We start from the raw sequence: 62,732 nt of genomic DNA on the forward strand, positions 1-62,732 counted from the left end.
CACGGTCCTACATTTTATGCAGCGGAAATAGACTGTGCAGCGCCAAAACTCTCTAGTCAAAGCCAGCATTCTCACTATCCGAGTTCATATATTGACCCATCTGATACCAATTGTAGGCCCCTGAGGCTCACTGAGAAGAATAACTCTCGCAAGTCTCGCACATAGGCAACTAAGATTGCTTCCCAACATCAAGGCTCTCAGCCTAGACGCTCGCCCCATCTATAAGTTCTCATGGTCATCAAGGCTCATGCTGCCCAACAACTAGCCCGATGGCCTCATGCCCACTCGGTAGCCTGCAGCTCGACCGTGTGCCAAGATCTAGTCAGCAACCCAGCTCTCCATTCGGGCCTTGGTCCATGCACATCCCGAATAGCATACGAGTCTGGGGCATGCACGCTAGCATCGTGCCAACATGCCACCCAAGGTAGCAACACAAGATCGGAAGCCTACATATGAATGCCACCCGATGGCACGGTGTCCCCCCGTCCGGGCCTACTTAGCTTCCGACCCTCTTGAGCGAGGCAGAACCCGAGCCCCTGCTCAATGACACATTTGCCACAACCTTATAACAAAGGCCTACGTGTGTCTTTGGCATAGTCAATAGGAAACGGCATAGCGAATGCTACACTCAGCCTTTAGTACAGGAGTGACGCGTAATACCAGTTCATAGTGCTTATCGGTACTGTCCTGGGACTCTCTATCCCTCGGAGACATAAGAGCACCTCCGTGGCATTTTATGCCCGCCCCATGGCTTGCTGTCGCCCATGGGAGGCTCGCTTAGCCCAAACTCGAAGCCGGAGCCGAGGGCCGTGGAGAGCCAGACACAGACTACCCCCCTAAAGAGCTTATTTAGCCATTTCCTTTATAGCAGCAACAAATATCACTTTGTGCGAGGAATCATAATGGAGTTTTCTCTAGCAAACCTTCATATTTTGACCCGCCATTCGACATGTACCATCCTTGTGACATTCTTAAGAAATTTCCATGGTCGAGATCAAATATTTACAAAAATACCACTAGACCATTTCAAAAGTGCGGACTGTCACACCACGCATAATAGGCGGGTTCGAATCTAAAGAGAAGAGATGCCTGGGCATAGCAGAAAAAAAAAAAAAAAACAATAATTATCATTTATACCCACTTTATTAATGTAAAAAGTTAAATTTAATCTCTCTTTCTCTCTCTCTCTCTCTCTCTCTCTCTCTCTCTCTCTCTCTCTCTCTCTCTCGTTTGTTTGTTTGTTTGTTCTTTTTATTTTTATTTATTTATTTATTTCTAACTCCCATTTTTTATTTATTTATTTATTTATTTATTTATTTTTAACTCCTGGTGAATCTCTCTCTCTCTCTCTCTCTCTCTCTCGTTTGTTTGTTTGTTTGTTCTTTTTATTTTTATTTATTTATTTATTTCTAACTCCCATTTTTTTTTTTTTTTTTTATTTATTTATTTATTTTTAACTCCTGGTGAATGAGCCACCTGTCTTTCTTGCTACATGCTTGGGATTATAAGCAATCGTTTTGGATGTAGGCGAAGAATTGCATTCACGGCACCTCGTGCTAAGCGTCATTACAAGTAAATTAACAGCCATCATATTCAAATACAAAACTAATAGGTCAAGTTAGTTGTTACTACTTTTTCCCAGCTTTTGATGAAATATCAGCTCTACTTCATGGCGAAGGCTTTCCACATCCATTGCATAATCTCTTTGATCTTCCTCTCCAGTTAAATCCTGCAGCTGCAGTCTCATCCTCTCCAATGCGATGTCCAAACCACAAAATTCCTTGAAAACTGATGCTTCAGTTGTTCTGAGTAGCAAAAGATTCTTAATCGTGATGAGAACCTGAAATACATCTCAATGGAACATAATAAAATCAAAACTGTACCAGTCATCATAATATGTAACTCAACCACATCATGTGCACATGCAGCCATCACATAATATGGAACTCAAAACACCTTCTGTAGTGTATAAAATAACAATTCTGAAATAGTAGGACCTAAGAACAAAAATGTCCACACGCATGCACAATGCTTATGCACACACAAATATTTTCTTTTTTCAATGAATGTCAAAGAAATACCTTCTCTTTTAGTTCAAGGTCAGAAGATGCTGTTAGATCAACTACAGACTTTAAGAAAAAGCGGTTGCTTAAAAAGGGAATCTCATCCTTATGTACGGTTATTAATTGAAACCCTGCAAGATCACCCACAAGAAACACAGCTTTCTTCTGCAGTCTGATATCAATGCTTGTATCACTTAGAATGTCCTAAAAACAAAAATGTCAGTTATAATAATGCATACTCCTAATAACTCAATAACACTTTATTCATTCTTAGATTGATCACCTGTAGGAGCAATAATCCAGCTTCTGCAATGAACAATTCTTGACCAGCTAAATTGTTTTGGACCAAAGCTGAAACAGCATATAAACATTTGATGGCTTCTTCAATGAAATTGGATTTTACCATTTTCATCAGCTTCAACAATGCCCCAAGTTTAAGGACCTGTGATACAAAATTTTGTAAGATATAATTTAGCCTATATTTAGCATTTGGAATCTACAAGGAGAAAAAAAAAAAAAAAACGTAAAGGATTTAAGTTTTCATTGTTTGTTTAAGGCTATCTTTGAAACTTGGAAAGCACTGTGGAAGAGGGAAAAAGCAAAAAAAAACATTTTTCATTGTCTGGTTACAAAAGAAGACATAAGAGACATAAGGAGAAAAAACACAATGGAAAATGGAAAGGAAAAGTAGTAATGAATGGGGATTTTACTTTTCCCTAATTTTAAGCGAGAAAAATTAAAATTCTTGGGGAAAATTTATCGGGCCAGCAGCACACTCTCTCTGCACGCTTTTCTCCTCTCTTCTCCGGCCACTAGAAACAGGCCACTGTTGACTTGTAGCATTCTCTGAGGGATGGCTTCCATTAGAAACAGCCCTACGAATTTCTGCTGGCAAGCAAATGGTGGAAGGAACAACCTATATCCTACAAAACTCTGCACATGGTACTTTGTTTGAGGGGTGTGATGCAAATATCTTTGTCAAGACCCTACTAGGAAGACAATGACGATGGAGGAGGAGGCAAAGATCTGGCTGCTTTAATTTTCAAGAAAAATAAACAAGAAAAAATATTAAGGAAATTATGTGTTATAAATTCCATTGTTTGCCATAAAGTTTCTTTACGTTGAAAATTCACTCCAACCAAACCAACAAAGAAAAACATTTTCAGGAGTAATGGATTTTATTTTCCTCACCATTTTTTGAATAACCAAACAAAATAAAGATTTTGAATTTTTTCCCTCTTAATTTTGTTCCCTTGGTATTTTTGACATCCAAATTGGGAGTAAAAGAAAATTATGGAAAAGAATGAAAACATTATAAGAAATTGAGAAGAAAGTGCAATTTTTTTTTCTTTTTGTATTTTCATCATGTGATTTTTATTTTCTTCATGAAATCCAAATTCAAAACATAGGATTAGCTTGCATGAAATAAATTCTCCATAGGATGATATTGTCAAGGCTAATAAACGGTTAAACAAAAATAGAAGTTACAGAAAAAATAACATATGCATTGGTATAGGTTCATCCCATTAATAAATAAAAAATAAAAACAAAAAACAAAACAAAACAAAAAAAACAAAAAACCCAACCTAGCGTACCTGCTCTTGAACAGCAGGATTATTTTGACTGGCTTGCCCAATAATCCATGCAGCAAGTCTCCTTATATCTGGGTCAGGATGATTAAGCTCTTGTATAACAACTGGAAGGCCGCCAAGCTTGTTGAAGTCTGAAAAGTATCAAACAAGCTTAATGGGCAGCTTAAATTGCAAAATTTATTTGATTCAGACATGCAAGACAGGACACTAAATCTACATAATGATGCTTAAATTAATCATTTACCAACTATGTTTCGTAGATATAGTATAAACAAATATCATCAAGGACATAAAAAGAATTGACAAGTTAAATGAAACTAAAGAAATGCTTGACAAAATTTCCATCTTTGAAGCAGAAATTAGATATCAGACAGGAAAAACTAGATCTGCAACCAAATAAAATTGATGACAAGAGTACAAATCAGAAGCGGTTGAAATAGTGCTAATTATGCACTAGTGTGTTCTGACTCATTTTGTATTCCCCAAGCAATTTTTTTGCCGCACTTTCATATTTCAAATAATTGCATAAAGCAACAAAACCAAAACTATAAGGGCATGTGGCTAATGTTCATTATAAAATTACTGAATGCCATTAGTTTACCAGCTTCTTTAATAGGTGATAACACGGGATGTAAAGTTAAAACTGGAAAGTGAAGCAAAATCCGAACAAAGTTCAAACTCAAATTAAAATTTGTGCAAAAGAATACACCATCAGTTATAAACTTATAGTGACAATCAGAGGACTAGTGTCTGGATTAATATAGCTCCATAAAGTAACAATGAGTAACCAGTCATGCAATCATAATCTTTATAAATATTCGGTCCTGCTATGATAGGCTTGTACACTTATCTTTTGGTGGGGATACAGAAATTATATGTCTCGCCAGATTTGGTGGGACATGAGACACCCATCATAAGGTAAGCATGCAAGCTCACTATAACAAAATTATATAAAGATTAATTTAACTAGGGTTATAAGTATGATAAACTTTTTTCTCATCATCAACCTTGAGTAATTCTCATACTATGGTGGAGGTGGATGGAGAAACAACCATAAAAACCAAATCACTCAAATGTCAAATTCCCCATACTATTATATTCCAGAGAAAATAATTCTCCCAAACCAAAATTTGAAAACTTTTAAATTTTGCACATGACTTGACCAAAGATAAAATCCAAGAAGAAATCTCACATCCCTAGCTATGCAACATCAATTGATTGTAAAATGAGTTAAGAACAGACTCATAAACAATAAATTAGAAAAGGAGATATTGACAGCTTAAGCAAGGATGAATATAACCTTCAACCAACTATATATCATTCTTTATCTTTACCATCATCATGACCCCATGTGTCACAGTTACATTAAAAAGGACCAGTTGAAGATTATTGGGCTAATGGAGTGTCACATCTACACAGATCTCAATAGGAGTAACCCAAAAAAAAATGGATAAGATGAATAAATGGATAAATGCTTCAAATAATAAAATAAATGTGTAGTTAGAGAAGTGAATAGCAAAGATGAATGTTTAAATTTCTCCCCTTTGAGAAGAAAAAAGCTTAAAGACAGAAAAGAAAAACTTCCAGGATTCCAAGAAGTCATGATACGAAATAAGAAAATGACATGATAAAGGGAAAACGAAAAAATAATAATAATAATAAGAAGAAGAAGCAGGAGGAGGATTTTCATGTAAGGTTTACACGTTCCAGAACCTATGACAAATATCTAACTGCACTGATGTGAAGAAGAGAAACCATAAAAACAATAAAATCAAGGCCAGCAACCCAATGACACTTTAGTAAGGTAAAAAAAGGAAAAAAAGGTATTAACTGTAAAAAATGTACAGAATCATTTCACTGAAATTTCAAGACCTGACTGTAGTATTTGTTACTAAACACTTAACAACATATATAAACCATAGAACAAGTGCACCTGCCATTTGCATTATCAATCGACTCAACAAGAAACAGAAGCTCCTGAAGTGCACGATGTCGATCTTCCAGAGCTAAAGAGGAATTATTCAAGTCATCTATAGCAATTTGCATCAATTGTGCATCTGATGGAACCTTTAACTTCTCCATTAGTTCCTGTTAGACAAGATGTACATCAATTACGCAGACAAGCAAACAACGAGGAGCATTAGTGTGACATTCAACAAAAGCACAATGGAATGCATTTATGTGCATCGATGCTTCACTACATATATGCAAACGCATACACACACGTTGTTAATCAACAAAGGAACATATCATGTTTATACATATTTCATTTCACATCTACAGAGAAACAAATATTTTAATTTGAAAATATAAATGTAAAAGGATCCAAAAGAGAACTGAAGAGCAAGCCCCAGAAAATACTGAAAACCGATATTATCACCTTCACCACATAATAATAAATATATAGATATGTATATATATATATATATATAGAGAGAGAGAGAGAGAGAGAGAGAGAGAGAGTTGGCCCTCTCCTCTTTAATTATTTTGTTTGCTGATATTATGATCTCTTCGAATTCCATTTGCAAGAAAATGACCAAGAAGAAAAGTCATATATTTCGTACTATTTGAATACATAAACACCGTATCCCACCTTGAATTCCAATTGACGCTTCTTTAGCTCATCAGGAGATGATTGCTGGACTTTTTTTGCCGTTTCTTTTAACTTGGCAGGATCAGAATGACCTGATCAAGAAGTGACAACAATTTCTCAGCGGCCACAAGTCCAGGTAATTGAAATACGAATGATACTTATCAATCCCAAAGTTTTATGATTAAAGGTGAAAACGTCCATGATACAGAGTCATGCATTTTCTTTTTTCCAATTAATGAATGAATGTTTTAAGCTTATTAAATAAAACCGGCAAGTATTGACCCCAAAAAAAAAAAAAAAAAACTGATAATTAAGAGGGAAAGTATGTAACCCAAAGAGATTTCAACCATCTAGTATCCTGGTATTGGCTTTGGCTTTTTATTTTGGGATAAAGAAAAAGAAAAGAAGAGATTTTCCGAGTAAGCAAACAAGTGGTGCTAATGCTATTTAAAAACAAAAGATAGTAGATAATACCTATGGCCCACTGTAACATTCCGTCGAGGGAAGAAAAGCCGCCATCAAAATCGTCGTGGTCTACGGATTCGTCCTCTTTTGCACTAGACCAATATACCCCTTCCGACGACTTGTTTACAGCGTCTGCCCTCACCGCCATCACCATCATCGCCACCATCGCCACCAGTAATAACCGTCGTGAAGAAGAGCGCTCCATCTACAACCACCGCCGAATGGTGATTTTTTTTTTTTTTTGGTTGGAATTATCAAAATCACTGAACTCTTTCAACTCTTTAGCTTCAGCTTCAGCTGACCTATATTTTTTATTTTATTTATCTTTTGTGATAAGCTTAAGGAAAAAAAAAAAAAAAACTTTTTTTGCTTCTCCTTCTCCTATAATTGCTGTCTCTGTAATATAATTTATACACATAAATTATTTAGGGGATGTATTTAATTTAGAATTTAAAAAATTTTAAAAGTTTTTTAAAGTTTTGAAGTATTCGATTTAGATTTTAAGAGAGTTGATACAAATTTAATGATATTCAATTTAGATTTTGATGGATTTTATAAAAGTCCATTAAAATCTAGATGTATTCAATTAGGATTTTATAGAATTTTTTTAAAATCTAGTGGTATTTAAAAAGTCATTGATTTTAAAAAATTTTAAAAAATGATGAATTTTAATTGATTTGAAAGGATTTTAACAGGAAAATTGTGAATAAAATTGTCAATATGAAATACAGCTTTAAATCCAAAGATTTCATTGGATTCTTATAAAATCTTTATGGAATCTGTAGAATTCCATAACAATCCATCAAATCCTTTAAAGTCTATAATTCATTTTAAATCCATCAAATTCTAAATTAAATACATCCCTTTTAATTATTTTTAATTATCCTCCGTGAGATAAACAAAAACATTTATAACTTCTTATATTATAAAATAAATAAAAATGGATGAAAAATTTTCGGAGAATTGACATGACAAACTCTTTTTTAATAAATATCCATCTACCATAAACATATAGAGATTATATTAAATAAAAAATCTAAAAACTATATTATATTTATTTTAGAGCTACAAATATAAAAAGTAACTGTATAAAAATAAATTAATTAATTTAAATAGCAAACAAAATAAATTACTTAATAATCATATTATATATATTTGTAGATGCAAAAGAGAAAAGTAAATTTATAAAATTAACAATAATTAATTGAAAAGTATGTAAAAAATAATAATCCTGTATGCACAATGACAATTTAAAAAATTATAAAAGTGTTATTTAATTTTTTATTATAGTATTGCTCTAGATATATAAAATAGAGTTATTTTTAGCAATTAGGTAGAGTTTTTGCGAAACTAAAATCAGTTTTTAAAATTCAAAATTAACTTCCAAAATGTTTAAATAATTTTTAAATAATATTGTTAACCTTCAAAAATACTTTTAGTAAAAATAAATTTTTCATAAACCCTATTAAAAAAAAAAATGCAAAAGCGAGAAATAAGGCCTAATAAGAGAATCCCACGTTTGAAATATTTATTATTATTATTTTTTAGCCAGAATATTATTATTTGTTAATGAAATAACTTTTAATTAAAGAATCAGGCTTCCCTGTCCGGAGGCGACGAGAGTAGCCGCACACCGCAACACAACCGACTATATCATATAGTCATTCATACGAATTTACGAAGGTATTTTTGTAAAACACACAGAGACAGATGGTGAGGCTCACCGCCGACGTGATTTGGAAGAGCCCTCATTTTTTCAATGCCATTAAGGAGCGAGAGTTGGATCTTCGAGGTATTATTATTATTATTAATCTTCCTTTTACTTTCTCTCCTCTCCCCCAAAATCGAACCGTAATCAACGTCTCATGGTTTCTATGGCTGATTCCAGGTAACAAGATTGCTGTAATCGAAAACTTGGGAGCTACAGAGGTGAGTTGAGCTTAGCTGCTTTGCCGTTTGACGATTTATCGACATTTTCCTACTATAGTAGCTCAACTTAACTTGAATCCTCAAGGACCTTTTTCTTTTGTGTTTTTGATTTTTGATTTTTTGGATTTCTATGGCTAGAGAGTGGTGCTAGTGCTACGCAAAGCATGCTTTGTACCTTGAGCAGTGAGTTTGGCATTTGGCAGTTGAAACTTGAAATATTGTTGCAAATGGAGAAAATCAAAGTTAGAATAACCAAATTCTAATTTTAACCACATTAAGAATAAACATACAAGTTTTATGTTTACTTTTTTAATTATTGAAGGGTGGAAAATACCCCATGGGATGATACTATTGAAACAACTGCGTATTGTATTACATATGGGACATTGGGTCTTCTATTTACTCTTTCTAAGATTATGGATTGGTAACTGTCTTCAAGAGGTCTTATTTCATGATTTGGTGGTTCTTAAACATCTCATTTAGATGACCCTTAAAATTTTGCCAGCTTTGGCAACAACTTTAGATAAAGTATGAAAAACTAATATCTGATTGTAAATAATTATATCTACTTGTTTGTTTGGTAGTTTGTATCATTGGTGCAATGTTTTCATAGTGGAATTCTATCTTCTGTGGAGTGGATATCTATATACGTATATTTTGTCATTTAGATGACCCTTCGTCACATTTAAATGATTGATTCCTAATAAAGCTGCTTCCAAATAAGTGAATGTAATTTTGTAAACTAAGTTTGTCTTTAACATCGATCTATGAGCATAACTTCACGTTTTTTTTTTTTTAACAGGATCAATTTGATACCATTGATCTGTCTGACAATGAGATTGTCAAATTGGAGAACATGCCGTATCTCAACCGACTGGGTACTTTGATTATTAATAACAATAGAATTACCCGTATCAATTCCAATATTGGAGGTAAGTTTTATTTTTCATCACAGAGTACTTAGACAATCCTGTTAAAGAGTTATGTATTTATTTATTTGTTCTTATTGAGTTATACAAAGGCTTGGGTTGTTTGTTTTGCAGAGTTCTTGCCAAAGTTACACACATTAGTTCTTACAAATAACAGGCTTGTCAACTTGGTAGAGATTGATCCCCTTGCATCCCTTCCTAAGTTGCAGTTTCTCAGCCTGCTGGATAACAATATTACAAAGAAACCAAATTATAGGCTATATGTTATTCACAAACTAAAGTCTCTCCGAGTTCTGGATTTTAAGAAAGTAAAAAACAAGGTGATGTGCTATTTATTTGTTTGGAAGTTATTACCCCAAACACATGTTAGTGGTTTTGTGGTGTGCTGGTGCTTCCCCTCGGTTATATACACCTAATAGTTGGCTCAAAGTGCTAGCATGATTGTGCAAGGCCAGCACTTTGGCTTTAAGCCAGGTGCTTGCTGCTGATTATCATGTGTCTAATTTGATTCCTTTTCTTATCAAAGAAAAAAAGAAAAAAAAAAAAAAAAAAAAAAAAAAGAAAAAAAGTTATGTTTCTTATGCTGCTAAAGGATAATTCTCAAATTAAGAAGTCTGTAGTAGACACATGTTTATGCAGGAATTTTTTTATTGTTCTTAAAAATGAGCTCAATGAGCCTCTAATTTGAAAGAGAAAGTAAGGCATGAAAGAAATAGAAAAGAAACATGAATCGTCTTGTGGAGATATAAGCTGCATTTCTTGACCATCTGACTATAAATGGTATTGAAGTGGTTTTAGTAATACGTGATACAAATTTGTATGCAAAACAAGATCTATATGCAAACTTGTTTCATAATGGTAATTTAGTGAGTATTTGAAATTTTAGGGAGCTGTTTTGCCTAAATTTATAACTTAAGCATATAAAAAAAAAAAAAAATGTCGTGATGATATATATATGTTTGTTGTTTCTCTCTAAAATGCTTGTTTTTCCTGTTTGTCATTGTATTTTTGCTTGGTATTATGTGTTTATTTTTTTTCTTTCAAATATTAGAATTTGCTCCTTTCAAGTGCTTTTTACATACTTATGGTTTCTGCTTATCTTCTACCTAGTTTCAGTATAATTATAAAAATTGGAAACTTTTGAATTTACAAGGATAAATAGTGTTTTGAGTTGTTTTACAGTTTAGAATTTATCAAAACTTTAGCTTCTTCCTCTTCTGTATTTATTACCCAGCTTGATGTTTGATGATTGTTTTCCTTTGATAATAGGAGAGAATGGAAGCCATAAATTTGTTTGCATCTAAAGTAGTTGAAGAAGAAGCTGAAAAAGAATCCCTAAGAACATCCACACCAGTGGAGGTTCAGAATGATATAGAAGCTGCTGCAGAGGAACAACAAACTCCTAATGCGATTGGTCCAACACCTGAGCAAATAATAGCTATTAAGGTAATATTACCAATGCATAAATTAATATATTTTATGTCCGCCACTGCTATCAAATAAAAGCACTTTTAAACTGCTATTGCTGAAGTCAGTAATATAAAAGATATCTGGTCAATGTTAGTTTGGCTGGTTTCGTGGGGGAAACGTTTGTTTTACACAAATAGGGAAGAAATGGCAAGGCAAATTTCAAAATGTGATAACTTCAAGTCTCATAATAGTGTATTGTTGGAGTATCCCCTTAGTGCAGTTTAACAAATTTTGAACTTTAGAGCTAGATTGTCAGCCTGGATGTTGAAGTAGGTAAGTAACTGTCAGGATCCAACAAATCTTTGAGTGAGAGTTTGACTAAATTTTAAGAACTTTATGTGCCACTTCATGAGGGTAATTAACAATCTTGCTACCTGGAGGGATTGCTATTTATTGTTTTGCAATATTATTTCAAGGACCTCTTATTTGATGTCTAACTTTGAGTTTTTAAAAACCAATATTACTTCTTTGGGAAACCACAACACCCCCCCTAAACCCCTAAAAAAAAAAAGAAAAAAAAAAAAGGAAAATAAATAATAAAAGTAGAAATTGAAAAGAACTGTGTTGAATTCACAAGGGTAACGAACAACAAATGTCTCTGAGTATTTTGGCTTTTGTTTTTTCCCTAGTTTAAGGATGCTTGAACTTTAGTTTACAGCCTGGATTTAAGTTGATGTGAAATCAAACAAAATGGAACTATTGTCCAATGAAGATAGGTTCATTATTGACCCTCCCTGGCATCATTCATTTATAATTACTTTAGTTTGGCTTGCGTAAATGCTCTTCAGTCTCTTATGTCCCAAGTGTTGTCTCCATGATTCATGGATATATAGTGATATTGCCTTCGGGTTGAAGCAGCAGGGGAAGAGCTGTGAATCGGTCTGAGACTCAAATCTTACTGAAAGGACATCTTTTTATGTCTTTATTCCATGGTTTAGTTGGTAATAATATTTGTTCTCGAACCATGTATATCCACATTGGCTACCTTTTTCATATGTTGTGTTATTTGGAATGCAGGCTGCCATAGTGAATTCCCAGACTCTTGAAGAGGTTGCAAGACTTGAAAAGGTGCTGAATTTTGTTTTATTGGAAAGAAAAAAGAATTGTATATATGTACTTTTATCTGCCTGTGTTGTTTTTGTTTAACATTGATTTTATAATCTCAACTGCTTTGCATGAGCAGGCATTAAAGACAGGTCAACTTCCTGCAGATTTGAATACTTTAATTGATAATATGGAGTCCAGCAACTTTAAAGAAAACCATGAAACTGTGGTCAATGGTGAAAATGAGAATGCAAATGTGCTGAGGGATGTGGAGGAACAGGGAAACAAGGAATCCACACCCATGGAACAGGTTCTGAAAAGTTTATTATATGGCTTTTGAACCATTTATAATGTATCTTTTAGCTGTCTCTTTTCTTTGTCACGTCTATAATAAGAGTCTTGACATGATTGTTTTCCCTAGGCAAGCCTTTAAACTTATAGCAAGATAGGGTGTTGGTATTGACACATATTGCACTTTGACAAAGATGACTCTTAAGAGAGACGAAAGGGTGATTGACTAGGCAAAGAGTTGAAAGGAATAGGATAGAATTGAGGGCAAAGAGTTGAAAGGAATAGGATAGAATTGAGGCTTGATTTGTTTATATGTTAAAATGCCATTTAACCCAAAAAATAAAGTTGATAGGAAGTTATCCCAATTGTGTATATGAAGCTAATAGTACTAGTAGTTTCAACATACCCCCTCACGTGTTGGCCTGCCGATTAACAGAGGATATAAATAGTCTTAAGTGTGTAGCAGAATTAATTAGTAAAAATGGGCACTAGCAGGATTCAGAAAGAAGACCTTTATTATGTTGCCACTAATCCCAAAGGGTTGAGAGGAAGTGGCCCAACAATGTATATCAAGCTAAAAGTAGTAGTTTGAATAGTTTACAACCAATTTACCTTAATTAAAGAATTATGTGTGAAAATTTGCTAGCATTTACAATTATGTAGATTCCACTATTAATGTTGTTGATATAATATTTGTTGTGTTGGCTTTTTATGCATATCCGGCCTCACATAGATTTTTAGGATTGACGGGTACTTAGCATGGTATAAGGGCTGGGTTGTCTGTCTAGCATTATGTTTGAATCCTGCTAATCTTCACTGTGTTAATTTGTCTTCCTTTAGAAGAGTTTTTAGAACTATAGTAGACTACACAGAATATTAACTCAATAAGCAACTGGGTAATATACAAACATACCATCAAGTATTGCAGATGAAATCTTTCTTAAATTGGAATTGAATAGATTCTATCTTAGTAAGTTCTTTCTTATCATACTCGTGTGAGACATAAGTAATGGTAATAGAAATAATGCATACATAATGCATACTCTAAACCTTGCATCTTAACCATGCAAGTTAATGAGTTGCTATAAATAATCAATATCTCACTGTGAGCATTAGTGACCCCTCCCACATATATCATTTATGCAGAACCATTGGTTCATGGTTACTAAAACATTTCATATGATAAAAAAACCTCTAGAAAAAGACCTACTAGGAATGGGTCCGATAATGTATTAAGGTTTTGAAAGTCTGAAGGCGTAATCAAGGCATTTTACTAAATTAGGTTGAGGCTTACGCCTTGAGGCAGAATGAGATGTGAGCCCCAAATTAGACAAAAAGAAAATTTAAAAAATTAAAATATTCTGATTAAATCACAAAAACATATGATAATAAGAAAACATAAAATTTAGAAAATCAAAGTTCCTAATTAGTTTCTCTGATACACGATTCAATTCTCTTATGCTGCAGCAAATACTCTTCAACACAATCTTCAGATGTGTTATATTTAGCATCCATGCATTTTGAACCATATGATGTCCAATATAGTCAAAATGAACTAAGCGAAATGACAAGGCTCAAATCTCAATTGTGGCTTAATTTGATGCATACATGAAAGCCCATTTAAAAAAAAAAAAAAAAAAAAAAAAAAAAAAAAAAAGGTCCAAACTAAGGCAAAATATGAGGCTTAAGCCTCAACCAGCCATAATGCAGTGAGCCTCACCAAGGCGAGGAGTAAGCCTCAGCATAGGGTGCAGAGGCTATAGCCTCAAGGCAACTATAGCCTTGTGGTTCTCCTTGAGTCGGGCCTCAAGGCATGAGCCTCAAACGATTAACATGTTAACACAACATATATTATATTTGGCATTCAATCTCAAGTGGAGCACAGTAATTTAACAAAATGGAGTTTAGCAAGATTTGAATATAAGACCATGGATAACTAAGCTATGATTCTATGGTAAGCCATCACTATTTCCAAAAAGTTCTAGCTCTTGATCCCAACTTTGTATATCACGGTGCTGTAATACCTATATACAACAGAATTCTTTTTCCCACTCTTTTTAGAATTTTTACTATTTAAGAAAAGAGGGAACTTGGTGAGAGTTTTTTTTTTCTATCTATACCATTGTTGCCTATTCCAAGATGAGAGAATGGTGCTCAAGGGGCTCCTGGATGGTGAGTCATGTGAGACGTTCTGTCATTAAAAAAAAAAAAAAAAAAAAAAAAAAGAAAAAAAAAGAAGAAGAAATTGTTTATGCATAACTTTGTGTGCGTGCCCAGCTTTTCAATATTTCATTGTTTGATTGGTTGTGAAGCTGAGCATCAACCTTAATATTGACCTTGTGCATATTGACCTTGTGCTTTTTGTTAATTTGGCCTGTGCTCCTGTGATTTTGTTTGTCTAGATCCACTTGGTCAAAGGTTATGCAGATTTGCTTCACCACATTAATATTATATTGGCGTAAATTTCCTGTAATATACCGCTCATTGCCATCCTTCAAGGAAAATGAATTTTCTGGTGTTGATTCATATTTCTTTCCTCGCAGGATTAGAGTTGAGGTTTATTTATAGCCTTCTCTATGGAAGAGCTTGATCAATATCGCCTCCTTGGTGGCTGATTTTAAAGGAGGAAAATATCTATAATCTGAGAATTATGATGACTTATGATCTATGTGGACATGTATTATGAAGTTCTTTTACTTTTCTTTTTCCAATTAACTTATATTTTTATTTTTATTTTTGAGGTGTGGTCGTTTTAGTGTTCTGAATCTTTTGCCTCTGCGTGTATGCATTTCTAGTTGAGTCCTTCGGGACTTTTTATATACAGGTTTATGGAGTTGGTCTCTAGTAGAGGAAACTAATTTTGTTTTGCTAACTGGGTGATACCCGGTTAATCCCCGTAGTCTTGAGTACTGGGGTTTGGCCGGCCTTGTTAAAAGATTTAAAAAGTTATGTTGTCATCATAAGTGGAATGTAGCAAAATCAAATATCAAATAATGATAATTAGACTCCAGAGATAAATGCTTAAAAATGTTTAACATCATCACAACATGTCTATAAGGTCTATATTTTCCAAGATGTTTATAATGTTTAAAAATCTTTGTTTAAGACCATTTTTATATCATTTTGAGCATTAGAGCTTAAATCTTTAAAAAAAGTGATAAAATAAAATGATTTTGAAGAAAGATTTACAGTGTTTGAATAATAACAAAGTTTGTAAGAATTTGAAATTTTTTGAAAAAGTAATTTTTTTTTATTTGGATGATTTTTAAAAAGAGGAATTTATGGGACTTAGCAGAAAATAAATTTTACAATGTGGGAAATTAATATGCAAAATTGATCTTTTTAAATAGAAGTTATTTTGAAATTTTTTGAAAAAATTAATTTTATGTATTTTTTTAAATATAATTTTATCATTTAATTTTAATGTATAAATTTATTTAATTACTTGTAAGTTTTATATTATTCTATTATTAATCAAACATTATAAAAGAAATTCTAAAAAAATTTATTTTTGGAAAATTGAATCTTAGAAAATTGATTATCGGAAATCAGTTTCCTTCGGTGCTTTCTTTTCTACCAAACAGGCCGTTAGTAAATTTTGGAAACCCTGTTAAAAGTTAGGGTTAATTAGACTTTGCATTCCCAAACCATGCACTTGTTTTTCACTTTACTCCCCATTTAAAAAACTTTTGCATCCCAAATTGTCGTTTTCTAGCATTTTAGTACAAAATTTGTATGAAATAGGCTACATATGCACTCCAGTTGTATTTTAATAAAGGGCATTTTGGGAAAACAAATAGGAATAACAGTAGACAAAGAAAATGAATATAGCTGTTTAATTTTTGAAATCACAATATCCATGGCTTTATTATAACCAAAACACATTATACTATTTGTTTATACATTTTTTTTCTTTAAATATTTCAATTTCATAAAATTTTAGTAGCTTGTGTACAAAAATAATCTTTATTGAAAGGAATGTGATATGTACACAGCACTTTTAGTCTAGTATTTCCTCATCTGCCTATGTTAAGGGGGGAAGTAACAATTCGAAGTGGTGTATGGTAAAAGGGAGGAAGCGCGGCAAGGTCGCAGTGGCAGTTCAAATGGCAGAGCAAGCCACAACCCATGCTGTGGTGCAGGGTTCGGCTCTTGGGGGAGGAGTGCCTGCGGCCAGCCACACTAGTAAATGGCTTTGAATCTATCTCTACATTTAGATTCGTGCCATATCCTCTTAGACTTGACTTCTCTTTTTTTTTTCTTGGTCCAATATTTGTTCTCAAAAGTCGTCAAAATTTGGAAAGGAGAAAAACTATAGGGCTAAGAGGAGCTTGGCATATATGATTAGTTTGATAAGAAGATTGGGCCTATCCTATCTCCTGCTAGGATCGGCCGAATGTAACAACTTAAATGAATTGTACACGATTTTATTTATTTATTTATTTATTTTTGAATTTAGATGGTTTCGAAAAGAATCGGATCAATTCAAACTCACTAGATACTTAATGGAATTGCGAACCCAGCGTAATTGCTTTCCTCCGGCGGCATATTTTTCTATATTCTTCAAGAAAATCTTTTATAATACTTTATTATAAACAGTAGAGTTACAAATTTTCCAAAAAGCAAAAAGGTGAATATAATTTAAAAAAAATTAAGGAAATTATAAAGATGGAGTTTTAGTCTTTGTTGCAATTCTTTGGAGTTGGATTTGCATTTATTTTCGCATTGCCCTCTATGCTAAGGGGAATTGCGATTGTCTGGACATGGTTTTTGCGAAACCTCGACACCATTCGCTCTGTAATGAAACTTTTCAACTTGGCCATGAGGGTTTCTTTAAGTCTGGAGCTGCATTCTTTATGGACATCTGCTATTCTAGTTGCCTTCTCAGCAATTTGTCTTGATAGGACCTAGTTGAGATTTCATAAGAAGAAAATTCCTCTATTTGCTGCCTTTGTTTTCTCTTTAGGAAAGGCTCTATTTTTCACTCTCTTGGAGTTGGAGAGCCATGCGGGTAAAGCTCCTAAGAAATACTGTTTCTGTGGCATGGAATCTTCCTCCTATGGGGTGGATTGACGTGAACGCGGATGGTGCTGCAAATGGTAGTCTAAGGGTTGTGGGGAGCCGTTCAATGTTTTTTGTTTTTGGTATTTAGTTTTAGTTTGTTTTGTTTTATTTTTTATTCTTTTTTATTTATTTTTATTTTTTATTTATATAGTTTTTAGTTCCTTGTTTTTTTAATTATAGAGTATGTTTGACCAATTGTTTTTAAAACAGTTTTCCGTTCTACAAAATAAAAAACTGTTTCGAAAACAAAAATAAATCAGTTTGAGCATCAATTTTTAAAAATAATTCTAGAAAATAGATTTAAAAAAAAAAAAAAACAAAATTTAGAAATCATCAAAAGGATGTTTCTATTGTTTTCAGGATAAGAAACCCACCCACCATTTTCACATTCACCGCTCAGTTTCTAGGATTATTTTTTTTATTATTATTATTATTTTTTTTTGTTTTTGCTTTTCTAGTTTCTAGTTTCTAGTTTGTAGCTTTTCTAGCATCTAGCACCTAGTTTCTAGTTTCTAGTTTATTTTTTTTATTTTATTTTATTTTTATTTTTTTTGGGTTTTGAGTTTTGTGTTTTTTGTTTTTCTATTTTTTTTTTAGTTTTGTTTTTGTTTAATTTTTTTTCTTCTTCTAGTTTTCAAGCTTTTAGTTTCTAACTTTTGTTTTTTGTGTTACTAGTTTCTAGATTATTTATCTATTTTTTTGTTTCTTGTTTTTCTAGTTTCTAGTTTCCAGTTTTTTTTTTTTTTTCTTTTCTAGCTTCTAGTTTTTGTATCATTTTTTTCTTCTTTTTGTTTTTCTAGTTCCTTGTTTTTCTATTTATATTTTCTAGTCTTTTCCTTTTTCTAGTTTCTAGTTTTAAGTTTTTTGTATTCTAGTTCTTGTTCTTGTTTAGTTGTAGTTTTAACTTTTGTTCTAATTCTAGTTTTTGTAGTTGAATTTTGGTTTTGTGTTTGTTCTAATTTTTTTTCTGGTTCTAGTTTTTGTTTTTGATTTTTATTATTCTTTTTGATTTTGTTTTTGTTCTTTTTTTTTTGTCCTAGTTTTTTTTTTTTCCTTTTTCCTTTTTTTTTTTGTATTTCCTAGTTTTTTGCTTTTTTTTTTTTCCTCTAGTTTTAGTTTGTCCTAGTTTTTGTGTTGGCTTTTTTTTTTTGTTTTTTCTCTCCTATAACGAAAATAATAAAAATTTTGAAAGAAATATATACTAAATTTTCCTAGCTTTTATTTTATTTATTTATTTTTTTTCCTTCTAGTTTTTGTTTTCCCAAGTGGACAAAGATCTTAATGAAGGATTTCAATTTGAGTTGGCCAAATTCTTACATGTCAACAAAATGAGATATCTAATAGAATTGTATCGTGTCATCATTGTTAAATAGGAAATATTTTTATTACTTATTAATTAGTGTTAATTTCCTTTTATGGCTTTGAATTTAAAATAAAATAATCAAATATGACCATCTAAACTTCAATTGGTAACTGTTCACTTTTAAAGAAAAAATAAAGTTAAATATTAGTAAAAAAAATACCTTTTTATTAAGAGAGTTTTAAGTTTTACAAGCTTTTTTCATGTAATGAGAAACATATATTTATATATAAAAATGAAAACATACATAAAATATTTCATATAATTTATAAATATTAAAAAGAATTTCTCTTGTTGATTATGTAAATTTGACATTTAAATTTTTTTTTTCTGGTCATCAGTTTTGCCTTACTGGTTTTATTATTTATTTTTTAATATTATTGAAACATAACTATTAGGAAAATATTATATATACAAATATATAATTTTTTGTGGTGCATATAAGATATGCTTCATAATTTGTGTGCCTAATGTTAGGAAAAATATATGTTGTGAACAAAAAACATAGAACAACATGAAACATAACAAAAAAAGCCTAACACCTTTATCAGGCAATATGTTGCCTGATGTTATGCATGCAAATTATGGTACATACTTAGAATGCACCACAGCAAAGCTGTACAAAGCATGTAAAAGTTCTTGGAAGACTTTTATAAAAATTGGTAACACAATGATTGTCTTCCAATTATACATTATAAAATTTTGATAGTTAACATTGTTAAACTACTCTTATATATCCATTACAAAAGGTTTTGAAGTTGCAAGGGAAGCTCGTACTCTAGTGCTAGAGTTATTGCAACAAACATTCTATTAGGAATAATATCTCAAATTGATATTGCATATGAGAAGTTTATGTCTCTGTATATTTGGCTTATTCTTGCCTTAAATAGATTGATATATTACCTTGTATTTGCTTTACCTACCAAATTATGTGGCAGGCGAGGTGGCGGTACTTATTTGGCTTATTCTTTAATTTACTTATTTCTATTTTATGTTCATTTTTTGATATTTAAGTTATGTGAATAATTCAAATAATAATATTTAACAAGTGTTATTTGGTAAATAAATTTGGTTAATATTTTGGTAATTGTAGTATTATTGGACTATTATTATCATTCCATATTCCTCTACATGGTATTAGAGCTCTTGTGCTTTTACTAATTTATTTTTTTTAATTTATTATTATTATTATTATTATTTTTTAAGTCTTCTCCCTTTCCTTTCTCCTATTAATGGCCAATGCAACCTTTGCGTCAAGTCCCACACCCACAGTTATACATACACCTCCTATGCAATCTACTTCTCAACTGGTGTATATTAATGTAGCCGTCGAGGCTGCCCTTCAACTAGATCCTGATAATTATATTGCCTAGCACTCTCAATGGTACTCTCTTCTCATTAGATATGATCTCATGGGGTATGTTACTGGAACCACTGTTTGTTCTCCTTCTTCATATTTGAATAATAATTTTTGGGTTCATTAAGATCAATTCTTATGAAATGCTCTTGTTTCATCTCTTTCTCCTTTTCTAGTCGATTTAATTGCCTTTACCAAATCCTCCTGTGAGATATGTGTGAAGCTTAAAACAATGTATGCTAAACCATCTTGTGGTTGTATTGTGGGCATTCGTGAAACACTCTCCAAAATAGTCAGGGAAAATCAAAGCATCTCGAACTATATGCAGGTTGTTCAAGGCCTTGTAGATTTTTTTACATTAGCCTGTGATCCAATAAGCAATGATAATGTTGACGGATGACACTTTTACTTTTTTCATTTAGTTTGATTTTTATGTTCTTTTTAGTTTGTTTGATGTTAGTTTGTGGAACTATATATGTTGTTGGTTTGTAACCATGTTTTTAATAAATATCTAATGTGTTCTTGGCTTTATATTTGAAAGTATGGTTACAACAAAGGAAGCTGGGATAAGCTGAAGGAGGAGTTCTAAGAAAGTGCAAGAACAAGACAGATGCAAGTTTTGAACCTTAGAAGAGAGTTTGATACTTTAAAAATGAAGGACATAGAGCTTGGGAAGGAGTTTACTAATAAACTTAAAGTTGTGAATCAGATAAGGATTCTTGGAGATCTAAGGATTCTTATTAAGATTTATTCTTTGGAAAAATTAGAGATATAAGCCACATTTCATTATTTGAATTTATTACTATTTCTTGAAGCCATAGAGTAAAGGAGATCTATAAGGCAGGAGGAGAATGTGGAGAGTGCTTTGTTTGCAAAACAAAAAGTAAAAGTCACTGTATTAGCTGCAAAGACGCTAAGTGGTGAAAAGAAGGATAAAAGGCAAAGGTATTGTCAGCTCAAGTAGAGATGGTGAAAAGAAGATACTTAGACCTTGCTATCATTGTAAAGGAAGGTCATACAACAAAATTTTGCTAGTTTAGACCAAATGTGCAATGTAGTGCATGTAAGCAATTTGGACATTTTTAGAATTATGGAAAAGGAGGGGTGAACAAGTGCAACAAGAAAATCTCGTTCAAGTTTTTGAAGAAACGCAACCAAAAAAGAATTATTATTTGTAGCTACTTGTTTTACAGCTAGCAATGGTAAAGGAGCATGGATTCTAGATAGTGGCTGTACAAATCACATGAATTATGATGTCAAGCTGTTCAAACACCTTGATAAGAGCTTTGTTTTGAAAGTGAAGATTGGGAATGAAGCCTTTGTTGATGTTCCTAGCAAAGGGGAAGTTGTAGTAGACACATCAACAAGTATTAAAATTATTCTAGATGTTCTTTATGTACCTGAAATTAATAAGAACTTATTGAGTGTAGGACAAATGTTAGAAAAAAGGTTATTCTTTGAGTTTTTTTTAACAAATAGTGCAAAATTTATGATTCACAAGCAACAAAAGTTTTTAACTATTACTGAATCATAACTATGGCATAAAAGGCTTGGTCATTACAACTATACTTCCTTGAAACTTATGCACACAAAAAACTTAATTCAAAACGTGTCTGTTGTGAATATAGTTGAAAATGTGTGTGAAACATGTAAGTTTAGCAAATAAAAGAGATTTCCATTTCCTTCTAACAATGCATGGAGAGCTAGTGAGAAATTATAGCTCATCATAACGATGTGTATGTTCCCATAAGTAAGACTTCTTGCAATGGCAATAAATATTTTATCATATTCATTGATGACTTTTCAAGGATGTGGTGGGTGTATTTCTTGAAGCAAAAATCAAATGTTGTTGATTTCTTTTAAAATTGCAATGGTAGAGAATCAAGCTCAGAGGAGAATCAAGGTGACTAAATATGATAATGGAATTGAGTATACAACTTAAAAAAATAGAGAGTTTATGCAAGGAGGCTAGTGTAATGCATCAATTCAGTACTCCTTACGCGCCACAATAGAATGGTTTTAGCGAGAGGAAGAATAGAAAAATTATGGAGATGGCAAGGTGCTTGTTGTTTGAGAAGAACATGCCAAAGAAGTTTTGGGATGAGATAGTTAATACCTTTGTATATTTGTTGAATAGATTATCTACCAAGGTAGTTGATTGTAAAACTTTATATTAAGTATGGTTTACAATTAAACCAACTATAGAGCATTTTAAAATCTTGGGCAGCACATGTTACATGCTTGTTCTAGAGAATAAAAAAGATAATTTAGATAAAATTGTTGATGCTGATATTCTTACTGGTTATAGAAAAAAAACCAAAGTTTACAAGCTATATCACCTGTAATCTAACAAGCTTGTGATATGCATGTGATGATAGATGACTTTGTTGTTTAGAATTTGATAAAGGAGGAGGTTAAATCAAATAAGAATGAGGTTTGGTAGGAACACTCAAATCTAAATTACACCTGTCATACACTTCAACCAAACGTCTTATGCCTCTGATTCCAATCTCCTCGTTCCTTTTTTCTAGGGTTTCGGGTTTAGGGTTTAGGGTTAGGGGTTAGGGGTTAGGGTTTAGGGTTTAGGGTTTGGGGTTTAGGGTTTAGGTTTAGGGGTTAGGGTTTAGGGTTTAGGGGTTTGGGGCTAGGGGTTGGGGTTTAAGGTATTGCGGTTAGAAGTTGGGGTTTGGGGTGTGGGGTTGAGGGTTTAGGGTTAGGGTGTTTGGGGTTTGTTGTCGGGGGTCAGGGTTTTGGGTTAGGGTGTTAGGGGTTATGGGTTTGGGGTTTGGGGTTTGGCGTTAAGGGTTTGGGGTTTGGGGCTAGGGGTTGGGGTTTAAGGTATTGTGGTTTGGGGTGTGGGGTTGATTGTTTAGGGTTTAGGGGTTAAGCGTTAGGGGTTAGGGGTTGGGGTTGGGGTGATAGTTGCATTTTATTTGTTTTGTCCAAAGATGAAATTCTTAGTGATAGTTGGTTCTATTCATCGATTTTTGCAATAATCGCTTGTTCAATAGCTGGCTTAACTGCATTTTATATGTTTTGGATCTATTTACTTAGTTTTGAAGGACATTTAAACCTTCAGTTTCAAACTTACAGTGGAAAAAATAAATAGCTCGTCCTATTCAATATCTCTATGGGGTAAAGAAGGGCTAAAAGTTATTAAAAAAATGTTGCTTTATTAACTTTATTAACAATGAATAATAATGATAGGGCTTTTTTTTTTTTTTTTTTTTTTTTTCTAGAAAGGCATATCGAATTGATAGTAATCTAAGAAGCATGATGCGCCCTTTTATTACTATTAGTCATTTTGGAATTAAGAACACTTTTTCATATCAGCAAGAATCGGACAATACTATGCTATTTTCTTTGCTTGTATTAGTACTATTTACTTTGTTCATTGGATTCATAGGAATTCCTTTCTTCAATCAATTCAATCAAGAAGCTGTGGATTTGGATATATTATCAAAATTGTTAAATCCTGCGATAAACCTTTTACATCCATATCCAAATGCTTTTGTGAATTTGTATGAATTTATTTCAAACGTAACTTTTTCATTTAGTATAGCTTTTTTTAGAATCCTTATAGCGCCTTTTTTATATAAGCCGGTTTATTCCTCTTTACAAAATTTGAATTTCTTTAATTCATTTGTTAAAAGTATTCCTAAAAAGGAAAAAAAATTCTTGGGGAAAAACTATTAAATAGGATATATGATTGGTCATATAATCGTGGTTACATAGATGTTTTTTATGCAATATGCTTAACTAAAGGTATAAGAGGATTGGCTCAACTAACTCATTTTTTTGATAAACGAATAATTGATGGAATTACAAATGGTATCAGTATTGCGAGTTTTTTGGTAGGAGAATGTATCAAATATGTGGGGGGCGGTCGAATTTCTTCCTATCTCTTAGTCTATGTATCTTATATATTAATCTTTTTATTAATTTACTTTTTATTTTCTTTTAATTTATAAAAAATTTATTTAAAAAAAAAACTTAACTCAACTTGAGTTAACTCAAGTTAACTCAATCAATTATTTAATTTATAGATTAATACGAAACTTATAGTTAAAAAGAATATTAACAAGAGGTTTTTCAACCCTTAGTAGATCTTTTTTTTTTTTTTTTTTTTCTGTAAATATTTCTAACTTCGAATTTTCTTGATTTTCATCTACATCCATATAATAATTTTCATAAACGGGTCTATTTTTATAGCGTGTCTCTTTAAAGTGGAATTCATCCTTTGTTTTTTCCTTTCCATTCACTTGTATCTCTTCCGTTTCATCGATTTTGTCCGGATCCTCCTTTTCTTCCAAAAAAAAAGGAAGAAGAAGGATCTTCTTTGGTGGATCTCTCTTGTTCTTGTTTAGTCCCCCTTGTTTCTGAAGTTGTTTCAATTTCTACATCTGCTTTTTCCTCACTTTCCCCCCTTTCTTCCATTTTTGAGGTTTCTTTCAGTTTCTTAGTAACAATGGGTGACGGTATTCTGCCTAAATAGTAGACACATGTAATAAATAGAGAATACTAAAGATTCGAGCCATAGAATTTCTCAATTTTGACACAAGGTACTTATTAGATCTGATAATTACATTAGATGTAATAGAATTATTTTGATGTATCCCGACTAATACCAATCCAACCCGTTTCATGAATAAAATGTGACCAGTTAACCAGCTGTTACAAATAACATCTTGTTTTTGCATCGAAACATATAAATGTTGACTAATCTGACTAACATTGAACTTGGTAAAATGAAATGGTTGAATAATTGAAAAATGAGTTTATTCAGGAATACAAATTGAATGCTAAGATTACGCATTGAATTTCTGTTAGTAGATCTATAATCAAAAAAATGTTTGTGATTGTTCCATAAGAAATGAAACAAAAGATACGGTAGAGCTAGGACAGTTATTGTATGAGGTTTTCCCAATGCTAGATGCAGAGGCATAAAATAGATCGATATGAACATCATGAGCTGTCCCGTAATAAAATTGGTTGTTGCTGATACTTTCTTCTCGGTTCCTTCTTCTCCTTCTTCCATAACGTGTGCTCTAGAAGGAAGAGATAAGAGGGCCCTATGGTGAATGTGGTCAGAAATCCATAATAGAGTCCGACCACAACGACAGAATTGATTATCTTCATGCATAAGGATACTAGATTACCTAGTATAAAAGATTTAAAAATCATCACAAACCTCCTTCTTTTCTTTTCTATTGCAATTTTTGGATTCATATTGGTCATGGGTTGAGAATGGGAATTGAACTCTATGAGATCTGATCTCTTGTTGTTCCTCAGAAGCTCAGTGGTAGAGCAGTCGGCTGTTAACTAACTGACTGTAGGTTTGAATCCTACTTGGGGAGATTTGATTCATTTCAAATTAAAGAATTTGGAATGAAAGGGTTCGCTTTGACCGTTAAGAGTAGGTAACTCGTTCCCTGTGTATTTGTTTCTATTGCATTCTATCTCATTGTATCACATTCTGTTATGGGATATTTGAGAATCGCCGTCAATACCTCCATGTAGGTCTGGGATAATCCTTTGTTCCATAGTTTAGGGCTTTTTACAACTATCTAATTAAGAATTCTCATATGTACTAGCAAGTGCATCAAAGATGTAGTCATCGATTTGCCTGGTAGGCCACAATTACTGCGAGCAAACATATTAATGATGAGGAACACATTTTTGCCATGCTACTAATACTTGTACTTTCTCCGCTATTCTGCCCCAGACTGGCTGAGGAAGAATTACGGGGTGTAAAACAAAAAAAATGCCGATTCGGGCTTCAGGCTGGGCATACTATATTTAATTTATCCAGCATTAACGATAAATAAAAAGAAAGAGTAAGGCTGTTTCATTTTGACAAAAGACCTACGCCCAAATTCCATAGCTTGGGGTCCGCAATCGCGATCCTGATTTTCCTACCCCCAAAGGGAAAGGTCCTTCCCTTTTTGGCCAGTTGTGGGTGAGGAGGGATTCGAACCCCCGACACCGTGGTTCGTAGCCATGTGCTCTAATACTTTAAGCTACGGGCCCCACCCTGTCTCCACTGGATCTGTTCCCGGGGGTACCCAAAAAAAAAAGGAACCTTTCCTCTCCCCAGTCATTTCGGGTTAAGAAGATGTGAAGGCGCCTTTTTCTATATAAGAACGGCGCATTCCAAGGTGTGAAGTGTGAGAGAAGGAATTTCATAGTTGGGGTTATGAATAAGATGACCTTTTCATTTTTCATTTTTCTTTCATATTGAAAAATAAAGTAATAAGAATGAGAGGTGTTAAGCTTTTTATCATCCTAGCATCGAGCTATTTTTCTGCAGGACCTCCCCTACAATATCGTTGCTGTAGTAGAGTTTAACCACTAAGTTCGGGATGGATTGGTGTGGTTCCTCTACGCCTAGGACACCAAATATCGAACCATGAATGAAGAAAGGCATGAGAGAAAAGCATATTGGTAGTGATTGTGAGGCCCCAATTCTTGGTTGAAGGGGACACCAAAGGCCTCTGCCCTTCCATCCATTGGATAGACAGAGAGAGAGGCAGAGCTTTTGGTTTTTTCATGTTGTCAAAGAGTTGAACAATGGTTTTTTCATGTTGTCAAAGAGCTGAACAATGAAAAAAGATGGCAAGTGCGTGATCGAATTGATCGGGCCATGTAGGAACAAGGTTCAAATCTACTGGTCTGTTCGGATGCCTCAGCTGCATACATCACTGCACTTCCACTTGACACCTATTGTAATGATCAATGGCTCATCTCACCATGATATTCTCTTGAATTCTCAAAACTTCTGCCGCTCCACCCCCCGCATGGGCAGAAAACCCGTTGCTGTCTTGGCTGTGCTACCAGAAGCTCTGGGGAAGTTGGATTAGGAGAGCACTCATCTTGGGGTGGGCTTACTACTTAGATACTTTCAACAGTTATCCGCTCGGTACTTGGCTACCCAGCGTTTACCGTGGGCACGATAGCTCGGTCCTCTCGTACTAGGGAAACGTCCTCTCAATGCTCTAACAGCCACACCGGATATGGACCAAACTGTCTCACGACGTTCTGAACCCAGCTTATGTATCGCTTTAATGGGTGAACAGCCCAACCCTTGGAACATACTACAACCCCAGGCGGCAAAGAGCCGACATCGAGGTGCCAAACTTGTCTACTTGAATCTCCAAATATTCCTATTACTTTATTCTATTATTCCAATCAAATCAATTAGAAATCAACAAAAGAAAGAGTAAGTGGACCTAACCCATTGAATCATAACTATATTCACTATTCTGATATTAAAATTCGATTACAGATAAAATTGGAACAATGGTTCTTTTTTTTTTTTTTCATTTTCATATTTCTTTGGACTATGTGGGAATCTGTCAATATTTCTGATTAAATCTTTGTTTCTAGATGTTGTATTGGAATGCCATTCCATTCCCTTACTTTGCAGCGAAAGATTTTTTCCAAGAACAACATACATAAGAGGCATTTAAAATACCTTTCTTTGATTCCAGTACACAAGACAAGATCACTTTCTATTTTATTATATATATTTCATAATTTATAAGTATTTATTTTAGATACTTAGATAGATATCTATCAGATCGTGGTTTCATGTAACAAATATTTCCATCCATATGGATACATACAATATTTTTGTTCCGATAATCAGATGGAAAATGGATGCTAGAAAGAGACTTTTATTTATAGTTTCCTATTATTAAATTCAATACCCTATTAATTTATTTAAATATATTTAAGAGAATAAAATAAATAGAATAGGAAGTTTATTAAAAGAAAATGAAAGAGTAAAATAGAAAGTAATAAAATATATGATACTGTAGTAGTTCAAGACACATACAAATTCTTATTTTTATTAATTTTCCCAATGGGATTCAAGAATAAGATTGGTTGATGGAACGGGAGGAATATATCTGGGATCTATCGGTAGTGAGAAAAGGGATCGCTTGTTTCTTGAATAGTTCTTTTCAAATCAAATAAAAAATGCTTCTATCTGATTGATGAGTCATAAGAAAATTCATGGTTCAGGTGGTTATTAAGAATAGGAAAGGATAACCAAATTGAGTTTAGGGATTTTACCTTACTAGGTCGAATTAGAGATCAATAATTTTTTTTTTTATATTCGAAACCTATTCAAAAGAAGGGGTAATGGATGAGAAATCAAATCATACATAAATGATAGAAGCCCCAACATCTTGAAAATGTTACGAGGTGCTAAAAAATGGTTGAAGTAGTTGAATAGGAGGATCACTATGACTATAGCCCTTGGTAAATTTACCAAAGACGAAAATGATTTATTTGAAATTATGGATGACTGGTTACGGAGGGACCGTTTCATTTTTGTAGGTTGGTCCAGTCTATTGCTCTTTCCTTGTGCCTATTTCGTCTTAGGTGGTTGCTTTACAGGTACAACCTTTGAAACTTCATGGTATACCCATGGATTAGCAAGTTCCTATTTGGAAGGCTGCAACTTCTTAACCACCATAGTTTCTACTCCTGCTAATAGTTTAGCACACTCTTTGTTGTTACTATGGAGCCCTGAAGCACAAGGGGATTTTACTCGTTGGTGTCAATTAAGCGGTCTGTGGACTTTTGTTGCTCTTCACGGTGCTTTTGGACTAATAGGTTTCATGTTACGTCAATTTGAACTTGCTCGATCTGTTCAATTATGACCTTATGATGCAATTGCATTCTTCGGTCCAATTGCGGTTTTTGTTTTTGTATTCTTAATTTATCCTTTAGGTCAGTCAGGTTGGTTCTTTGCATGAAGTTTTGGTGTAGCAACTATATTTCGATTCATCCTCTTTTTCCAAAGGTTTCATAATTGGACATTGAACCCATTTCATATGATGGGAGTTGCTGGGGTATTGGGCGCTGCTCTACTATGCGCTATTCATGGTGCTACCATAGAAAATACTTTATTTGAAGATGGTGATGGTGCGGCTTTTAACCCAACTCAAGCTGAAGAAACTTATTCAATGGTAACCGCTAACAGCTTTTGGTCCCAAATCTTTGGGGTTGCTTTTTCCAATAAACGTTGGTTATATTTCTTTATGTTATTTGTACCAGTAATCGGTTTATGGATGAGGGCTCTTGGAGTAGTTGATCTAGCCCTGAATCTACGTGCCTATGACTTCGTTTCTCAGGAAATCCGTGCAGCGGAAGATTCAGAATTTGAGACTTTCTACACAAAAAATATTCTGTTAATCAAAGGTATTCGTGCTTGTATGGCAACTCAAGATCAACCTCATGAAAACCTTATATTCCCTAAGGAGGTTCTACCCCATGGAAACGCTCTTTAATGGAACTTTAGCTTTAGCTGGCCATGACCAAGAAATAACTGGTTTCGCTTGGTGGGCTGGAAATGCTCGACTTATCAACTTATTCAGTAAACTACTAGGGGCTCATGTAGCTCATACTGGATTAAACATATTCTAGACCGGAGCAATAAACCTATTTGAAGTGGCTCATTTCGTACCAGAGAAGCCGATGTATGAACAAGGACTAATTTTACTTCCTCACCTAGCTACTCTAGGTTGGGGGGTAGGTCTCGGGGAGAAAGTTCTAGACACCTTTCCATACTTTGTATCTGGAGTAATTCACTTAATTTCCTCTACAGTATTGGGCTTTGGCAGTATTTATCATGCACTGCTAGGACTTGAAACTCTTGAAGAATCTTTGCCATTCTTCAGTTACGTATGGAAAGATAGAAATAAAATGACTACTATTTTGGTGATTCACTTAATCTTGTTAGGTATAGAAGCTCTTTATTTTGGGGGTGTATATGATACCTAGGCTCCGAGGGGAGGGGGGGGGGGGGGGGGAGGGGCGCGGGGCAGGGCGAGGGAGATGTAAGAAAAATTACCAACTTGACCATTAACCCAAATATTGTATTTGGTTATTTATTAAAATCCCCTTTTGGGGGAGAGGGGTGGATTATTAGTGTGGACGATTTGGAAGATATAATTAGAGGGCATGTATGGTTAGGTTCCATTTGTATACTTGGTGGAATATGGCATATCTTAACCAAACCCTTTGCATGGGCTCGCCGTGCACTTGTATGGGTTGGAGAGGCTTACTTGTCTTATAGTTTAGGTGCTTTATCTAGTTTTGGTTTTATTGCTTGTTGCTTTTTCTGGTTCAATAATACCACTTATCCTAGTGAATTTTATGGGCCTACCAGACTGGAAGCTTTTCAAGCTCAAGCATTTACTTTTCTAGTTAGAGACCAATGTCTTAGGGCTAACGTGGGATCCACTCAAGGACCTACTGGTTTAGGTAAATATCTAATGCACTCCCCGACTGGGGAAGTTATTTTTGGAGGAGAAACTATGCATTTCTAGGATCTACGTGCTCCCAGGTTAGAACCTCTAAGGGGCCCCAACGGTTTGGGCATGAGTAGGCTGAGAAAAAGACATCCAGCCCTGGCAAGAATGGTGTTCTGCGGAATATATGACTTATGCTCCTTTAGATTCTTTAAATTTCATGGAGGGCGTAGCGACCGAGATCAATGCAGTCGATTATGTCTCTCCTAGAAGTTGGTTAGCTACCTCTCATTTTGTTCTAGGATTTTTCCTATTTGTAGGTCATTTATGGCATGCAAGAAGGGCTTGTGCAGGTGTTGTAGGATTTGAAAAAGGAATTGATCATGATTTTGAACCTGTTCTTTCCATGACTCCTCTTAATTAAGATGGGAAGCTTGATGCTTGAAGTAGGAATCAAATTGATTCCACCATACATGTTAGGTTAGGTGGGTGAAGTCAGATTTAAAAAGTATTCCTTTTTCCTTTCTTTTCAACCCATTTATATCTAATCTTTTTTTTTTTTTTTCTCGCTCGGCTATCCCACTTAGCCGAGCCATTCCCCTTTATGATACTGAAAGGGAAAAACCAATAAAATAAAGAAAAGCAACAAATCTATTCACCAAACCAAGAAAGGAGAGAGAGGGATTCGAGCCCTCGATAGTTCTTTGTTTCGAACTATATCGGTTTTCAAGACCGAAGCTATGAACCACTCGGCCATCTCTTCAAAATCTAATTTCTATTTTATTGTTTTTCCATTGAATAGAACACGGACATATGAGTTGATACCATTACTATCTATAGAAAGATATTGGGTATGAATCTATAGGCCTATCTGTCTGTATATATATAGAGGCATGATCCAGATGCCCCTTTGTAAAGTAAAAAAACTACCCTCGATTCTATGCCTTAATAAAAAAAAGTGGCAAAAGTCGGTAATAAGTCATATAGAATCAATGATGGAATCATGGTGAAATACTTCTATGATGCATTTTATTTTATTTTTTTACAATTTTTTGGCTGATAAAGAGATCAAATGGTATAATTCTTTTGTTGGTAGATTGGAGGATTAGAAACATGACTATTGCTTTCCAATTGGCTGTTTTTGCATTAATTGCTACTTCATCAATCTTACTGATTAGTGTACATGTTGTATTTGCTTCTCCTGATGGTTGGACAGATAACAAAACTGTTGTATTTTTCGGTACATCTTTATGGATTGGATTAGTCTTTCTGGTGGGTATCCTTAGAGGGAAGGATCAAACTTATTGTATTTGTGTGTTTGTTTTGTAAATTTTGTTTATATAAATATGAAATAAATATGTATTATAAATTATATATAAACTATATAAACAAATATTATATCGAAATAAATAATAATATATAAATATATAATAAGATATATAAACGAAAAAAAGGTTATTTGTTTTTTTATTCACAATATATCATAATATAATAAATTTTAAAATTATATAAAATTATATAATATATAATTATATATACTATAAATAAAATAAAATATAAAAATGAAAGAGAGTATTTGGCCTGGCTCTGCTCCAATATAATCTATACATTTCGTATCAGGAACGAAAAAAAGATGCAGGTATAGTCGAATGGTAAAATTTCTCTTTGCCAAAAAGAAGATGCGGGTTCAATTCCCACTATCCACTCGGAATAATAACTTAATGTATTTAAGTTAATAGAATAAAAGATTAAGTAAAGTTTATTACAATAGTATATTGGTTCTATCCCTTTATTTATTTTGTTTTTCTCCCGCTCCCAAAGAAAAACGGTAATTAATTACTAGTTAACAAATTAACAAAAACCTAAAATGTTTTGTCAAAAAAATGTTGCGGAGATGGGATTTGAACCCGTGACCTTAAGGTTATGAGCCTTGCGAGCTACCAAGCTGCTCTACCCCGTGATGAAAAGATGAGTGGGAAACTAATGGGCAAACAAGGATTGAATGCGCCCCTCGACCATATCTGTACAAATAGGATAGCCCATTTATACAAAATGGTAAAGCGGCCCTCTATGATCATCGATCATAGAAATGAACAGAAAAACAAAGAGATATTTTAATCCATACCAACTCGATCTTGTTGCTCCAGGCAACAAACATGCATAAACCATTTCACGAAGTATGTGTCCGGATAGACCGAAGTCTCGATAGTTAGCTCTTGGTCTTCCGGTCGAAAAACAATGTCGATGAAGGCATGTAGGTGCACTGTTACAGGGTGGGGATTGTAACTTTCCATGAATTTCCCATTTTTCACTCAACGATGGAACTTTGCTTATTTCTTTTTTTGAGGATTGACGAATCAAATGATATTTTTGTTCCAATTTTTGCCTCTTCTTCTCCCTCTGAATTAAACTTTTTCTTGCCATAATGGTTCAACTCCTATTAGTTTAGTTTCAATGATACAAGTCAGATCCTAGACGTAGAAATATAAGAAGCCAGTCCCCCTTCTCCACCGAAAGAAATAATATTATCAAGGATAATACAACACATAAAAAAAAAGAATTAACCAAATTTGCCTGATGTAGAGGCAATCCAGAAAGCCACATAAGTGAATATACAACCTACAGAAAAGTGGGCTAACCCGACCAATCTTGCTTGCACAATGGAAAGAGCCACCGGTTTATCTCTGCATCGAATCAAATTAGCCAAAGGTGTTCGTTCATGAGTCCATGCTAAAGTTTCAATATATTCTTGCCAATATCCACACTAGGAAATTAAGAACATAAACCCAGTAACCTAAACAAGATGTCCAAATAAAGCATCCATGCCCAAACCGATAAACTATTCATATCGAAAGGGTTATATCCATTGATAAGTTGTGAAGACTTTAGCCATAAATAATCTCTTAACCATCCCATCAAATAAGTGGAAGACTCATTAAATTGTGAAACGTTACCCTGCCATAATGTGATGTGCTTCCAATGCCAATAAGAAGTCACCCATCCAATGGTATTTAACATCCAGAAAACCACCCAAAAAATGCAGCCCAAGTCGAAATATCACAAGTACCACCTCGTCTCGGACATTCGCAAGGAAAACTATAACCAAAATCCTTTTTATCTGGCATTAACTTGGAACCACGTGCATTTAAAGCCCCTTTTACTAAGATCAGTGTAGTTGTATGTAAACCTAAAGCAATAACATGTTGAACCAAGAAGTCTCCAGGACCTATTCTTAGGAATAGTGAATTACTATTCTCATTAACAGCATTTAACCAACCAGGCAACCATATGCTTCGACCTGCATTAAATGTGGGACCATTCGTTGAAGATAAAAGTACATCAAATCCATATGAAGTTTTACCATTAGCCGATTGTATCCATTGGGCAAATACAAGTTCGATCAAGATTTATTTCTCTGAAGTACCAAAAGCAAGCATGACATCATTATGAACATAAAGTCCTAAAGTATGCAACCCTAGAAAGAGGCTGGCCCAACTTAAATGGGATATAATGGCTTCTTTATGGTCTAACATTCTTGCCAATTCATTATCCTCATTCTGTTTCAGATTGTAATCTCTAATAAAAAATATAGCTCCATGAGCAAAAGCCCCTGTCATGATGAATCCTGCGATGTATTGGTGATGAGTATATAAAGCAGCTTGAGTAGTAAAGTCTTGTGCTATGAACGCATAAGCGGGTAAAGAGTACATGTGTTGAGCGACCATGGAAATAATAACCCCTAAAGAGGCTACGTGGAGAGATAGTTCACTAATAGACCGAGTAATAAGTAATTCGACTCATTCACATCCAGATCATGAATGTTCGGAATCCATATTATGCAAGGAGACATTGCTTTTGCTAATTCGAATTGAAGGGTGATATAAAATCGGTCTATTTCCAGCGACATATCCATAGTTAGGGCATTCATCATAGTTAAAAGCTCCAGCTCCGTATCAAGGTCACGGTCGATGTCATCACTATCATTAATATCATCATTATCATCAATATCATCACTATCATCAATAAGAAAACACCTTTTATCCAGGAACTTGTTCAGAAATACTGTAATGAAAGGAACATGGGAGTTTGTCGCTAGGTATTTGACCAAGAGATGGGAAATGAAAACTATTAGCCACATAGGAGGTTTGTGAATAAGTGAATGTCTGATAATGAGCAAGGAATATGCATAGAATTCAATTAAGATATTGTATGAAAGTATGATTTATTCTATTCTCTTTTAATTTGAGAATTCAAGGATTTTTGATTGGGGGAGTTCAAATCAAAGAAGGTTTTTAGGGTCTATCTTATTTAGTTTTATTCATTTTCCCTTCTATCAATAACTCAATCAAAATAATACAATTATCTTCAATAACAAAAATAACAAAATATTTGTTATTCTTAATATATTTAGTTTGATCTGGATCTGTCTTAATTCTGCCCTTTATTCAAACGGTTTTTTCATCGCCAAATTATCAAAGGCCTATGCTTTTTTGAATCCAATCATAGATGTTATGCTAGTAATATCTGTGCTATTTTTTCTCTTAGCTTTTGTTTGGTAGGCTGTTGTAAGTTTTCGATGAGATCTTTTATAACGTCCTAGCCAAATTCATGATTGATTCGAAAAAACAAAAAAAAATTCTAACATAAAGCTTAATAAGATTAGATAGGTTTTAGAGTATGAACTCTCGATTCCAATATTGAAATTTTTGTACAGCCGCGAGAAATTTGGATCAACCCATTTCTTTATTATGACCTCTTTTCCATTGAAAGGCCTTATTGGAGTACTCACAATGTCAAATTGTGGGTATGAAAGAAAATTTTTGGTAATGAAAAACTCCACTTATCCACTTATGTTATAAATATTACAAATGCATTTTTTGAAATTTCATTTTCTATTTCTAAAAAAAACTTTATTTCTTGGTGTCAAAATACAAAATAAAAAGAGCAGGGTATGCTGTCTAAAATAAAATAGCGAATCTATTCTCTTTTTTCCTAAAAAAGAATATTGGAGATTGTGTAATGCTTACTCGCAAACTATTTGTTGACACGGTAGTAATATTCTTTATTTCTCTCTTTATCTTCGGATTCCTATCTAACGACCCAAGGCGTAATCCTACACATGAAGAAAAAAAAAAAAAGAAATAAGGTTTTTCTTCCTTGATTTTAAAACGTTCTTAGCTTAGTAGGATTTTATCTATTCCACCCTGAACTCGCGAGAAATTTGAAAGAAAAAAACAAGATATCGATGAAAACGGAAAGAGAGGGATTCGAACCCTCGGTATGAAAAACTTGTACAAAGGATTAGCAATTCGATGCTTTCATCCACTCAGCCATCTCTTCCCCAATTGAAAGGAGGTAATTACTATGTTACATCACAAAAATAAGGCTTGAAAAAAGCCCTTCTTTTTTTTTTTTTTTTCTTTAGTGTTTTTTATATTTTTTATTATTTTATTATTTATTATTTTATTATATATATATATATATAATAGATAGGAATGATAATGATATAGAATCAAATTCCATTTAGACCATTTAGATAAAATAAAAGCATTTATATTATATAATTAGATTATATAAAATGTATATAAAACGTATGCATATATGTTATATATAATTCTATAATCATATAACATTTATGTATAAAGATATAACATATATGTATAAAGAAAAGACTTGAAAGAGATATCAACAATCCAATCTACACAATCTACAATAATCCAATATATAAATCCAATATAAATGAAATAAATATAAAAAATCCAATATAAATCAAATCTAAAAATGGAATCTATATTTGTTAATATGTTTAACATAGATTTTTTAGATTTTTTGAATATATTTATATAATTAATATATGTTTTGTAGATATATTATTTATTTTATATAATATGTAAATAGAAAAAATAATACATAAATAGAAAAAAAGAAAAAATAGAAATAATGAGAAAAAAATATTGTTAATAATAAATAAAAAAACCCTCTTTGAGTTCGTCCGAAAGGGCCCTTTATTTTCACGGCTTGGCCTGGTCATTACCTAGCCGGGCCGGGCTTCTTTTGTTCTGTTCAATCGTAATAAGATAAAATGATTTATTTAATTTGAAAACAATTAATTTGAAACCAAAACAAAAAGGCTTGTTATTGAAACAAAAAAAGTCATAAAATGACCTATTTTGATATAGAATCAAAGCGAGATTTCTAATCTTCTTTATTTTATTTTTTCTTTTTTTCTTTTTTTGTTTACTGATATTTTACTGAAATAAAAAATAAATAAAAATATGTATATAATAAAAAATGGAACTATGGATTCGTGCACAATGCATTTTTTTCTGATCCTATCTTTTGATTACGCCCGAGTTTCTTGTTTGACAAAAAATCCATTTATATACAATAATTGAATTGGAGCAGGTATAGTTTAAGGGTAAAAGTGCGATTCATTCTATTAACCCCCGAATAGTTAAGGGGTCTCTCAGTTTGATTAATATTCCATTCCGAGTAAAAACTTTATTTCTTAAAAGGATTAAATCCTTTACCTTTCAATGAAAAATTCGAGGAAGAATATACATTCTCGTGATTTGTATCCAAGAGTCAATTAGAAATTGAAAAATTGGATTATGAAATTACAAAACATAATTTTTTTTTTAATTGGATCCATCAATATTTCCAATGGAATGAATATGAGTAAAGGATCCATGGATAAAGATAGAAAGTGTATTTCTAATCGTAACTAAATCTTCAATGTTTCTTTTTTGTATAGGGAAAATTGAAACAAAATAGCTAATTAAACAATAACTTTGGTTTAATAGAGACATCAAAAAATTGTTTTAGCTTGGTGGAAACAAAATCCTTTTCCTAAGGATTCTTTCAAATAGAAATAGAGAACAAAGTAACTAGAAAGATTGTTATAAGGATCGTCTAGAAAGCAGGCCATTTTGAATGCATTCAGACTGAAAAGCTGACATAGATGTTATGGGTCGAATTTTTTTTTTAATTTCATTGATATCTAGAAATTTATTTATCTTCCATAAATGAGCCAAATGAAACCAAAGTTTCACATTTGATTTTGAATTAGAGAAGTTAACAATGATGAATCAACGTCGACTATAACCCCTAGCCTTCCAAGCTAACGATGCGGGTTTGATTCCCACTACCTGCTTGTGCTTACTTTCTCTTATCTCTATTCAATATTTTTCAATATTTCTTTTTTATAGTCAAAACCTATATCTATATATGTAATAGATATTTATATCTATATATATTTATATTTTTTGATATGCATTAAAATATCAAATTTCTAATAAATATGTTTTATAGAAATATAAACAAAATGAATATAATTAAAAAATGAATATAATTAATGTAGTGCATAGTTGAATACGCAATTCCCGAAATTCTTTCACATATTCATTTCGTCCCAATAATAAATGTGAAAAGAAAATAAATATAAAAAAATTGGAATGCAAAGCGTCCATTGTCTAATGGATAGGACAGAGGTCTTCTAAACCTTTGGTATAGATTCAAATCCTATTGGACGCAATTTATTTCCATATATTTTTAGATTTCTATGTCAAGAAAGATCTTTTGAATAATTTGAATAAGAGGTGCTCTTATACACTTAGCACTTGTCATATAAGTATAATCTAGCTTATATATTATTTCGATTTATATATTATTTCCATATATTTAATATATATTATATATTTAAATATATTATATATTTAATGTATGTTAATATGTGTATTTAATTATTATGTATTTAATATTAATATTATATTTAATATAGAAATGTAATATATTATTATTTCTATATCATTATAGAAAATAATTATTACAAAAAACAAAAACTTTTATATTTTATAATTTTTTTTATATTTTATTTTAAAATAATTTAATATTTTAAAATAATTTAAAATATTCCTTGGTAAATGTCTCGGTAGAAGCTATGATTTCTTAGAACTGAGTTTTATTCGTTTTTAAGTAAGTACGTAACTCAAGAAGAAATTTCCTTACCTGCCCAATTTCTAAGGAATCAAGATAACCATTGGTTCCAGTATAAATAGTCATTATCTATTCTTCCACCGCGAGAGGGGCTGATTGAGATTGTTTAAGTAACTCACATAATTGTTGACCTCTTGCCAATTGATTCTGAGTAGCTTTATCGAGATCAGAAGCGAATTATGCAAAGGCTTCTAATTCTGCGAATTGCACCAATTCTAATTTTGATTTACTAGTTACTTGTTTCATGGCTTTAATAGCAGGTCTAATTCCGGCATTGAATAGATCGGCGAATAGAATATTTGTCCATCTGTAATGGAAATTACATTAGTAGGAATATAAGCCGAAACATCTCCCAATTGAGTCTCAACTATTGGTAAAGCAGTCATTCTTCCTTCACCTAAATGAGAACTTGATTTAGCAGCTCTTTCCAAAAGGCATGAGTGCAAATAAAAAACATCTCCCTGATAAGCTTCTCAGCTTAGTGGTCTGCATAATAAAAGAGACATTTGGCGATAAGCTTGTGCTTGTTTTGAGAGATCGTCATAAATAATTGAAGTTTGTTGTTCATGGTACATAAAATATTCAGCCAGAGTAGCTCCTGTATAAGGAGCGAGGTATTGTAATGTAGCTGGAGAAGCAACCTTTCTTGTAAAGCAGTCACCACCTGAGCCACAAAAGATGCTTTTTGACCAATAGCTACATAAACGCATATTACATTTTGCCCTTGTTGATTGAGAATTGTATCTGTGGCTACTGCTGTTTTACTTGTTTTCCTCTCCCCAATAATTAATTCTCGCTGACCATCTCCTATAGGAATCATCGAATCAATAGCAATAAGTCCTATTTGAAGAGGCTCATATACCGAACGTCTCAAAATAATATCCGGGGCGGGAGATTCAATAAACCAAGATTCAGAAGTTGAAATTTCACCTCGACCATCAATAGGTTTAGCCAGAGCATTTATAACACAGCCCAAAAAAACCTCACTTACCGGGATTTGAGCAATTTTTCCTGTTGCTTTTACAGAACTTCCCTCTTGTATCATCAAACCGTCACCCATTAATACAACACCGACATTATTTGATTCCAAATTTAGAGCAATGCCTATCGTACCTTCTTCAAATTCTACTAATTCCCCCGCCATTACTTTATTAAGACCATAAATATGAGCAATGTCATTGCCTACTTGGAGTACAGTACCGGTATTTAAAATCTTTACTTCTCTATTATATTGCTAAATACGTTCACGAATAATGTTACTAATTTCATCTGCTCGAATAGTTACCATGAATATTTCTAAATTCTTTATTTTTGTTTGAAAGAAAAGTAATGCCTGCAGTAGAAAGACCAACCCTTTATTTCTTTCATCGTTCCAATCATGCCAGTATTGGTATTGATGGTACATAAATGTAACTCGGTGTTCAAACAACTATTCAAAGTTCCTAAAGCTCCTTGTAAGGCTTGTTGGAAAACCCCGTTGTCGAACTTGATTAATAGCTTTTTGTTGTTCAAAATGAATGTTTTCATTTTTGTAATTTTCTAATTGTTCCAAGGTTTTCTAAGTTGAATGAATCAAATTCAATTTTTCTCGTTCTATTTCAGAGTATCCATTCTCTCGAAACTGCTTCACTTCAATTTCTACTTTCTGCAAGCGAGACCAGGCTTTTTCCAGCTGTTCCACTTCCCCGCTGCCCCCCCCGCAGCCGCGGGCGTAGTTCATCTGAATTTTGAATAGTCTTCAAGATCTGTTGTTTTCGATTATATAATAAATCACTTAATGAAAGTAGATTATCTTTCCATTCATTTCAAAACTTCCACAATCCCTTCCCAAACCAAACATGAATCTTTCGATTCATTTGGCTCTCATGCCCAATTACTTATGTATGGGGGAAGCTCCCTAGCTTTTTTTAATGTAATGAGCCTATCCTCTTTTCTCTATTCATATTTGTGAAAGTATAGAAACCGATGACTAATCCAAGAACATAATATTCAGAGGACTCTTCTGACCAAACAAATAATTGTCAGCAAAGTAGTTTTATTTTATTTTTCTCAAATCCAAAGAATTCTTTTTACTTTATATACAGGTCATCGATTCAGCATTGGATAAAAAAGATAAAAAAAAGGGGGTGAAATATCCATTTTTCTAATTTTTAAAAATCAAATACAAATAACAGGATCAAATCATTTTTTTTTATCGACATGAGTGTTTTATATCGAAAAAAAAATTCCAAATCTTTGAAATCATTTATGGATTAACATATTTTGTATTAACATAGCAGTAGAAAGAGTACCACACTGCATCTGGACTTCAAATGATTTAGCTTTAACCCTGTTAACAATCCCACATTATTGGTTGATAGAGAATCAAAGTAGATTTACCAATGAATGGCGAAATGCTATGGTTCTTAAATATGATTCCTTAATTTATTCGAAAGAAACTAGCAGAATCGTGCACCTATTTGAGTTATAACGAAAAAAAGTACAATTGGTTGGATCTAGCCTATTCTTTAAATAAACAATTTGTACACACTGCCTTTCCAAAAAAAATCAATATACCAAAGACTACACTTAGATTTATTGGATTTGTTGCTAAAATATCCGTATTAAACCCGAAACTCCTAGTGAATGGCTAATAACCCAAGGAAAGGAAAGAATCGGCTACATTTTTCATATGATCTCCTCTTTCTTATTCTTATAGATAGACTAATTATCTATATTTTTTTATTCTATTATTTTTCTAAATTAAATAGGAATAGGGTAAAAGTCTAAACAAAGGGATTCGCAAATAAAAGCGCTAATGCCACAACCAGTCCATAAATTGTTAAAGCTTCCATAAAAGCCAGACTAAGCAATAAAGTACCTCATAGTTTTCGCTCTGCTTCTGGTTGTCTGGTGATCCCCTCCATAGCTTGGCCCACGGCAGTACCTTGCCCAACCCCAGGTCCAATAGAAGCAAGCCCAACAGCCAATCCAGTAGCAATAATAGAAGTGGCAGAAATCAGTGGATTCATGATAAATTCCACGCAAAAAATAAAGAAAATAAAGAAATAGTTAATGATACAATCAACCAATGAATTATGGCTTACTTATTCTATCGCTAAGATTTATCCATTCAAAGTCACTAAAAACCCCGAATTGAAATAATAATATTCTTGAAGCAATCGAACTGCTTTGATATTTTCCTATCCACGTAATTTTTGTTAATTCGTATAACTTTTGTTCAGCCAGTTCTTTCTTTTTTATTTTTTTTTTCCGAACCATTCTTTGAATTCTTTGTTCTTTTTTGTGATTTAAATTCATTCAGTATTCAAAAAAAAAAATTACAGTCAAAATGGAAGGACTTATATTGGAATCCCTATCTAAATATTGGAATCCTTATCGAAATTCATAACACAATAGTAGGGCAAATTAAATATATCTTTAATTCATATATACCTAGTCAATATCGAATATCACATATACACATGTCTTTGTTGAAAAGGTGGTAATCTTTCCACCTTGTGCAAACCAAAATCCACCAAAGTTTGCACCCTCTTTCTTTTTTTAAAAGAAATATTTTGTTGAATGACCTAATGCAATATTTATGTCTATATTTTTTGTTCCTTTTAATGTCTTTTTGAATGCCTAAGTTTTATTTTATTTAGCTTAGGGATTGTCTCTTTGTTAGGTATTGATTTTATTTTGTAAAATGGCTATATGCTGGAAACAGTGTTTCCAGCAACATAGGTCCATTGTTGGTGTTGGGGTGAGAAGGTTATGACCAAGAGCAAGCTAGCTTGAAGTGTTAGCAACATGCAAGCTTTTGGTGATGCTCTTGGGAATGGTTGTGTGTGAGTTGTGTTTTTAGGTTTTGGTTATGGTGTTTTCTGGTTTTTAGGGTTCCTAAAGTGTTCTAAGGTGTTGAAGAAGAGATGAGAAGAAGAGGAACACGTTGGCTTTTGAAAATAAGGCTTGGATGTGTAGCCATTTCATTCATTTTACAATATAAGCTTGAAATTACAACTAGTTCACACATGCCAAGCATGTGAGCTTACAAAATGAGTAAAGTATTTGAAATTTAAAAAGTAAAATGGTCAACACCTAACTTTTCATACACAAAAGAGTCAAAAACCAGCTGCAACATGTCTATTCCAAATATAGTAAAAAGTGGCACATGGTTTGAACTAAGTTCCTATTGTTTAACTAGTTTGGGTAAACAACCAAACTAGCTTCACCTACTTAGTTCCCCTTTGTATCTGCTTATGAAACTTGGTTTGAAGCATCCTTGGTCATCAATAAATATTGTTCCAAGAGCTAGGAAAGTTCTGGAACCGGATCATGGGCCAAACAGCTCCAAAACTGGCCCATACTCTGCATACTGGGCCCATTAGATACAGCAATCTGTTTGGAATAGAAAATGGACTTTCCCATGTCATTTTGACCTGAAATTTAAACCATAGTCTTCTATATATGTCTGTAGACATCCCTCAAAATTTCAGCCCAAACCTCCATTTGCAACCTGAGATATAAGATAAATAGTGGAACTATGTTGCTGGAAATTATGAATCCAGCACCATAGGCATTTCAAGCATAACATTCCTACTCTTTTGTGCATAATCTTGCCTATAATTTTGCATACATAACTTAGGCACAAAACATTATCAAAATATACCTTGCATCAATTAAAAACATACAAAGAAATATAAACTCATAAAAGGAAAGGATTTGATACCAAGGTGTGCATGCTAGCCGGTGACATGCACCATCAAGTGGCAAAATTGCCACACTTCAACAGTTGGGGCTAGCATTCTCTGAGCTTTTAGAATTAGTGTGCTGTCTAGTTTTGTGTGGCCTACTCTAACATATTCTCTTCATCTTCTTCTTCTTCCTTCAATACAAAAACCCTAACAATCCTAAATATCACCATACCAAAAACAAACACAAAAATCACCTAAACATCAAACCAAAAATCAAATTGAAGGTTGTGCACAAGACTAACATCTTGTGTACAACACTCTTGGCCAAGTGAACCCAAAACCACACCAAACTCCAACATGGTATCAGAGCTTTGTTTGAGCCATTGAGGGACCTTATGAGCTTTCTTTCTAGCCTATTTTCTTGTGAGAGAACCCCCCATTTCATTCCTTTCATTTTTGGTTTGAAGTGGTACAAAAATCTAGCTAGAAAACTCACCAAAAATCCAATCCAAGAGCCATTTTCTTCAAAAATCCAGTTTTGTGTCATGGCTTATCAAAGTTTTTCACCTCCCACTCTCCCAAAGTTTGAGGGTCAAAATTACTCCATTTGGAGCATAAAGATGAAAGCCTACCTACAAGCCTTTGGACTTTGGGATGTGATGGAAGAAGGTTATGAAGTTGAGGAGTTGAGAGCAAATGCCACACAAGCACAAAGACTTGCATATGAGACCGAGATAGCTAAAGGATTCAAGGCCTTGACAACCCTTCATTCTTTGGTGAGTGACTCCATCTTCACTAGAATCATGTCTTGGACAAGTGCTATAGAAGTTTGGTTAAATTTGCAAGAACTATTTCAAGGAAATACTAGAACAAGACAAATGCAAGTTTTAAACTTAAGAAGAGAGTTTGAAACAATTAGAATGAAAGAAAATGAGTTGGTTAAGGACTTTACCGATAGACTACTAAAGGTTGTGAACCAAATTAGAGTCCTTGGAAAGCCATTGACCGACCAAAGGGTTGTATAGAAGGTATTGGTGAGCTTACCTGAAAAGTTTGAAGCTAAGATTTCTTCCCTTGAGGAATCAAGGAATCTTAGTGAGATTACGTTAAGTGAGCTTATCAATGCCTTCCAAGAAACCGACCAAAGAAGATCCATAAGAAAGGAGGAGTCTTTGGAAGTGATTTTATGTCTAGTCAAAGCAAAAAAAAGAATAAAAAGAACAACAACGAGAATAAAGGAGGAACTAGTTATGGAGGTTTCAATAACAACAACAATAATTCCAACAACAATAACAATGCAAGGCAAAAACAAGGAGGACAACAACAAAGCTATGGGGGTTATCCACCATGCCCCCATTGCAAGAAGCATGGACATGCACCAAACAAGTGCTTTTGGAGACCAGATGCAACTTGTAACAAATGTGGGCAAAGAAGACATGTTGGTAAAGTATGCAAGCAACGAAGGCAACAAGCAAATGTTGTAAATGAGGAGGCCAAGACCTTATTTATGGCTACATGCCTTAAAGCTACAAGTAGTGGTTTTGGTTGGTTGGTACATAATGGTTGTTCACACCACATGACTTTTGAAAAAACCAACTTTGTGGAGCTTGACCGATCCTACAAGACAAGGGTGAAGATTGGGAATGGAAGCTTCATGGATGTAGAAGGAAAAGGAGACTTCTCATTTTACACCAATAAAGGTACAAAACTTATCCAAAATGTTCGATATGTGCCTTCATTATGTGAAAACTTGTTGAGTGTTGCACAATTGATTGAAAAGGGATATGTTTTGAACTTTGGTTGTGATGGTTCTTTGATATCGGATGCTTTTGGAAATGAGGTGTTTAAAGTTGCCTTGAAAGATAAAAGCTATAGGTTGAATTTACCAGATAGTGAACAAGCTTTGAAAGGCAAAGTTGAGTCCATTTCTCAACTTTGGCATAAAAGGCTTGGTCACTCTAGTTATGGTGCAATGAAGAATACTAATGCTTTGGTAAATGATATGCCCTTGATTGATGATGTGAAAAATGTGTGTGAAGTTTGTCAAGTTGGAAAGTCCACTAGGTTGCCATTTCCTAAAATTGGTGCATGGAGAGTCAAGGAGAAGTTAGAACTTGTTCATTCGGATGTGTGTGGTCCCATGAGTGTGTCTTCGTTGAGTGGTCATAAATGCTTTCTCATCTTTATTGATGACTACTCTATGATGTGTTAGATTATTTTTCTCACATAGAAGTCACAAGTTCTAGAAAAATTTATGGAATTTAAGAAGTTGGTTGAAAATCAAAGTAGGTCCACTTTGAAGTGCTTGAGGAGCGACAATGGTGGTGAATATATAGCCTAGTTCTTGAAGATTTTTGCAAAGAAAATGGAATAATTCATCAATTTACCACACCATACACACCACAACAAAATGGTATGTGTGAGAGGAAGAATAGGACTTTGATAGAGATGGGTAGGTGTATGATACATGAAAAGAAAATGCCAAAGAAATTTTGGACCGAGGCTATCTATACTAGTTCCTACATTCAAAATCGATGCTTCACCAAATCCATTGAAAGCAAGACACCCTATGAGTTGTGGTTTGGAGAGAAACCATCTTTAGAGAATGTTAAAGTGTTTGGTAGTGTGTGCTTTCTCCATGTTCACTCACACATGAGAGACAAGCTTGACAAAAAAGCTGATGTTGGTGTCTTGTGGGATATAGTGAGGTTACCAAAGGTTTTAGGGTCTATAACCTAGAGATCAAAAAGCTTGTGGTAACAAGAGATGTGAAGATTGATGAGAATGCAAAATGGGACTGAAGAAAGGAGGAGCTATTGGTGAATGAGGATGAGCCATGGTTTGAAGAAAGAAATGTTCAAAACAATAATGATGAAGACAATGAGGAGGATGATGATCTATTCCAAGAAATCATTGGAGCCGATTTGGAGGTTGGCGATGGTGTTAGAGGGGAGAGATCTTTGTTCGGGATTTATGAAAGGTGTAATGTTGTACTTGGTGACCCTACATGTGTGTAAGAGGCCTTGATGAAGAAATAGTGGAAGGAAACAATGGATGTGGAAATGGAGATGATTGAGAAGAATGAGACTTGGTCCTTAGTCACTAAACCGAAAAACATGAAAGCAATTGGTGTCAAATGGATCTTTAGAACAAAATACAATCTGGATGGCACCATTTGCAAACACAAGGCATGGTTGGTGGTCCAGGGTTATGCACAACAAGCCACAGTTGACTATGGGGATACATTTGCACCCATAGTAAGGATGGAAACCATTAGACTCATCCTTGCTCCTTCAACTACCAAGCAATGGAGTGTGTTTCACTTGGATGTGAAATCGGCATTCTTGAATGGTGTATTGCAAGAAGAAGTGCATGTGAAGCAACCCAAGGGCTATGTGATTAAAGGACATGAAGATAAGGTTTATAAGCTTCACAAAGCCTTATATGGTCTTAAACAAGCACCTAAGGCTTGGTTCGGAAGGATAGATGGTTACTTGCTTGGAAATGGCTTTAGGAGGAGCCAAAATGAACCCACTTTGTATGTGAGGGTTGAAGGAAGCATGATAGTGGTTTCTTTGTATGTGGATGACTTGTTGGTCACCGGTGAGGACCCATGGAATGTGGATAAGCTAAAGCATGAACTTGAGAAGGAGTTTGAGATGTCTAGCTTGGGTATCATGAATTACTTCCTTGGTGTGGAAGTAATGCAATGCCAAAGAGGAATATTTATATCACAAGAAAAGTACATCAAGGATCTTTGGAGAAATTTAATCTTGAAGAATGCAATCCAATGATCCAAAGAGAGAAGTACCAAAAGGAGGATGGCACACCAAAGGTAAATCCTACTCTTTATCGATCCTTAATTGGTAGTTTGCTTTATGTGTGCTCATCTAGATTAGATATAATGTATGTCGTGTGTATGCTTTTAGGATACATGCAAGCACCCACCCAAACTTATCTTAAAGGTGCCAAAGAGTTCTTAGGTATCTTAAGGTCACTAGTGATTATGGCGTTTGGTATGAAGCAAATGATGAGTTGAAGCTTGTAGCTATTTGGATAGTGATTGGGCAGGCTGAAGCGATGATATGAGGAGTACTTTGTGATGCGAATCCACCCGAGACTGTTCGACCAACAACCCGCTGGGGTGCTGACCCAATACAAATGAAGGTGGGACCGATCACTAGGGCCCAAGCCAAGAAGTTCAAGGACAATCTTGCTGTCTTCATACAAGGAATAAGTCATAGTCAAGAGGGGTTAGCCATATCTAAAGAACCAAGGCCTGTTTTACTCATACAAGCAATAGAAGCCGATACGGACCCGGGTGACGGTTTTGGTACATTTTTGGAGTCCGGGAAGCATGAAATGGTTCCAATGATTTATGGGTTCAATAAATATGCCTAAGAGGTCATGGAATCAAGTTAAAGCAGCCTCAAATGCAATCAAAAAGGGCTTGTACGGACAGCATCAACAATTTGGCCGAATTTGCTGTATTGCTTGCTGACTTTACTGTATTTTACTGTATTAGCCTTTTCTTATTTTTCCAAGCATGGGCAACGTGTGGGACTTCATATTCAGCTTATTTGGCATCCTACAAAGCATCTAGAAGCTGATTTGGAGCTCAAAGAGGTCAAAGATTGGTCAAAGTCAAATTAGTCAAAAAAGCTAGTATTATAGTTTCCTAATTTTATTCTACTTTTTGTTTTAGGAAACTACCATTACTTTTTAGTTTTTATTTATTTATTTTCTGGAAAAATAAGTTTAGGAAAGTTGTTATTTTATTATTTTCATTGTAAATTAATTAATTCCTAATTCAGAATAAAGGAATTAATTAATCAAATTTAGTTTAGGAAACTTAGTTTAGGACATATTAGAATTCGGTCAAGTTTCCTAATTCCTATAGGAGTCCGGTTTTGAATTATTTTTTAGGGTTTATTTTGTTTCTTTCAAGCCTATTTAAAGGCTTATTTTTCAATAATAATACAACTTTTAGAATGAGGTTATTATTTTTGGATATGTTGTAATAGACATGTAACTTAAAACATAGAAAAAATAACGATGCAAAAAGACCTTGGAAAGCCCAACATATGCAGGTTGCAAGTTGGCATAACTGCTGATATTTCCAGAAGTTATGGCCCATGGGTTTGAGATGAGTTGGCGGCCTTACCCAATTATTTTGGACTTGGTTTTCTCCAGATTTCATCCTTGAGATTTCAACATGACACATGCCAAAATTCAGGCAATTAGGATGAAGATATCCCTGCCTTCCATCTGGTCAAAGTAGAAGTACAGGATTAGGTGGAGACAATTTTTTGAAATTTAAAATCTCACCAACTCTTGTCATAATTATGCACTCACATGTGAAACTGGTGGTTGAACGGTTATGTATCATAATTTTGAGTAGGAAATGTGTAAATTTTGAATTTTAACGACTTCCATTTAGTCCCACAGATACCTCACATGTATGAGACAAGTTTTGTATCTATATATGCAACAAATGAATGAAAAGCAAAAATGATTTAGTGTGCTGTCTAGTTTTGTGTAGCCTACTTTAACATCTTCTCTTCATCTTCATCTTCTTCTTCTTCCTTCAAAACAAAAACCCTAACAATTATAAATATCACCATACCAAAAACAAACACAAAAATCACCTAAACATCAAATCAAAAACCGGATTAAAGGTTGTGCACAAGAATAACACCTTATGTACAACACTCTTGGCCAAGTGAACCTAAAACCATACCAAACTCCAACAAATAATAGATGCCAAGAAGAGCAAAAGTCCTTGGACACGTAATGGATCTTGAAGTACTATTTCCCCATCCTTCTGAACAAATTCACCCACATTAGGATTGCTCGTTACTGGTTGATCAAGTTTGAGGGATTCTCCCTCTGAAACAAGAAGTTCTAGTCTTGGAGGGATAATATCAACCATTTAACGTCCATCCGATGCATCCACTATGGTTATTTTGTATACCCCTTTTCTTTTCGTATGATTTTACTTACTATACCCGATGCTGTAGCATTATAAACATTATTGTTACTCTTGCTTCTCGTGGATTTTCATAAACCTGCTGTGCAAAAATGGGATATGCATTTGAAATGGGTGCCTAAGTTCTTATATATATCATGAGCAAGACGGAAATAGATTGAGTAATCTCTTCCTTTATCCAAGAAAAGGTATTTCTAGTTTGCATGGTCCAATCATTGATCCTGAAAATTTCTATAATAAAATTAGATAAGTCGCTAGTATAGTTCCCTATCTATGATTTTGCTATTTACTGAAATAATTTTATTGGAACATTAAAGGAAACCCTCATATGGGTAGAAAGAATAAGTACAATTTTGAATGGGTTGCTTATATACAGAGTAACAAGCATGATAATTGAATCGATCTATCATTTTTTAGTCACTCATTAAACGATAAGTGACTACAAGTGACAGAGATACATGATTTAAATAACGAAAGATCCAATATTTAAAAATGGTATCTAAAATGACTGGAAAAATAGAAACAATACCTGATATAATTTGATCATTATGAGCAAATCCAAAATCTTTGTAGACAGAGCCAATCATTAGTTCCCAACCGTGTGGCAAATGGAATCCTATACATAAATAAGTTAATAAAAGAATAGAAAATGCTTTTATTGTGTCGCTTAAGTTATATAGGAATTTTTGAACCCAAGAGCTAAGAATAACAAGTTTGTCATTACCTAGAATAGAATAACCGCTTAGAATAACGAAAGAGATTATATTTGTTGAGAAATGAAAAAAATGTATTCATACGATTCTCATTGTGCATTTTGATCAATTGGATCGTTTCTTTGTAGATTACATGGTGAGGCTTTGGTAAATGTGTTTCCGAGTATTCCTTTATCATTTCATCCAAGAGGGAAAGTTCTTCTAATTCTTTAGAATACCTTTTTCTTGAATATCATTCAAAAAAATTTCGAAGTGTCTAGTATGCCACCAATTAGTAACCCAAGATTCCATACTTTTATTAAATGAGGGAGAGATCCACCAAGGCAAAAATACTATAAATGAAAGATATATAATGGAAATGAATGCTTTCTTTTTTGCCATTTTTTCGTCTGGGAATTTTTCAATGAACTGGCCTCATTTGTTGACTCAATACTACTGTTTCTATTTCTATCAAGCATCGGTTCTATTACATTAAAAGTTATAGAGCCCATGAATCCATTTCCTCTTTATCATTTTTTATTAAGTGAAGTGGTTAGTCCTTCAATTTAGAAAGACTATAGAAAAACAATACCGAAATACAATAAGAAAGAGTGCAGTTCAAATACCAAAAAAAAAAAAAGAAAGCAATTTTGTTTTATGATTGTTCCTTGTTCGTTTGCGTTTAGCTCGAATGAGCGTTCTAAAGAAACTTCAGTTAAGTTATGCTATATAAAAAAAAGGATTCTTGAGTTTTCATTTTTTCCCTCTTACCAAGAAAGCTGTCATTCTTTAGTTTTTGTTTCAAAATACTTCAATTGGTATGTGCAAGAAATAGGCCAATTCGGCAACTTTTTGCTTAATTTCTCATAGAGTCAAATTCTCATCAGTACGAGTCAAGGGAATGGACATCTGGCCTCCGATTTCCATATAAAGGGCACGACGAGCATAAATACCCTCTTTGACTCCTATTCTAATGGATTGAATGTCTTTCATAAGGAATCGGAGGAAGATGCGACGATTTTTTCCAGGAAATCTCCAATGAAAAATACACATTATTCTTTCTTTTATATCGAATCGATCATAACCACTACCTACATTCCACGAAATTGTGTACCACAAATAGGAACTAATAAAAAGACCTGCGATTCCGTAGAACTACATCATAATCTCTTATGGAAAAAAACTTATTTGCTGAGAGGGAACTAAAGATATAAAATTCCTACCAAATAACTGGAAGTTCCAAGAAATAAAAATCCTAATGAACCTAAAAAAAGGATAAAGGCCCAGCAGAAATTATTCATTTTTCGAGACCCCGCTATAAGTTCTATCCATATACAGTCTGATCGCCAACTAATACTATTCTAGATCTAGTTGCATTTTATTGGAGTTGGGGAATAACAAAAAAAAAAATTTACTTTCATTCTTTTGTTTCCAAAGTGATTCTCATCAACTAGCACTGTTATGATGTAAACTTTTAGGAGTAATTCATCGAATTGCCTAGATCTAAACTAAAATACTAACATCCTTTTCATATGATATCTTATAGATATCCACATACATAAATTGACTTTACATTTCAGAAATTCATCTCGATATCGATCTATTTGAAAATAGCTTTAATTCTGTAACTCATATATCATGTTTACACATTCATACGAGCTTATGCTTGGAAGAAGCCACATGTTATACCATATTCTAATAGATAGATATCCGTGCTATGATTCATGTAAGTCTTAAAAAAAAAAAAAAGATAAGATTTTGCCGCATCGTATTTAAAAAAAATTGTTTTTTTGAACACGAAAAGATAAAGAAAACGTTGCAATTGCCGGAAAAACTAAGCTCAGTAAAGGCACAAAAATAGAGGGTAAGGTGTTAAGAATTGTCATAGAATGGGCACCTCGATTTAATATTTGATTTGTACCTGTTATTTATTGTTATATTAATCTTCTAACCTGTTATAAAGATATCTTATAATTCATATAATAATTATACTATTATATTGAGTATACCTAATTGAGTATATACACTAATTAATATTAATTATTAATAAAGGGTATATAATGTATATATGCTAAGATATAATAAAATAAGATAATAAAATAAGGATATAATAAGGAGTTTATAATATAAGAGTCTATAGACTAATATATATATTTAATATATTTAATATAAATTAAAAAATATTTAATATATATTTAAAAAAAGAAAATATTGTAAGTCTGTAAAGTATATAATAGACGAGAATATACTAAGTACGTATATAATAAAATTAATGTAAATCAAAAGTGTAAATATGTAAATAAAATAAGTAAATAAATGGGGTTATTCATCTTTCTACATGCAATATATGTATGATAATTCACTTTTTTATTATGTTCATTATTTATTTTCATTATTATTCATTTTTGTTTTTCCCCTCACGAAAAAATTCATTATAATATGATCCGACAAAAGGGATTCTTAGTAAAAATCGGGGATTCTTGAGGGATATAGAAAGATGCAGGACCCTGATACGAACCTAGGATGACCTGCTCCTAAACCCGTATTATATTAGCCCGGATCTCAATTAAGTTCAAGTTCTAATGGAATGGACCTCAACCCCTAACCAACCTGTGGTTAGAAACCTTGGTATAATGTAGACGCCACAATAGGGGATGGAAAACCTATTGATAAGTCAAGCTAAAACAACCAATTCTCTAATGGTGTTTTAGGTGTTCAAAAAAATAAAGAGAATTCACTCTCACAAATAATTTTCTCTATCAAATCAATTTATTGAAAAATAAGCATTTAAATAGGCTTTGAAAGAAACAAAATAAACCCTAAAAACCCTAGGTAAAACCGGCCACACATATAAAGAATCCTAGTTGGCTGAAACTATACTTCCTTTCCTAATCTAAGTTTAATTAATTAATTCCTTTATATTAAATTAGGAATTAATTAATTTACAATGGAAAGAATAAAATAAAAACCTTCCTAAAGTTATTGTCCAGAAAATAAATAAATAAAAACTTAAAAGTAATGGTAGTTTCCTAAAACAAAAAGTAAGAACAAATTAGGAAACTAAAAATGGTAAATTTCGGCTATGTTGGTAATGACCCTCCTTTGATCCAATTAGACTCCAAATCAGCTTCAATAGTCTTTGTGGGATGCCAAATAAGCTTATTGTGAAGTTCCTCACGTTGCCCTTGCTTGGAAGTATGAGAAAAGGCTAATACAGTAAAATACAGTTAAGCCAGCAAGGAATACAGCAAATCTGGCCTTTTCTTCCCCTTGTACGCAAACCACCTTGTTGGTCGGCTTTGAAGCTACTTTGGCTGGTTTCTATGACTCATCCTCCATATGAATTGAACCCATAAGGATGGGGTTCCAATTCATACAACCCGACCTCCTTACTGTCACCAAAAACATCACCCGGGCCTGGTTTGGCTTCTATTGCTTGTATGAGTAAAACAGGCCTTGGTTCTTTAGATATGGCCAACCCCTCTTGACTATGACTTATTCCTTGTATGAAGACAGCAAGATTGTCCTTGAACTTCTTGGCTTGGGCCCTAGTGATCGGCCCCACCTTCATTGTATTGGGTCAGCACCCCAACGGGTTGTCGGTCGAACAGTCTCGGGTGGATTCTCATCATTCCCCTCCTCTTGAAAAGGATTTGTCCTCAAATCGAAGTCATCACCTGCAGCAAAAGGAGATAAATCAGCAGCATTAAAGGTGGCACTAACACTATACTCACCCGGTAGATCAAGTTTGTAGGCATTGTCGTTTATCCTCTCCAAAACTTGAAAAAAGGTCCATCACCCCTCGGCATGAGTTTTGATTTCCTTTGTTCGGGAAATCTTTCTTTCCTTAAATGCAGCCACACCAAGTCTCCAGGTTCAAACACCAATGATTTTTGGCCTTGATTAGCCGCCTTTGCGTATTGCTCGGTCCTCCTCTCAATGTTTGCTTGTGTCTTCTCATGAATCTGCTTTACAAAATCAGCTTTTTGCTTTCCATCTAGATTAGCACGCTCACTTAAAGGCAAAGGTGTTAAATCTAATGGAGTCAAAGGATTAAACCAATAAACAATTTCAAATGGAGTAAATTTAGTTACTGAATGTAAAGACCTATTATATGCAAATTCTACATGTGGCAAACATTCTTCCCAAGTTCTTAAATTTCTACTAATTAATGCTCTTAACAATGCAGACAAGGTTCTATTTACTACTTCGGTTTGTCCATCAGTTTGTGGATGACAAGTAGTTGAAAACAAAAGATTAGTACCTAATTTAGCCCATAAAGTTTTCCAAAAAATAGTTTAAGAACTTAGCATCCCTATCCGAAACAATAGTTCTTGGCATTCCATGCAATCTCACAATTTCCTTGAAAAATAAATTAGCAATATTAGATGCATCATCAGTTTTATTACATGCAATAAAATGTGCCATCTTAGAAAACCTATTTACTACAACAAAAATTGAATCCTTACCTGTCCTTGACCTAGGCAACCCAAGAAAAAAATCCATAGACAAATCTACCCAAGGATAGGTAGGAATCGGCAAAGGCTTATACAATCCATGCGGCTTCAATGTTGATTTTGTTTTTTGGCACTTCAAACATCTTTAACAAATTCTCTCAACATCTCTCCTCATGTTAGGCCAATAAAAATGTTCTTGCAGCAAGGATAAAGTTTTCAAAACTCCAAAATGACCCATTAAACCACCCCCATGTCCTTCCCGAACCAAAAATTCCCTAATACTACAATTAGGCACACAAAATTTGTTTTCCTTAAACAAATATCCCTCAAATATGTAAAATTTATTAAATTCATGTTTCAAACAGGTTCTAAAAATTTCTCCAAAGTCACTATCATGCTCATAAAGTTTTGTCAATTGTTCAAATCCAAGCAATCTAGCATCTAAGGTAGCAAAGAGTACATACCTTCAGGATAATGCATTGGCAACCACGTTTTCCTTACCTTTTTTGTAGCGGATCACATATGGAAAGGTTTCAATAAATTCAATCCACTTGGCATGCCTTCGGTTGAGCTTTCCTTGACCCTTAATATGCTTCAAAGACTCATGATCCATATGAATCACAAACTCCTTTGGCATGAGATAATGCTGCCATGTCTCCAAAGCCCTCACCAAAGCATACATCTCCTTGTCATAAGTCGGGTAGTTTAGGGCAGCTCCATTTAATTTTTCACTAAAGTAGGCTATGGATCTTCCTTCTTGCATTAAGACAGCTCCAATACCTACACCCAAAGCATCACACTCAATTTCAAAAGTCTTAGAAAAATTTAGCAAAACTAACAAAGATGCATTACATAATTTTTCTTTCAACAAATTAAAAGATTTTTCTTGTACTTCCCCCCATTTAAAGCCAACATTCTTCTTGACAACTTCATTCAATGGTACTGCTATGGTACTAAAATCCTTGACAAATCTTCTATAAAAGCTTGCCAAGCCATGAAAGCTTCTCACTTGGGTGATAGAAGTAGGAACCGGCCACTCTTGAATTGCCTTCACCTTAGCTTGGTCAACTTTGATTCCTGCAGCACTTACTACAAATCCTAGAAACACAAGTTAATTTTTGCAAAATTTACATTTTTTAATGTTAGCAAACAATCTTTCCTTTCTAAGAACTTGCAAAACTTGCCTAAGTTGATCCACATGGTCATCCAAATTTCGGCTATATATTAGAATGTCATCAAAATAAACAACCACAAATTTACCAATAAATGGACGCATTACATGATTCATAAGCCTCATAAAAGTACTAGGTACATTGGATAATCCAAAAGGCATAACTAACCATTCATACAGCCCATATTTAGTTTTGAATATGGTTTTCCATTCATCACCTTCTTTCATCCTAATTTGATGATAACCACTCCTAAGATCAATTTTTGTAAACATGCAAGCACCATGCAACTCATCAAGCATATAATCTAATCTAGGAATGGGATGCCTATATTTGATGGTAATGTTATTTATAGCCCTACAATCAACACACATTCACCAAGAACCATCCTTTTTAGGTACCAACAAAACAGGAACAGTACATGGACTTAAACTGTCACGAATGTATCCTTTATCAAGCAAATCACTTACCTGTTTTTGCAGCTCCTTTGTTTCTTCGGGATTGCTCCTATAAGCTGGTCTATTTGGTATGGAAGCCCCTGGAACAAAGTTAATTTGATGTTCTATCCCTCGAATAGGTGGTAGTCCACTTGAAATCTCATTTGGGAAGACATCTCCAAACTCCTTCAAAAGAGAAATCATTGAACTTGGCAATTTAAGTTCTTCAAAGTTAGTTTGATCATTAAAATAATTTTCTTTATAAATCATGACCAGCGGAGGTTTCTTACACTCAATAACCTTATTAATATCCCCTAAACTCAAATAAAAATTTCTACTTAACCTTTCTTTTCTTTCTTTTTCTTTTTTTCCCTTGGATTGGCACAAACCTTCAGATTTCTCTTCCTTCTCCAAGCTCTCGGGTTTGCCACTTCCTTTTCCCTCTCTTTCGGTTTTCCCTTGATCTTTCCACTCAATATGAACCTTAGAAACCTTACCTTGGTCAGCAACCTCAATCTTACCTTCTTGAAAGGATGGTGAAGCCGTTGGTGCCATACTTTCTTTTTCCTTGAGCTTTTCGGCTTCTCTCCTTTGTTGCATTTGTAATTGGTCTTTGTAAACCTCTTTAGGAGATAATGGTTCCAGCTTGACCTTCTTCCCTTTAAACCTGAAAACAATACTATTTTCTTGACCAAAATGAGTAGCATCTTTATCAAATTGCCATGGTCTACTTAATAGTATATGTCCAGCAATCATGGGAACAATATCACATAAGACTACATGCTCATATCTACCTATACTAAATTTTACTTTGGCTTGTTTATTTACCCTCATCTCACCACTATCATTTAACCATTGTAACCTATAGGGTTCTGGATGTTTAGTTGTTTTCAAGCCTAATTTATCAACTACAAGATTACTTATCACATTAGTACAACTCCCACTATCTATAATCATGCTACAAATTTTACCTTGTATTTCGCAGCGAGTGTGGAAGATGTTTTCTCTTTGTATCTGCTCTTCATCTTTGTAGACAGCAAGTATTCTTCTTGAAACCAAGCTCAACTTGGCATTAGACGTATCTACAGGTTCGGCTTCATCTTCATTGCAATCCTCCTTTTGCTCGGTTTCAGCCCCACTAGCCTCACTCTCGAATTCCACCTCTCCATTACCCTTAAGTACCATTATTCTTCTATTCGGGCATTGGCTGGCTATATGTCCTCTTCCTTGGCACTTGAAACAAATAATTTCTCTTGACTTTTGAGGTTTAGGTTCAGATTTTACCTCACCTTTAATGGCTTGGGCAGATTCGGCCTTAATTTATCTTCTTGGCTGGTTGGTAGTTTCTTCACCCAGTTTCGGCTTCAACTTGTTTTCATAAGTGGAATTGTTTTTTCAGCCCCTTGAACTTGTCCTTCCACTGCTAGAAACTCCTCCAAACCGTGTACTAACACCCCTCCTCTTGATTTGGTTCTCAAGCTTAATTGCTACATACAACATCTCCTCCCATTCCAAGTATTGTTGTAATTCAAGTTGGGTGTCAATGTCACGGTTTAACCCTCCAAGAAATCTTGCCATTGTTGCCTCCCTATCCTCATTGATATTCAGCCTCATCATTAACATCTCCATCTCTTTGTAATAATCCTCCACGGACCTACTTCCTTGAGACAAAGATTGAAGCCTTTGATGCAGCAACCTATGGTAATGGGATGGCACAAACCGTTTCCTCATGGCTCCTTTCATTTGACGCCATGTCGAGATTAAATCATCACCAACTCTCCTTCTGGTATTTTTCTCATTGGTCCACCATTGGAGGGCATAATGTCCAAACTCCATTGCTGCCAACTTCACCTTCTTACCTTTCGAATAGTTGTGGCAGTAAAAAATCATCTCCATTTTTTCTTCCCACTCCAAATAAGCTTCGGGATCACTTTTACCCATAAAAGGTGGGATGTTAACCTTAATATTTCCCAAATCATCATCTGTATCTTCCCTCCTATATCTTCCATGGCCAGCTCTCTCTTGGACAGCAAAGGTTTCATCCATGCCTTCCTCAAAGTCTCCACTGAATGGCTCCTCATCAAATTCCTCTATCGGTCTCTCGCGACCTCCTCGTCCTCGGCCTCGCCCTCCATGGAATTCTTGCCTATTTCTTGTATTTGGCATTCTTTATGAGGCTTCTAGTCTTCCCATTCTTTGATTCGCATGCTCAACTTGAGCACTAACCCGATGTATTGACTCCAAAACAGCTCTCATATCCACTTGGTCTCAACTCCCGGTAGCTCGGGCATCGCCATGGAATGCTACGGACTCCTCCTCATTGATCCTCAAAGGTGGCTCTCCTCTCCTCATTCTTGATTCTGTCATGTTAGTATAATAATGCAATAGAAATAAAATAGGACCTTACAATTTCACTCCCTTATGTGTTTCACTCAAATGAGGACTTAACGCTCGTGTTTGCACACTTGTTTTGGCTTTTACCCTCTTTTAAGCTCACACTCTCTTGCCTTTTTCCACTCAATGATTTATCTCAAAGTTCTAATTAAACACCCACAAAACAGCAATTAGATCACTATTATGTTTTAATTAAACTTATCAACAAAACAGTAAGCAAAAATAAACAAATACCGAACGGAATGAAAATACCTATTTTCAGTTTTGCTAGACAAAATAAAGCAAAATAATGAGAAAACTTTGGAATTTTGAAGAAATGGACCAGATGGTAATAGATTATGAGTTTAAGAATAAAATTCTAGAAAAAGAAATTCAAATACGAACAAGAATCAAAGAGAACAAAAATATAGAAAAGTTGTTGGTTGTTGTTCTTTGTAATTCAAGTTTTGTATCAATTCCTTTAACTAATTTTAATCCAAATAATTTAGCACTCAAACTCAAATATCCAGCAGCAAAAATAACTCTCCAGAAACTCCAATTATGGAATAGATAATCAACACAGCAGCAGTTACAAGAAATTTCCAGCAACCAAATCAAACTCCATCAAACAGAAATATTTTTTTTATTTTTTTTTATATTCGGCTTTACCTCTTCTCTTTTTTTTCTTTTTTTTTCACTCACAGAACATAAACAACTGCAGTAGCAAGAATAATTACCAAAATTGCAATTCAAACTCCAAAACAAACACCAAACCCGTGACCTCTAAATAAACACAAATATGCAGTTTTTTTTTTTTTTTTAAATGTTGCCGCCAACTCTTTTTTTTTTCTTTTTTTTTTTTTGAATATATGAATGCAAATATTTAAGACTTAAACAGAAAAGAAAAATCAACAAAAACCAAAATCAACAAGAACAATGATGAAAGACAATCGACAAACTAGGAATCAAAAAATACGGTAAAACTAGGAAATCCTAATTCAACTAGGAATGAATTTTTTTTTTTTTTTAAGATGCAGAACATGTATGGGATGGATGAAACCTTAGCCTAATACTAAAATTGCAGAACAACACAAAAACAAATAAAGCAAATAAAGATAGATCAAACCTTAACAAAATTTAGCTCAGATACCAAATGATACGAACCTAGGACGACCTGCTCCTAAACCCGTATTATATTAGCCCGGATCTCAATTAAGTTCAAATTCTAATGGAATGGACCTCAACCCCTAACCAACCTGTGGTTAGAAACCTTGGTATAATGTAGACACCACAATAGGGGATGGAAAACCTATTGATAAGTCAAGCTAAAACAACCAATTCTCTAATGGTGTTTTAGGTGTTCAAAAGAACAAAGAGAATTCACTCTCACAAATATTTTTCTATATCAAATCAAAGTTGTATTCTTATTAAAAAAATAAGCATTTAAATAGGCTTTGAAAGAAACAAAATAAACCCTAAAAACCCTAGGTAAAACCGGCCACACACATAAAGAATCCTAGTTGGCCGAAACTATACTTCCTTTCCTAATCTAAGTTTGATTAATTAATTTCTTTATATTAAATTAGGAATTAATTAATTTACAATGGAAAGAATAAAATAAAAACCTTCCTAAAGTTATTTTTCCAGAAAATAAATAAATAAAAACCTAAAAGTAATGGTAGTTTCCTAAAACAAAAAGTAAGAACAAATTAGGAAACTAAAAATGGTAAATTTTGGCTATGTTGGTAATGACCCTCCTTTGATCCAATTGGACTCCAAATCAGCTTCAATAGTCTTTGTGGGATGCCAAATAAGCTTATTGTGAAGTTCCTCACGTTGCCCTTGCTTGGAAGTATGAGAAAAGGCTAATACAGTAAACTACAGTAAAGCCAACAAGGAATACAGCAAATCCGGCCTTTTCTTCCCCTCGTGCGCAAATCACCTTGTTGGTCAGCTTTGAAGCTACTTTGGCTGGTTTCTATGACTCATCCTCCATATGAATTGAACCCATAAGGATGGGGTTCCAATTCATACAACCCGACCTCCTTATTGTCACCAAAAACGTCACCCGGGCTTGGTTTGGCTTCTATTGCTTGAATGAGTAAAACAGGCCTTGGTTCTTTAGATATGGCCAACCCCTCTTGACTATGACTTATTCCTTGTACGAAGACAGCAAGATTGTCCTTGAACTTCTTGGCTTGGGCCCTAGTGATTGGCCCCACCTGCATTTGTATTGGGTTAGTACCTCAGCGGGTTGTTGGTCGAACAGTCTCGGGTGGATTCGCATCAGACCCCATCACCCAATTTCATGGATGAAGGAGATAGAATTCGCTCTTTTATTTTGTTTGATTGAGATTTCCTGACCTGATTAGTAATCAGGGCTATCGATAAAAAAAAAGTATCTGCATGATTCTTTTTCCAATTTAATCTTATGTTACCAAAGAAAAATCCATTATTGGAATTTTGACTTTGCTTCCTATAAACTAAATAACTACTTGGTTACCACAAAACAAGTAATAAATTTAAAACAAGTAATAAATTTTTGAATTTATTAAATTTAATAATTTATTGAATATTAAATTAAAGATAAAATTCAGGATAAGGATATATGGCTCTCCTGAATTTTATTTTTGATTTCATTTTTCGATTCAAAGGAAAGAAAGCATGGAGCTAAAATAACTCACTCAGAACGCCTTTCAAAGGATTACGTGGTACGATTGGATCGAATAAGCCCTTATGGAATAAATATTTAGCCGCTTGTGCACCCTCAGGTACTATCTTATTCAATGTTTGTTCAATTACTCTTTTACTCGCAAATGCAATGTAGGCATTTGGTTTGGCAACAATGATATCTCCAAACATACCAAAACTAGCTGTCACCCCACTCGTAGTAGGAGATGAAAGGATTGCTACATAGAATAACTTATTATTTGATTGATAATAATATAGGTTCATCCTACGAATGAAATTTTATGGGATCCTTAGAGACCATGTCTTTATCCAGAGGCTCCCAGGTACCTGGATCAACCGAACTTTTGATTCTATCTGAACTAGTCATTTTCAAATGACATCCACAATGTTCACAAATTTTCATTTGAAATTTAAAAAATTTCTTATAATTTAATCCATAACAATTTTCGCATTACACCCACAAATTTTCAAATGACATCCACAATCTCTAAATCATTTTTTCTATCTCTTATTTGTATTTGATTTAGAGAAAATGCTAAATCATTTTTTCTTTTTCTTATTTCAGCTAGAGCTTTCTTTAATTTGTTTTCTTTTAAAATTTTATTTAATTTTAATTTGTTTTCTTTTAGTTGAGTTAGAGCTCTCTCTAAATCCCTTTTTCTTTTTCTTATTTCAGTTAGAGCTCTCTCGAACTCTCTTTTTCTTAGAGTTTTTGCACTATCATCCGTACTGGTTTGTATACTAGAACTCCCACTTTTACTACTCTTTTCGCTTTCGCCACGAATGTAAATATAAATGTAACTATCATTAGAAATGACACCACTACTTAAAATATAACAATCAGTACTGATTTGAGAACGAACATAACTGTCAATGCAACTAGTAATGTGATTATTCCAACTATATTTAGTATCATACATGTAACGATAATAGTGAGGATTGTGACTCTTAGATATAGAATTCGGATAACTATAAAAAGAACTTTTTGGAAAAGAACGATCGGTGTCGGTCTCAAAAATTTGATTTTCAACATCAAAATATATGGAGTAATGGTCCCTATTACTATCCCTAAAAAAAAAAAAAGTTTGATTAGATATGAAATTTTGAATGTACCTCCTAACGCCCACTAAATGATCAACATTACTGTAACTATCAATTCCATTAGGAATTTTTTTATTCATATGATTTATAATTGGATCTTTATTTACACTGGTATTTTCATTTTCAATAGGACCACCAAAACTATCCATTGATTTACTTAACCCACACCTGTATTCTAACCCTCTCCTAACAACATCGAATCGAACCGACATTTTTCCATAGAGCTTTCTTGCCCCTATTTACATGAAAATACAATAAATGAATAGTCATTTGATAAAAATCATTTGAATATTCCGATTAGAATTTAGAATCAGAATAAGCATATAAATTCAATCGCTAGGATTATTAATTAGTAACAAGTAGATATTGAAAAAAAAGTGATTATCCCTTGCGAGAATCCATAATATCTCTTCTCTATATATGATAAAATAGGATGAAATCTTTTTTCAATTCAAAATAATTGAAAAATGTTTTTTTTTATATTATAAATAGCAAATAGTGGGTTCTTCCATGTTGTGTCAAATTCACATCAGAAAAAGAAAAAGTTGTTTTCTCGTATGAGTATGAAGAACCTTTTTTCATAAAATCTGGCCTACTAATAAGTTTCTATTCCAACACAGAATGAAAAGGATAATATACAGGATGGGTAGAAGAAATTGTGATACTCGACTCAATCCATGATCCAAAACGGCAAGGTATAATAATATATAAACAAGATATAATAATATATATA

At 33.6% G+C, this 62,732-nt stretch overlaps 2 protein-coding genes and 4 pseudogenes across 4 annotated transcripts; 2 read left to right on the top strand and 4 right to left on the bottom strand.

Moving 5' to 3' along the window:
* Window positions 1-1,515: 1,515 nt before the first annotated feature.
* LOC107431822 (hsp70 nucleotide exchange factor FES1) lies at window positions 1,516-7,100 on the bottom strand. Of its 3 annotated transcripts, none has more exons than XM_048462736.2 (7): window positions 6,723-7,100; window positions 6,249-6,340; window positions 5,593-5,743; window positions 3,659-3,786; window positions 2,347-2,505; window positions 2,082-2,228; window positions 1,516-1,840 (listed from the first exon to the last, which is right to left on the bottom strand). In XM_048462736.2, the coding sequence occupies exons 1-7, from the start codon at window positions 6,916-6,918 to the stop codon at window positions 1,619-1,621; spliced, it is 1,095 nt and encodes a 364-aa protein (XP_048318693.1). In that variant the 5' UTR covers window positions 6,919-7,100; the 3' UTR covers window positions 1,516-1,618. The 3 variants fall into 3 exon arrangements, with proteins under 3 accessions (XP_048318693.1, XP_048318692.2, XP_048318694.2); XM_048462735.2 differs by having other exon boundaries at window positions 2,082-2,267; window positions 6,723-7,098; XM_048462737.2 differs by having other exon boundaries at window positions 1,662-1,805; window positions 2,082-2,267; window positions 6,723-7,099.
* A 1,204-nt stretch (window positions 7,101-8,304) lies between these two features.
* Window positions 8,305-15,220, top strand: LOC107424601 (U2 small nuclear ribonucleoprotein A'). The gene is made up of 8 exons (XM_060813333.1): window positions 8,305-8,505; window positions 8,602-8,642; window positions 9,445-9,574; window positions 9,686-9,891; window positions 10,841-11,017; window positions 12,059-12,109; window positions 12,225-12,395; window positions 14,920-15,220. Exons 1-8 carry the CDS (start codon window positions 8,424-8,426, stop codon window positions 14,923-14,925), a joined length of 864 nt encoding a protein of 287 aa, XP_060669316.1. The 5' UTR covers window positions 8,305-8,423; the 3' UTR covers window positions 14,926-15,220.
* A 6,318-nt stretch (window positions 15,221-21,538) lies between these two features.
* On the bottom strand, window positions 21,539-25,296 carry LOC112492638 (protein TIC 214-like; annotated as a pseudogene).
* Window positions 25,297-28,394: 3,098 nt separating this feature from the next.
* Window positions 28,395-29,456, top strand: LOC132800272 (photosystem II D2 protein-like; annotated as a pseudogene).
* A 3,132-nt stretch (window positions 29,457-32,588) lies between these two features.
* Window positions 32,589-34,557, bottom strand: LOC132800181 (photosystem I P700 chlorophyll a apoprotein A2-like; annotated as a pseudogene).
* A 3,926-nt stretch (window positions 34,558-38,483) lies between these two features.
* LOC125418514 (ATP synthase subunit alpha, chloroplastic-like) lies at window positions 38,484-41,425 on the bottom strand (annotated as a pseudogene).
* Window positions 41,426-62,732: the final 21,307 nt, after the last annotated feature.

Source organism: Ziziphus jujuba, chromosome 12, assembly GCF_031755915.1.
Source record: "Ziziphus jujuba cultivar Dongzao chromosome 12, ASM3175591v1".
In the NCBI taxonomy this organism is placed as follows: Eukaryota; Viridiplantae; Streptophyta; class Magnoliopsida; order Rosales; family Rhamnaceae; genus Ziziphus; species Ziziphus jujuba.

Excerpts from the sequence above, each read along its gene's own strand:
- LOC107431822 (XM_048462735.2), bottom strand. The coding sequence starts at position 6,918 with ATGGAGCGCTCTTCTTCACGACGGTTATTACTGGTGGCGATGGTGGCG. Across the intron at positions 2,268-2,346 it reads CTGGATTATTGCTCCTACAG|GACATTCTAAGTGATACAAG; the intron begins GTGATCAATCTA and ends TTTTGTTTTTAG. Across the intron at positions 1,841-2,081 it reads ACCTTGAACTAAAAGAGAAG|GTTCTCATCACGATTAAGAA; the intron begins GTATTTCTTTGA and ends GATGTATTTCAG.
- LOC107424601 (XM_060813333.1), top strand. The coding sequence starts at position 8,424 with ATGGTGAGGCTCACCGCCGACGTGATTTGGAAGAGCCCTCATTTTTTC. Across the intron at positions 9,575-9,685 it reads TATCAATTCCAATATTGGAG|AGTTCTTGCCAAAGTTACAC; the intron begins GTAAGTTTTATT and ends TTTGTTTTGCAG. Across the intron at positions 9,892-10,840 it reads TTAAGAAAGTAAAAAACAAG|GAGAGAATGGAAGCCATAAA; the intron begins GTGATGTGCTAT and ends CTTTGATAATAG.